Source organism: Durio zibethinus, chromosome 3 (assembly GCF_047325235.1).
Source record: "Durio zibethinus cultivar Kanyao isolate XHJ-2024 chromosome 3, ASM4732523v1, whole genome shotgun sequence".
In the NCBI taxonomy this organism is placed as follows: domain Eukaryota; kingdom Viridiplantae; phylum Streptophyta; class Magnoliopsida; order Malvales; family Malvaceae; genus Durio; species Durio zibethinus.
The window spans coordinates 4113274-4166116 of record NC_143164.1 but is presented as its reverse complement, the minus strand read 5'-3'; the positions used below and the strand labels follow the sequence as shown (position 1 = coordinate 4166116).

General features: G+C 32.7%; 4 protein-coding genes and 3 pseudogenes across 8 annotated transcripts; 4 read left to right on the top strand and 3 right to left on the bottom strand.

Annotated features, from left to right (window-relative positions):
- Window positions 1–1896: 1896 nt before the first annotated feature.
- LOC111316539 (BRI1 kinase inhibitor 1 pseudogene) lies at window positions 1897–3203 on the bottom strand (annotated as a pseudogene).
- Window positions 3204–5345: 2142 nt separating this feature from the next.
- On the bottom strand, window positions 5346–10686 carry LOC111316381 (putative protein phosphatase 2C 12). 4 transcript variants are annotated; one of them, XM_022918374.2, is made up of 10 exons: window positions 10325–10686; window positions 9611–9905; window positions 9136–9307; window positions 8152–8305; window positions 8005–8068; window positions 7441–7548; window positions 6884–7009; window positions 6507–6742; window positions 6120–6322; window positions 5346–6008 (listed from the first exon to the last, which is right to left on the bottom strand). In XM_022918374.2, exons 2-10 carry the CDS (start codon window positions 9806–9808, stop codon window positions 5983–5985), a joined length of 1287 nt encoding a protein of 428 aa, XP_022774109.1. In that variant the 5' UTR covers window positions 9809–9905; window positions 10325–10686; the 3' UTR covers window positions 5346–5982. The 4 variants fall into 4 exon arrangements, with proteins under 4 accessions (XP_022774109.1, XP_089614284.1, XP_089614286.1 ...); XM_089758158.1 differs by having other exon boundaries at window positions 10254–10572; XM_089758160.1 differs by having other exon boundaries at window positions 9136–9335; window positions 10254–10526.
- A 10358-nt stretch (window positions 10687–21044) lies between these two features.
- LOC111316143 (uncharacterized) lies at window positions 21045–25778 on the top strand. Of its 2 annotated transcripts, none has more exons than XM_022918259.2 (7): window positions 21045–21583; window positions 21673–21761; window positions 21880–22018; window positions 24217–24315; window positions 24439–24561; window positions 24766–25031; window positions 25135–25778. In XM_022918259.2, the coding sequence occupies exons 1-7, from the start codon at window positions 21418–21420 to the stop codon at window positions 25243–25245; spliced, it is 993 nt and encodes a 330-aa protein (XP_022773994.2). In that variant the 5' UTR covers window positions 21045–21417; the 3' UTR covers window positions 25246–25778. The 2 variants fall into 2 exon arrangements, with proteins under 2 accessions (XP_022773994.2, XP_022773923.2); XM_022918188.2 differs by having other exon boundaries at window positions 21051–21583; window positions 24763–25031.
- Window positions 25779–27493: 1715 nt separating this feature from the next.
- LOC149519551 (uncharacterized) lies at window positions 27494–28027 on the top strand (annotated as a pseudogene).
- A 579-nt stretch (window positions 28028–28606) lies between these two features.
- Window positions 28607–29042, top strand: LOC149519550 (uncharacterized). The gene has a single exon (XM_089758157.1). It carries the CDS (start codon window positions 28609–28611, stop codon window positions 28891–28893), a length of 285 nt encoding a protein of 94 aa, XP_089614283.1. The 5' UTR covers window positions 28607–28608; the 3' UTR covers window positions 28894–29042.
- Window positions 29043–32919: 3877 nt separating this feature from the next.
- Window positions 32920–34574, top strand: LOC149519549 (uncharacterized; annotated as a pseudogene).
- A 397-nt stretch (window positions 34575–34971) lies between these two features.
- Window positions 34972–37836, bottom strand: LOC111315943 (26S proteasome non-ATPase regulatory subunit 14 homolog). Its single transcript, XM_022917995.2, has 6 exons — window positions 37636–37836; window positions 37181–37358; window positions 36934–37015; window positions 35954–36130; window positions 35698–35865; window positions 34972–35320 (listed from the first exon to the last, which is right to left on the bottom strand). Exons 1-6 carry the CDS (start codon window positions 37775–37777, stop codon window positions 35129–35131), a joined length of 939 nt encoding a protein of 312 aa, XP_022773730.1. The 5' UTR covers window positions 37778–37836; the 3' UTR covers window positions 34972–35128.
- Between the last annotated feature and the right edge of the window lie 15007 nt (window positions 37837–52843).

The following is a 52843-nucleotide window of genomic DNA, read 5'->3' as shown; positions in this document are numbered from 1 at the left end:
TAAAATGACCAAAAATTGTTTCTGATCTTTAGAAAGATTAGGAAGAAAAGAAAGAAGAAAGAATTTGCTGGTCAAATGGAAATCTTCCATGAAATTTTCTCCAACACTTGTTTTTCCAGATTTTTTAAGATATGAAATTTTCCTATTGGTCCAATGAAATAGACACATCATATGATCACAGCAATCTCAATGTCTTTCTCTTCCTTATAATTGATGGGAAAGTGTACCACACACAATCAGATGCTCCTTTGCTTTCATTTATTTCATGTTCATTGAATTTTGTATCTCTGCTACTATTGTCTCGAGTTAAAAGTTTCATGTTCATTGAATAATGTTACAGTAACTTTCTTCTGGAAAATTACAATGAAACAAACAAATCCAGGTAGCATTAGAGACAATCTGATTTTGTTTCCATTTCTGTTTATCTTCTTTTGTTGGCTGCTTCTTTTCCTAACTTTGTGTTCAGGAAATTAAAGAAGCTACATTGCATGGAATAGACATGCATATATAGTATAATTTTATATGCTGGCTGTAGCACATCATGATTGTTTAGAATTCCAATCACATCATGATTGTTTAGAATTCCAATCATGGGTTTTTTTTTCTTTCTTGAGCCCTGCAGCCATCACCTTTTTGTGGGGCCTCTTTTTTTTTTTTTTTTGCTGTTTGAAAAAAGGAATTCCCATGATTTCAGATATAATCATCCTGTATCTAAAATCTCAGCCATAAAGTATAATATTAATTAGTTTAACTAATTTCAGCAATGCATGCAGGTGTGTAAACTCGTGCACACATACTCCAAAAAGAGTATCTTCTCCCGTGGAAGAAGATCTTCAGCCATTCAGCCCCCCTCCTCTCTTTTTTTTTTCCTGCTTCTATAGACTGTGTAACTTTGGCGTGATGATTAACAAGAAGGAAAAGCACTTCCATTACTGTATATAATGAAATATCTATCATAAAAATGGCCCTGGAAAAGAGAAAAAGGAAGAACTCAGTCAATGGCTGCCATCATTACAATATATCATCGTCCTCGTCAATATCATGGGATTTTAATTGTATGCTTGTAGCACTCAAATGAATCATGTTCTTTGATATTAAGCTCCAACATTGCTGATAGCTATATATGCAAACTATTGTACTTGTTGCTTTTGTGTAATTCTGAAGCTGTCAGGTCAGTTGTCCCACAGCTCTTTTGAAACTCCCATTGATACCACTTCTTTTTATGGCACTTACAACCATAAATGGTTTTTGTTCCCTTTTGATTGCCTTTTCTTGTAGGGACTGAAGAAAAAAAAAATCACTGTGCTCTTTTTGGCTTTACTCCCCTCCCCTACTCTCAGCATATACTAACTTTGCCTTTTACCGTGGGCTCTTACAAGCACAGTTTGATTCATGGAAAAATGCTAAAGAAAGAACAATTTCAAGCAAAATGAACAAATGAAATAATGATAGGTTTGGTGATGATGTGTTCATCCCTTCACTCAAAAAATTGTGACCCATGGTCTGTGCTAAGGTTAATCATTGAAAAATATGATTTAGTATAGTTTAGTAGAAACAAACAGAGGTTACCAAAAATCCCATTGTTTTGAATTCATCAAAGGATTATAATATATACTAATTTAAGAAGAAAATTTAAAAAAATAAGTTATACTGTCAGCGGCATTCCATTGACTATATAACTCGGGTAGTTGGATTTTTTTTAAAAAAAATGGAAAAGAAAACTCACTGTGCATTATAAATGCCATCTCATATTTAACATACTGGGAATTGAACAACTTTCTTTATTAATTTAATGCAACTAATGAATCATGTGAATAGATTTTTGAATCCTCATCAAATCTTTGTCATTCAAATTGTTACTTGTCACCCAACTATGGCAGACTCTGCAGTGTAAAGTCTAGAAAAGCACCAGTTTTTAATTTTAAGATGTAGAAATTTATCAAAGCAATCTTAATTTTTTTTTTCAAACTAATTTCTTTCATAATCCTTTATATGTGCGATTTTATACAAAGGAAAATATAACTATGCAGTAAAAAAAAAAAGTAATATAACTAATAGAAGTTGAATAACTATGAAAAATTATCAAAATTAGGCCTAGCATTTGAGTTTGTCTTCCGCTCCAATGGAATTCTTGCAATGGGCAATTGCAGCTTGAATTGCAGCCTGCAACTCTTCCATGGTGCTGTCACTGGTTGAAGAAGGAAAACCTGTGGTTGCAACAAGAAGACCACTATTTGTAGGAGATGTCCTCATTGAAGCAGGAGCTGAATATTCTCCTCTCCTTCCTCTCAACTCTTGTTTTTTGTTTCTCAAACTTAAATTACCTGAAAATGAATAAGCTTGTTGATGGAGTTGGAGATTCTCCCTCCTTCTTCTGAAGAACAATAAAGGACGAACTATCCTCACGTACCTCCTTAACACATGACTCACGTCGAATCTCATCTTTTTCTTGTGCTTCTCTTTTTCTTGTGTTTGTCTAACGTCACGCTCTTTTTGCCATCTTGTTAAACTAAATAAAGAGAAGGACTTGGACTTGTTCCTACCTTTTGCTTCAATGTTGTGGCTTTGATGATGACGGTTGCTAAATCTGTCATGGACATGGTTCTTGTTGCTGCTGCAGGTGCTGCTTCTGATATTGCTGTCGCTTTTGCTACAATTGCTGCTGCTTTTATCAGGTTTTTGGTCATCTAACAACTCTCTTATGGGAAGGGTGAAGCTGTCCAATGAATTTGTAGAGGAACGCGGAGATACTGGGAGGTGTGAAAGAAGGTGAAGAGGAAGCAAGTGGCCATGAAAGAAAATGTCATCTGCTGGAGACAAATCGATTGCAATTGAAGATGGCGTTTTGGTTTTATCAGGGACTGTATTGGAGGAAGAGTGGAGAGAGATTGTAAAGGAAAATTCATGAGATGGAGAGGAAGATGCAGATGCTGAAGGAGGTGAAGCAGGGGATATTGATGACTGCTGCTTATCTGCTGAACCTTCATTTTTGCCTTCTCCATGCTTCCTGTCTACAACTTTCTCCCAGGTCTTTTGCTGCTGATAAGTATCCATGGTTGCAATTTAAGCTACCCCAAAAGACTAATGATTCAGTATCTGAAATAAAATTCTCTTTTTCTTTCTCCCTTTGGGTTAGTTTGTTTATGGATTATTAAAACTTTTGAGATAGAGTTGGGGATAAGGAGATCAGGAGGTGCTGGGAGTAGAGAGAGCTTGTTGTCAAACTGCAGTTGGGCTTAACGTGTCTTTTTTACAAATAAATATTTGGTTACTTTTTTTTGCATTATTCTTCAATAGAGAGAAAGGGTCTGGTGGCCATTGGGGCTCCAAGGAGATGAAACGATACGTTTAGCGGTTTGTTTCAAAAGGGTTGGTGGGTCCTTGTCAAATCCTACAGCTTTTGAACTTCTGATCAAAAGAAATTTAGATCACACAAATCCAAAGTTGCCCACAACAGGCAGATGGAATGGCAAAGCAAAACTTTTATGCTTGGGTTTATGTCTATATATACATGTGTTTGTGTGACTTGTTCTGCCACTGGGAAGGCCGAGGGGCCAAAAAAATAGAAAAGTGAGTCATGTCCAATATACACAGAAAGATGTGCATTCATTTCAAGAGGAATCTTAGAAAGTTGGGATTGGAATATATAACCAAACACTTTTTTCCTTTCATTGTTACCGGGAGTAACCTATCTTCTCCTTTTGCACGCAAGTTAACAATGGGAAAGTTTGTTTTTGAGTTGAGATTTCATTTAGTATGTTGTTTTGGGATAAACGAGGTTGTTTCAAAAAGCTCATCTTGACAAGGAAATGATGTCATTCAAACAACTTTTTGAAGTCTTAAATGTTTAAAGTCCGAGTCTACTTCCATGGTTCAACAAATTTGAAATACACGTTCTTCTTTTCCCTTTCTTAATCATGTTGATTTGCATTTATACAAAATTTTCTTTGAATGGACCCGAGTTGACATACCACATTCATTATTGTAAGCTAATTTTGATCATTACGCGTCATATCCAACATTTTCTGCAGTTAAGAGTTGATTCCTGGTGGAAGATTTATTTAAAGAATTTAGATAAACAGAGAGGTCTGACCTTGCACTGTGTAAAATGCAAATGGTTTCATTGTAGGGGAGGAGAAGACGACCCCACCATTGACGTTTGATCAGGAACTCAACAGGAGTGACAGAGCTTTGGCTTGGTTATGACGGGCAAATTGTAAAAGCAGCGTTGGTGCAATGGTTTTTATTCATCAGTCAATTTAAGAATATAGACTAGGAAGAACAACCACCATGTGCAGATTGGTCAACATTTGATCTTGTGACAAGAAGTTCGAAGCGTCGGATTAAGATCAGAGGGTGTGGGATGTAGTGTAATCAGAAAGATGGATTGGGGAAGGAAAGTAAAGATGGAAGAAAACTTCCACAGTTAGGTGAGATGGTAGACCCACACACACGTGTTGAAAGTGGTCCTTCCATAATAGACTGCCTATGGAGGAATTTTGTTCATTTAGTTAAGGTCAACATCTCAATCATGGAGGCATTATTGTGGTGGACTGACTCATCTTCGCCACTCAAAATCTTATTCTGTTTCTCTAGAGATAAGAAGGGAAGGGGAAGAAGAAAACAGGACATAAAACAAAGATTTCACGTTCAAAACCCATATAAAGATCCTTGGGTGGGGAAGCTCTCCCTTTTTCTGCTTTTGCCGCTAGCCACTCAATATCTCCCCCCAAGACAGAAATAGTCAAATGGGAGAAGAAAAGCCAACAATTCCCCACTCTCCGCTCTCTTTCCTTACGGATTTTCAAAATCTTATTATCATAAAAACATGCAACCAAGAAAGAAACTCATATGATGTGATCCTTTGGATGTTTTCTCTATGCAAAGTTTTTGTTCTGAAAACTCCTATTGTTTTGCATATCTGATATGTGATCTCCCTCTGTTTCCCTCTGTTCTACATATCTAAAGCAAAATGTGAACAATGAGGGAAGAAGTAGGGAACTTGCCTTCTTAAGGAAACTTGAATGCTATAGAGAGGGGGCGTGGAAAGCGAGTTCACATGTATCTTAACTGAGTCAACATCCTCCTGCCAAGAGGTGTCTACTCGTGCCGTCCCCCACAGCAAAGCTGGTCCCAACTGTGACATGTGAACACACACCACCACTCTTGTGCTCAACATATCCATCCTCAGACACGGCAAGATCCAGCTACTAGGTATCATCATAGAACATCAAGACATAATACTCATAAACTAAGCATGTGCATGGCTAATCGCTAAAGATTAACCAACGACAGCTAATTAAAATAAATTGAAAATAGAACCAGAAATTTTTGAGCTAGGCATATATCCCGATGAAGAAGCCTCCAGTTAAGAGGAATGCATTGCTTAAAAAATAATGGGATTGAAACTTTTTCTATTCCAAAGATTACCTTCCCAATTGTAAAAGGAAGGAACAAATATCAATGATACATGAACAAATTTCATTCAGCAAACTACCCACACAAGTTTTTTCCTAACTTCTTTGTATTGAATACTCATCAAACTCCCTATATATTATAACATACACTGAAATCAACAATCATTTAGTGTTAGCTCTATAAATTTGGAGTGACTGGTATACAATAGGATGAACTTTGATGGAAAAAAGAATTACCTCTGAGGCATGCCACTATGCACTGCCGAGTCTATCAAAACCTCCGGCCTATCTTTTCTCATTTTCTTTTTCAATTTTCACTTTAGGTAAACACAAGTCTTCTCACTCCTGAAGCCAGAAAACAGAAATCTAAACACATATTTCAACTCTGCTCTTCTGACTTGGAGTATAGATCCAAATGGATCCTCAGTTGCAGAATACTTGATGCCCCCCAATAAGAAATTGAAGGGAGTTACTATAGTGAGAATGCGTCATCTTTGCCATTTATGACCACCTCCAAAACAAATGTTAGTGAACACAAAACGCAACAGTAGTTGGAGACGTCTAGCTAGTCACTTTCACTACTATGTCTATCTGGAAACAGGAAAAACAGGAGAAACAAGAAAAAAAATTTCAAGGGTCTTTTAGTAACATAAACTTGCAAAGAAGAAAGAGAGAGAGGGAGCGAGGGAGTTCTGTCATTACCTCCTGATCGTCTTTTCCCTTCCATGGCTTCTTTCTTCTCTTGGCAACTAGAGCAAAGGAAAGGACCATCCCACAGACGCAACTTTACTGAATTAGATGAGCCAGCATGAATTGAAGCACCCTCTCCAGGTTTCATCTCTAATTGACAGACTGCACACATGAACAGCTTAAACATGTTGCACAATGGATATTTTGTATCCAACCTGTATCCAGCAGAAGTGTTCCTCGTGAGATAAAACTACAAACAACACCATCTTGTCCTCATTCATAGAAAGCTATGCCCCACAGAACAGATACAAATGAAAGATATATGGTCTGATCCTTGAAATGACAATCAAAGCACAAATTTCATATTTCAACAAATACAGGATTCTCATAAGCACAAACCTTTCTGAAAGCATAGCAGATCCCTCCTCAAATAATTCCTCCACCACATCTGGCTCCATATATTCTTTATCAACATGAGAAGACGATTCAGAAGGCTTCTTGCGAAACATGGCCCTGAACATACCTTTTACGGGCTTCTTTGGTGGTGGCAAAGAAGCAGCTGGCTTCTCTTGTGGTAAGATATCAACAACAATGCAGGTTGTATCATCTCGAAGACCCTTCGCTTGTAAAGCTTCCTATTCATTGGAGACCAAGGAATCAGAAAACATATGAAGAAAGGCAGTTGATACTAAATATTGCAAAGCCAGAAGGGCATAGTGCTCCCAGCAGCAACATTTGAAGAGCATAGTGTGGACAAATATAATTCAGGAACGTACCTTCACAATCTGTGCAGCGGCAGCATCTGGTGGCATTCCGCGACAACAATCAAGAGCTACTTCAGCTGATAAAGCATCCCAAACACCATCACTGGAGATAATCATCCTACCACCAGCCATAGACAACTGCAGAAAATAACTAGTACGTAAAATACACTATTAATAACAATAGAAGTCAAGGAAAAGGTTTTCTAACTTGAGAAAAACACTACCACGGGTAAACAGTTAGCTGACTAGGGTAAAAAAAATATTAAGAGAGAAAAAATCCAAATGCAAAAGCACTTCAATGTGTGAGTATGGGACACAGGAGGATATGAAATTAATAGCTCTACTATGTCCTTCAACTATCATGAATTCAGAAAAGATACTGGTCCCAAGTTCAAGGAAATTCATTAAAGCCAAGTACATATCCAATTTCTTATCAAAGTTGTGTAAGGAAAAAAATATATTCGCAAGGGGCTCTGAAAGGAAATGTACAATAAACAATATTTAAGCTCAAAAGTTATATCAAGAAATAACAGATATCAAATAGAGTGTGCAGGTAGATTAAAACAAACCTTTACTTGCTTTACGTATGGAACAGGAACAATGAACTCCCCAACATCCATATCGCCAATGGATCGTGAAAGGCACAAGCCTCCAGGCCAACATCTCAAAGGACCAATCTACAAAATAACTTTACCATTAGGTCACCAGCTTTGACCCACACAATTAATCAAGCACAGTTTTTTCCTCGACTGCAGATACCGAAATTCTCCTTGGAGAACCTATTTAGCATCTTTTACAAGCATGTCAATATCATGTTTCTTAAATCTACTTCTAAACAAGATAGATACATAAAGAGTTGCTGCTAATTACAATTGTTACAGCTATAATTAGTAAGTTTTACAAAGGACCCCTCTAATTCACATCAATTATCAAGTTTTAATGTCTTTCTGGTATACTTGTCCACAGAGTCCTGTAATGTCTGAAACTAGCTTCTAGATTGTGTTTCCAAGTATTGTGGTTGCACATCCATTCACATAAATATATCTCAAGGGTGTTAAGTTTCACTGCTGGAAAGAAAAGGCTAAGAATCCAGAAAAACAACAAGAAGCACAGTTGTACAAAAGAGGAGATACCTCTGCACCACCACCAGTATTTAAGCGACCAACCTCACCCCCACTTGCAGTGATTCGTTCCCTCCTAATAAGATGAAAACAGGAAGTAGGACCTTAATATTTAGGGGAAACTTTTAAAATCCAGCAAACACTAAGTCAATAACTTACTCCTCTTCGTTACATTCAAGCCTATGATCAGCTGACAAGTAATATATTCCACCTTCAGATGATTCAAATATACAACAGGAATCACCAACCGATGCAACTGTTATAACCCATCCTTCTATTATCACAAAGGTTACAGTTGTTCCCGATGTTTTTGCTGGAAAGAAAACCATAATTATGTACGTGAGCTTTTATGCTCAAGCAAAATCATCATAAATAAGTAGAGAGGGAAAATAATTAATTGATGAAACTGCCTGGTGTGTTTCTGTTTGTATAGGTGGTAAAGTATCAAGCTGTACACTGATTGGTGGTGCCAACTTCACTATATCTAGACCAATTTCAAGTTGACATCTCAAGCACTATCAGTTAACTACAGAAAAAAATAGTCATAAACTAAAGATCTTCTATAATAAGATCATAGGAATATTAGACAAGCTGATCTAGAGATAAACATCTGCTAATCTGCTATCCCCTTTTTGTTGTACAAGAGAATGCACTACATCTCCAAGATAACGTCCATAACCAAATAGCTAACACACTTACCACCAGAGTAACCACACATAATGCAAATCAACTATCACAAAACAATATTGATCAACTTCCAAACTGCAACTCTTCCTACATATAAGCATGTTTCTCCAGGGAGATTCTTAATATAAATCAGTAAAACTCCACATCTTAGATGGACCTCACAGAAAGCAAAAAGCAGCACCAAAAGGAATGATATTGAGAAAATAAAACAGTTAGTTTAGTGAAAAAGGATACAATCTAACTCTTAATGGATATAAGCAAACAAGCCATTATAGAGGAGTGCATGAAAGAGATGCAATTTGCAAATAGTAGCAACCACTCCCAAAGTAACTGTACAATCGTAATAAAATTAAAATTTATATCTAGACAAATAGTCCTTTTTTTCCAAAAGTTATGCCATTAAACATATACTATACTCAGATAGTTTACATAAAAGCAAAACAAAACATCTCATACCTCTCTCTTGAAAATCTTTATCTGTTTTAACAAAGCCTGCAACCAAAGCCCTTGGAAGCGCAGCAACCCATTCATCCCTATTAAGATCTGTCGGAATGGCATTTAGGACATTATTAAGGAGATTCTCCTTAGTGTAAATAGCAGCAGCAGACCCATTGTGTCCATCAAAGAGCTGCAAAAAATGGTTTAGCATGACCAACCTATAAAAGGAGAAAAGTAAAAAACAATAAAGAACATTAAAGAAGCATCACTTTAGAAAATGATCTTTCCAAGAATTTCCAAAAGCAAATAGATGACGACAAGTATATTTGTGCGAAACCAAACAAATTGTACTGATAATTACACCAATATACATAGCAGACAAAAGTTTCTAAACCCTTATATTCCATTGATGCAAATTAAAAGTTTTTATGGTGAAGCAGGCAACTTTGTGCTAAAGCATATAGTATGTGATTAGCATTGATTCACTTCATACCCCGAAAACTGAGAATGTGGTGACACCATCTCCCATTGCTCTTTGGCATTCGGTTTTAAGCAATGTAAAGTCTTCACCTTTCTTGCTCTGGCTCGCTTGTCCGTGTACAATCTCCGGCCTTTCGATCTTTTCGTTTGCTAATTCTCGTTTCAGTAGAACCGACAGCGGCACGGTTTGATGATCGCCTTTCGAGGACATTGTTTCCAGATTTCCAAATCCAAACTCCACACCCGTAGCTAAAACCCCTTCTCTAAAACAATGCCTCTTAACTCTCAAAGAATTGCACTGAAAACTCCTGAAAGATACACATTGCATATTTCAATAATCAAATCTCATCAAATAAAGAATTGAATCGATCAATGATCGTCTGTTTTAAACTATATATTAACAATCAAGTGATTAGACGACAATGAATACAGCAAAAACATCGATATTTTCGAAAAAATAGGAAACCTAATGCATAAAAAATTTAAACGATCAGATTTTACATCAAAACCGAAAAAAAAAAACTAAATTAAAAAAAAATCTGAGTCAATGTAGACAACAACACATTACAAATATTCCTACGAATCTATTAATCATAACAGAAAATAAAATGAATCTCCATGCGGATATCGGAAGGAAAAGAAAAACAGAAAATTACAGAATAAAGAGAAGGGAAGGAGGAGGAGGAAGAGAAACGGCTGATAGCAGCGGAAGAAGGAGATTACGCACGAAGAGAAAAGACGACGACGCGATGAATTGGATTAGTCGCTGCGATCGAGAAAATCGGATCCCGGCGTTCTGAAAAAAATCCTTATTTTGTTGATTTGAAAAGTTTTTTTCTGAAAGAGAGAAAAGAAAAAAGAGATTAAAAAAAAAAAAAAAGAACACTCATATGGAAATGCAGCAGCAGCTTTCTTCTTGGTCTTTTGCCGTTTCCGACGTGGCAAAAACGGCGCGCTTCTAAAAAAAACCCCTTCGTTTTCAAGCCGTTGCATCTAGTTACGCTATGTTGACCGTTGGCCCCCACATTAGCTGGGGCCATTTTGACCGTTGGATTAACGATGATTAAGAATCAAAAGATCATAAGGAAAGTATTTTTGTGGACACTGGCCCACAACGAAATATACTCGTGGGTCACACGTTTACCGGTTTCCAGGGCGCCAGTTAAGCAAAACTACGCGTACGCGCATGATAGCAAAAAACTTATGAGGGGACTAAGTCAATTTGTCAATTTTCCAGCTCCTCACGACACGGGAGAAGCAAGCAGAAAAAAGAATATAATATTTATTTAATTTAAAATGAAACTTTTATTTTTCCGCCGGTTATTGTCACGTTGTTGTGAGATTGGTGGGGACCAGACAGGCTAAACCGATGGGCCCACTTAATTTAGGAACCAACTGTCCACTGTCTTTGCCAACCTAACCCTTCGACGTCCGTCTGGTCGACCGCGAAATTCTCGGCGCCAATTAACAATCTCATTAGCCAAAACAATCCCACTCGCAGGTAACCCCGTGATTATAAAACTTTAATGTCTCTACTCTACCGCGTTGGGGTTTGCGTTTTACAATTGGACTCTTAAAGGCGTGAAAAGATTAAGAGTTGTAATAAATGGCGCGTGAGAAAGAAGTGATGAAGATGTCAATGACAATATTTGTTTTTGGGTGTGTTTTGGATTCATGGAAAGCTGAGTAGTGGTAGCTAAGAGTTCTGTCTATTAGCATTGCAAGCTGGAAAGGCTGGAAAAGAGTGACGTGGGGAATGAGTTTGTATCGGTAAGAAACCTGTCAACATGTATTAGTCAGGGCTGCCTTGTTCTAAGAAAACATCAGAAGAATGATATTAGCTGGTTGCATCAACTATGGAGTGATATATGGAAGAGAAATTATCTGTGTTTGGACTTGGAAGTTGGAATTGACATTAAAAAGTTAAACATGAGGATATTAATCGTAATACGGTAGGTGACACAATGATATAATATGAAAAAATAAAATAAAAATGATATAATTTAAAATCTTAATAAAATTAATATTAAATAAGTTCGATAAAAATTAAATAATGAATTGTATTTAATATGTTAGTATGAATTATAACTTAATAATTTTGTGTTTTACACGTATTAAATATGAAATCGACAATCATATATACTAGAATTATTGTCTTAAAAAACCCACCGCAATAATAACTTGATTAATATATAGTTAATAAAATAGTTTAAAGCTGGAATAGACAAATCTGCGGGTCCTGGGATTAGGTAAATTTATGAACAAGGACAAGTACTTTCTCAACTATATGGTTTGACAAACCTTAAAGGCAAAATAATGGGAATTCCTTTAAACCTGTTTACCTGCAACAGGGAAATTAATAAAAAACAAGTGAATCCAATGTTGATTAGATATAAAGAAATAACAGTGGGGGCATAGGACTGGAAGGCTTCAAAGTAGATGCAAAAAAAAATAGATATAGAATATTGACTGCACTGAATGAGTCTACCCATGTTTAAGTCAGCAAATCCTTGCTACAGCTATCACTACATCAAAATATAGACCACAATCCCAGCCTTTCTTATCCAACCTGTCTTACTTTCCCTTGCTAAAAAAGCTTGTTTGATGTTTGAAATGGAAGTTTCAAGTGAAGTATCCCAGTTTCTGGCCCATGAAAAAGATAACAGTGATAGACTTTTCGGTTTTCTCTTAGATTTATTGATATGCAAATCATGTGCCATACTTGAAATGTCAATAGAGTGAGAGGCAAGGTGAATGTCTCATTCCTAAGAACTTTAGTAGGTCCCAAACCCAGAAGACTAACAAAGTATGCAACAAATTCCACATTTTGCAAGTTACAAGGAAAAAGATGTGGATTTGAGAATCGATGGATGTCTTTATCAAGATTCTATTGCACGTACTCTAATTTGATAACAATTGTTGAAAATTTGATGGTAATCATTACATAACATAGCACTAATAAAGTTCAAGAGATTAAGAAATATTAATGATTATCTAGCTTTAGCAGGTACATATGCATCAAAAATGATTACCCGAACTCTAACTCTGCTGGTATGGCTCCAATATTCCAATTGTTTGAAGCTTATAGTTTGGTACTTTGTTGAACCTTTCACCCTTATGATGTAAACCTCAAAAACCAAAAAGAAAAAGTGAGCATGCCTCCTTGAAAACATCAAAGCATAACAATATACCACAATATATCTCACTGCAATAATTCCCTAGAGAAAGCTCATCCACATAGACAAAGGGTGGTCTTACAAATATAGAACAAAAGAAGATGATTCATTTGATGTTGTTGGAAAGGAAAGATACAACAGCTAATGGTTTATCAAACGCTGTACATCCACACACATTTTATTGCAGATGCCTTGATTTGTCAAAGCAATATGGAAACCAACGGCAACAGAAAGGGGTTGTATACTGCAATCACAAACCATATTTCTAAAAACCAACTGATGAATGTCATATGGAACCTAAATTACAAGGGAAGGTCAAGTGTTGTTCATTCTAATTAAAATTTGAAAACCAACAAGTTTTCTTGTGGTGAAAACATGCAGATATCATCACTATCAGCAGCAATGATCAATCTCAAATCCTCTCACAAACTAAATCAGCTGACAACTAACCTTAAGTAAAGATATAGGAAAAGTTTTCAAAATTCCTAGTTTCCAACTAATACCACATGATTTCTTGGTCTAACAAAGGATTCTTATTACGTTCAAAAGTATAATAGGAGACCGGTTTTTAAACAATGGATCAGCAATGAGATTATTATAGTCTACACTCTATAATTAGGGGTAACTGATATGAGAAGTGAAAAATGATGCACATCTTCTATGATCATGCCTAGCAGGGGAAGTGTTCAAATAACACAAACGAAAGTCATTCATTCTAGTATTGGATGTAGAAGCAGTTCAAAAGAGGAAAAAAAAAAAAAAAAGGTTACCAGCAAACAAATGCAATATACCAAATCTTGATATACGAATAGATTTTCTAAGCTATGTTATCATCTTGTTAATTCCTTCTTTATTTAATTTTGGAATAAAGAATAAGCAAGTTCTACCCTAAACATAATTTTGTTTTCAAAATCCGATTTTGTGGAACAAGAACTAAGAACTTCTCTAATCTCGATTATTGGCATGTAGAGGAAGGCCAAAAGCCCAAACTTTTTTCAAAAACATGTATTAACACACAGAAGTCATTAGCCATAATGAATCTATGATATTGCTATCTAGTTATCATCTATGGAGAGAATAAACAACAACAACAACAAAGAGCAATTAAAACCTCGATTAAATTGATAGACAAACCAGACAAAATCAACCAGTAACATGTGATTGAAGCATTGACTTTATGAAGAAAGGAAAATAGGGCTCTAAACCAGATTCTAAGCTTTCTGCTTTCTCCAAAGCCTCTGCCCTGGCTTCATCCGAAGCATACACACGGTTGGCCAAATCTTAGATATCCTACATTTACCACAAAACATCATTAACAATAGTACTAAGTTTCAATCACCAACTAAAATCAAACATACAAAAAAGTCAAAAACTCCAACCAGCATACCTTCAATGTATCATCACTTTTTTCGACAACAACCTATTAAAAAGAACTAAGTGAAATAAATGCCAAATTTTTTAACTTCAATTAATACCATTAAACAGAATTAACGAAATCAATCACCTCTTTGAAAACAGGGGCGGGTTTGTTAGCTACATGACCCGATCTCCTTACCACAACCAATTGTTTTTCGACTGTCCGACGCTTCACCTGTTATTTCTGCTGGTTGGGGAATAAATAAACTTACCAAAGTAAGCTTATGCTTAGTACGAAGTTAAAAATTGATAAAGAAATTGCAGAGAGAGCAAACCGAAGGGGTTTGAAAGACTGGGTAAGAAGAGCTTGAAAGAGCTGGGAGAGATTAAGAGATTTCATTCTTAAATGAGTCGATCAAATTCAAAATCAAAATTTGAAATGATTTTTTTTTTTACAATTTCATCTCTTTCTTGTCCTTTTTTTTTTCTGATAGATAATTAATTGGTTCATTTGTAGCATAAAAACACGAAAACTCATCATGAAAACTGAAATGATGTTTGATACAAATGAGCTTCAAATGTTTCATTATGATACATTTGATCATTTGGAATTGCAAGGGTAAACATTGTATATCAGTGGTACTTATAGTTGTGAACACAGAGAAATGAACCAGTTCCTCATTGATGCCATCACCAGGTAATGCTGCAAGCAATAGTTGTACACAGCACGAACAGAAACACAATATAGGTTGCTCTCACCATTTTATCCAATACTTTTCACGGCTTAATGAGTCAGATCAAGTTTAGCACGTGTTCTTATCAGTTTCTAGCATTTTATCATGTCGAGAAATGTTAAGGATGTATTAATAGTCGTAAAATATTTAGATTCGGTTTTAATAAAATTTAAATTTAATTGAATTATTATTAAATTAAATTTAAATTTGAATAATTTAATTTATCAATGAAATCGAGTTTAGATATTTTTATATTAAATTCGAGTAATTTCTCACTCTAATCAAAATTTTTTTATTTTAATATATTTTTATTATTTTAATTATTAAAATATTTTTAATTCAAGTTTGAATATAAATAATCAAATATTTTTTAAATATAAAAATTTTAAAAAAATTTTATATTAATCGAGTCTAATCAAACGAATTTAAATAATTTAATTTTTATCTTGAATCGAATTCAAATTAAAAAAATAAAATTCGATCAAACTCAAATTAAATTTCAAACCTCAAATTAAAAATTGAGTTTATAATGCTATATATTAACTTGATCAGTTACACTATTAATCACGTTGTTAGAAAAAATAAATAAATAATATTAAAAAAATTTTGACTTTTGAGATATGATTAATATTTTTTTAAAGGTAATTATGTTTTTAAAATATAATAAAATTTTAAATTTTTCAATCAAAAACAACGAAAATGATTATATTACAAAATTTATTTATAATAAATTAATAAATATAAATTTTTATTTAAATGATTATAATTTTTTATATAATTATGATTTTTATAAATAATAATTTATTTACATTCAAATAAAATAAATATAACTATTTATCATATAATAATTATTTTTATTCAAATATAATTATTTAAAATATAAATAAAATTAATAAAAAACTAATTTTATTTATCAATAATTAAAAATTTTTATCTAACATAAAATGCACCACGTCCTAATCAACAGGTTATTCTAGCCCCTCTTTCAAAGCTTCGAGGTCTGTAATCCAACGCCAATTAGGGCTTGTCGCATGTACGTGACGACTGATCTAAAAACACGCACAGCCTGCATCGCAGTAAAGTCACCGTACATTTTATGTTAGAATAGATTTACTGCGATCGTTTATATCATTCAATTCCTACAACCGCTAGCTTTTCCAAACCGACTTGTCTATATACATTTAAGATAACAGAAATACACCTAGTTTCTGCCGTGTCGGTTGATAATTGGATGAGTACTTTATGTTTGACTTTCAAGTCAAGCTTTGGTCAGTTGAAGCCGACCGTAGGAGAACGCCCTCACTTTTCCTTTTCTTATTGTCTTCAAATTTTCCATTTTTTTATTTTTTAATTAAAATTTTGCGGAACCGATTTAAAAATTTTTTATTGGATAATTATAATATTATAATAAAAAATAATGGGTATGAAAATAAATGTGGCTTTGAAAATTGACGTCACAAAAATAGGATGAGTACTAACTATTGAAATTGATAAACTCGATTGAAATCAATGAGAAGGCATTAATTTAATTTGATTTATTCAGATTAAAAAATCTATTTATTTAATTAATTTAATCAATTATTAATATTCAAAACTAACGATGAAACAAATTGAATATAATTTATATAATATAAAATAAAATAATTTTTATATAATAATATACATAATGTATTTTTTGAATAGTTATAATAAATAGATCTAAGTTAATCTTAATTATTTTAATTAATTACTTTAATTCAATTTGATTCGATTGATTTTCAAAATAAAATCAACTAATACTTTTCTTATATAAAAATATATCTATAACTAAATTTTTGTTCATTTTATATTGTTAATTCATTACATCTATAATTAATAATGATTTTAAGTTATATTATTTGAATTTAAGTTGAGTGTTACTCATTAAATATTAATTTTTCATATTTATATTTATCAAATAATTGAAAAACACAAATGCTTAAAAGGAATGAAAAAGTCAAAATTATTTAAGTTTTAAAATTTTTTATCTGTAAGCAAATTTCACTTTTACTAGAAAATTAACTCACGCTTCACTGAAGAATTAATAAAAAATTTATAATATATATCTATATAATTCAATATTAAAAGTTAATTATCAAATATTAAAAAAATTTACATAATATAATATTAAAATATTACGTATAAAGAGTTTCAAAGTTTAAAGCACAAATAATATATTCAAAGGATAATTTAAGGAAACACTAATAATTTTGATAAGTAACTAAAAACAAAATATATAAGTCTTAATTAAAAATTCGTATAATATCTACATCAATTAAAAAAAATTTTACCCAAAATATGATTTTTATTCGTAAAAGAATCTTTCACTTCAAGCTAAATCAAGACTTATAATATAAGGCTAAAGCTCTAGAAAAACATAATCTATTAAAAACAAATTCAATTAAAAAAATAAAAATAAAAAAATAAAACCTTTCTACATACCTAAATTAGTCAAATAATCTGCTAATGAGTTTATTCTCTTTAATTCAACCTTTCTAATCTCAACGCTAAGTCTAATAATGAAGGTTCTCAAGCAAAGATAATTGAATAAAAAATTCATCTTAGATGAGAGTGTTTTTTTTTTTTTTTGCTTTATTGTTAACAATAACAACTACTTGTAAACATACAAAATATTAAGTAACTATTGCTATTGCGCATTATAATGAAAAAATGATAGAGCAAACAAATCAAACCTTTCATTTTGATACTATATGCAAACTCATTATATATTAATACTATATGCAAACTCATTATAAGTTTTTATATTGCATATAGTTTGTTTATTGTGTATTATAAGTTTTTATATTCCTTCTTATAATTTCACATAAAAAATTCATATAATATCTACACTAAATTGAACAAATTATAAAAAAGCACTCAAATTGAATCCTCCATGATAAGATCTAGAGATGTAATAACAAATTTTTTTACTAAAGACAAGCATGAAACTATAACAAAATTTCTTGGCTCTTAGGAGAAGGCAAGCATGAAACTATTATATAAAAGGTATCTAGGGCACTAACTAAATTGATCAACGTGTTTTTAGAGGAATGCATCTTTCCATAAAGTTCAATTGTAAACTCAACATACTCAATATGCATAAATTTAATAAAGTACAAAAAAAAAGCACTAAACCTACCATAATAAGCAAAAAAAAAAAGAATTAATTTAAACATCTTTTTTTTTTGTTTTTATCAGTTTATGATTATTATTATTATTATTATTATTGCTTTAACACTTCTATTTTTAAGAAAATCAACATGCTTAAAATGCATTTTATTAATGCAATGTGAACAAATTAATATCTGATAGAAATTTGAGTTGCTAGCAATTTTGCTGTATATTTTAAAATAAACCTAAAAATTGAAATGGTCTAAACTAAAGGTTATCACAAAAATGAAAGAAAAAATTATCTATAATGAAGGTTTTCAAGTGAAGATAATTGAAGAAAAAGTTCACCTTAGGTCAGAGTCTGTTTTATTTTTATTTTTATTTTCATTTTTTTTCTTTATTGTTAACAATAACAACTACTTGCAAATGTACAAAACATTAAATAACTATTGCTATTGCATATTATAATGAAAAAATGATGTATCAAACAGAGCAAAGTTTTTATTTTGATACTACACACAAACTCATTATATATTAAAAAGACCATTAACCATCAAATAAACAAAAAGAGGTGTTAGGTATATATCTGAAAATGGGCACAACTTGGTCAATATCTTTAAAAATCATTGTCAAAAAGTATTTTGAAAGGTTTTACTTTTCTAAAAATTGAGTTCAACGTGCAAGGATTGTATTAGCGAAATGAAACAAAAACGAAAGGGTGGTTGTGAATCTTTTGATTTTTCAAGACAATTTAATCATAGTAGATGAAACATTTTTGCTTTGTAAGAAAATTAACGAATCCACATTGATTTTTTGAGTTAATGAAAAAAGTTTCTTCTTGGTGCTCCTATTAAAATACCTCAAACTTAAAATAAAAAAATTCTTACAAACAATAACTCAATAAGGAACGAAAGAGGGAGCTCTAAGGCCATGAATGATTGGTTTACGATTTATAAAAACAAGTGGATGTAATTTCATTTTCATCCTAAAAGGTAGACATGTCTGTCACCATTGATATTTTGATTATATCATTTATTTACGAAAACTTAAAAATATTATTAAAAAATTATTAAATTCTTTTTGTGTCTTAAAATAAATAGTTCACATCGATAAAAATTTAGAGATAAAATTATATAAGTTATAATGTTTTTATTTAAATATAAAATTTGAGAATAAATTTAAAAATCATAATGATTGATAAGATATGTTATCGTCAATATGTGTATATGCTTATTGTTACCTACAAATGCTTTTATTTTATTTCCAATAATTATCTGACAGTTTGAATACTTTTTTTCTCTAATGAACTGATTGTATCTATTCCATTATCTCCCATGATATTTACTTTTGAATGCAAACTTTACTATAATAAAAACAAATGAGATAATTTCGTTTTTATCTTAAAAAGAATAGATTTCTCATAAAAAGTGTTTAAGCTTATCCTTTATATGTGAAAATTCAAAATTATTATTAACAAATCTATAAATTGTTTTGTGTCCTAAAGTGGACATTTGTCGCGTAGATAAGAAATTGTAAACAAAAAAAATTGGAGATAAGATACTTTACACATTAAAAGTAAAAAAATAATTTTCATGAGAAAATAACTAAATAACAATTCTAATTAGGTGGAATTATAAAACATTGATTTTCCTTATTTACTGAACTTTAAATTTTAAACTCAAAATATTTATGTGGTTAATGGGATATGAATTTTTAATATGTCGGATCAAAATACAAAAAGAATATTTGCCTCTTTTATTGACATGATGCTATTTACAATTTTTTTTTAAAAAGAAGATTGCAATCTAAAATAAATAAATTTATATAAATTAATATTTAAATTTTAAACTTACTTAATATCATATTTTAAAAACAATTATTTAAATCAATTGAAATAAAATTTTGATTTGTCCCATTTGATTTTAATATTGATTTCAATACACGTTTTCCTTTCCCTTTTTATATTTAACTTGAAAATTTAAAAATATAAAAAACATAGACTTTGTTGCAAAAGGCCCACCTCACTCATAGCGTAAATGGTTTGAAAAATTGAGAACAAAAAGTGATAAAAACTATATTTTCACAACTTTTTTATAAAGTTGTTTAACTTTTGGTTACCACAGTCATATAATTTTTTGAGTAATGCAACATTAAAATATGTGATTTGAAACAAAAATGATAAAACTTTCTATTATAATTTTTATTGTGTATTATAAGTTTTTATATTCCTTCTTATAATTTCACATAAAAGTAATTACTAATTTTTTAATTTGTTACTACTATTTTTTTATGTATTATTTTATTTTCTTATTTTTATATATTTGTTGTAATGTAATAATTTTTCTAAAATGTTAATACCTTTTCATATGTGTAGTAACTTTTTTTTTTAAATGATTTTTTTACATTTTATGAGATATTACTATTTTTTCTTATGGCTTATAATTTTTATTATTTGTTACTACTTTTTCTTATTTGTTATTATATTTGTTTATATTTTACTATTTTTTGTTATTTGTTACTACTTATTTATTTATTTATTAATACTTTTTTTTCTAATGTATTACTATTTTTTATAGTTTTAAATATTTTATGTGTTATTATTATTGCTTTCTAATGATTTATTATTTTTTATGTGCTAAACTGTTTTTTTATGTTTTAATTTTTTTATATGTTACTTTATATTTTCTTGCGTGTTATTTAATTTTTTTATTTTGAATTACTTATTGATGTTTCTATTTAATCTTATTTATTATTAGTTTTTATTACTTTATAATATTTTTTCTTATTATTTGTTAATATTTTTATTATGATTTGCTACTTATTACAATTATTTTTTTGTTATAATTAAATTATTAAAACAAATTTAATTACATAAACACATTAAATAAAAACATGAGAGGGGGAGGAGTATTTTATATGAAAATCCCATACAGCTTTGAATGAAGATAAGCTAAATTTACAACAGGGTTGCCGACAAAAAGGTTTAAAAAAAAAAAAAATCTTTGAAATAACTTTTAATCAAAGGCTCCCAAAAAAATATAAAACTTTTAAAGTTGTAAATCGCCTTTTTTTTTGGCTTCATAATTAAAACTGTTTAATCACGAAACCAACCAACATATATCTGAAATCGAAAAGCTAAAATCCAATCATTACTTTAATCCCCACTTTACAAATGATTAATCATCCTCTCCCCTAGCTTTGAGAAAACCCATACCCAAAAGAACGGTTCACTGGTAGAGGGTGCTTCCATTTTTGTGTGGCTTGGAAAGTGAAAAGATTAAAGGGAAGAAAGGGAGTTTGGTTGATTGGTTTGATGTGGTAAATCCCATTTGATCGATTTGTTTGGGGAGGGAAAGCAAAAAAAGGAAAGAGAAGGGATATGGTGGGATGAGGGAGTGGAGGAAGGAGGGAAAACGGAGAGGGAGATGGCCAGAGAAGGCAGAGCCAAATGGGGCGGTTTTGGTTCCGGTTTGGGTCAGTGCTCGTATAAAAGAATCACTCTGATTGTTTGCTCTATCAACATTTTTATTGCTCTCTATGTTCTTTGTTCTCTCTATTCTTCTCTCTACATTTATCCCAATAAAGATAATGGTAAGTCACTATCAGCTTTGCCCCTATTTTTGATAAAATCTCTTGATCAGTGTTTTACTTTTCTGGATTTTTTTTTTTTTTTTTTGTAGTTGTAAAGTATACACCAGATCAGATTAGGAAAATGGCAGAATCAATTAAGATTCGAAGAGCAAGTGAACCCATTGAGCTTGTTAAATTGGTTTGCAAATTACCCATATTTTATTTTTATATATATATTTTGGATTCCTCCCATTTTGTTGGTGATAATGTTTTTAATTTATACTGATGCTGTTGAATTTTGATGTCTGTAAATCAAGGTAAAGCGATTAAGGCATGAATTTTGGAGTGAAGAATCAGTGGCTGAACTGCCACAGGCAGTTAAACATAAGATAACTGATGAAATCCTGCAGAGATTGAGAAGTTTGAGACCAAATGCCAACATCAGTGAGCAGCAAGGTTGGTGTCTGCCTTAGTTTCTTTTAGTTTTTAATTTTTTTGTTCGATTATATTACAGTTTAAAGTTAACTTGATGTTTTATTTCTATTTATTCTTATTTAGTAAGTAGTGTTTTATTATAATATAGCTATACAAAGTTTGAGCATTTATGATGTATAGGAATAGGACTGTTAGGTGTAAGTTCAAAGATTACAATCTTTGTATGAGCTGGCAACTACAAATATTACAAGTTAATGAATAATCTGTTATTGAATAAATCAAAGTCTTAAGTCTTAACTGCTTTCTTATTATGGCAACTTGTAGATGTGTGATTAGCTGGTTTAGCATGTAGTAGATATAAGAAATGAAATAATGACATCGCAAATTTTATGCATGCAAAATTAATTCTGTGGATATGCAGGCATGATTATTCTGTTTTCACCCCAAAATAGATTAGTATCTGATAATTATGCACATTTTTGGTAGAAAGATTATGGCTGCTGGAACATGAGCTTCTTAGGGATAATATTCTCAGAAGGCAAATGGAAATCTACATTAATTCTTGAAGAAATCCATTTTGAAAATTTGTTCCTGTCATCTATGATGTGTTTCCCTAAGAAGAATACCTCAAAAAGCTTCATAAAAATAGGGAAGTTCAATTCTTAAGTGCATTAATGCTCTAGCCTCTAGGTTCATATTGCTTAATTTCCGTTAGGTATGACATGTTATGCTTCCACTTTCTTTCTTACATCTTATCAAGGGCCATAATCTTATCGATCTAATGTCATCCAATAGTCCAAGAATGGACCTGCTTTATAAATGATGGATAGATAAATTCTTTAGTACTTCTAAGTTACTCGAATTGAGGGCTAACTCTGAATAATAATTTGCAGAAGATCATGGTTAACTGACTGATTGCATTAAGATGAAATGCAATGTTTGTATTGTGGGGTGCTGGGTTATGATGTGTCAAGATTCTTTTCTTTCTTTTATTTGTTTAATCAATGAAAAAACATATTATGCATCGTGATTCTTTATTGAAGGAGGGTTTTGATTCATAGCAATATATTTCTAACAGTAAAATTAAATAAAAGCAATCAGGTTTTTTATTGGTTTCTGCTCATTAAATTCTCCTTCCAAATTTTGTGTAGTTCTTACAATATTTTAGCGTATAATGGTTATTTTATCACATCATGCTTTTACTCATGTGACTTTTTTTCCTGGTATCATATTCCTTTATGACATAAATTGGAGCTGAGTACTTGATTACATGATGTCTGAGAGTGCTATGCATGTTCCATTCACCTAATTTCCTAGAAGCCAAGTATCCTCTGTTCTCCTTACTTTGAAGACACAACTGCAGTACCTTTTCAACTCTTGCCATGGTAATAAGCCATGCGCCTCTGCTGTTGGTATGACTTTTAGAATGGATAATTCATTACATAGAAGAGTCTTTATATGGTTCTGGTGCTTTTGGAGAGCCATTTATACATATCTTTTTGTTCCCTTTTCTTTTGGTGTAGGAAGGAGTGAGTTTTTTTATGTTCTGATTTGGGTTTTGACTTATACCTCATTACATGGATTCCTGCTGACTTTTTAGGAATATAAGATAGGAAGAAAATAGCTTAACTCTCAAGGAAATAATCTTAAAGAGGCCACAGTACATATTATGTTGGGAATTGTGCATTTCATGGATTTGACATTGCCCAAATTGAATGTGTATGTCGGTTGAAAACTGATAGTTATTGATAATTTTCGGAACTATTATGAGCCAGAACCCTTTTTTAGTTTTTCATTTTCAGCAGGCAATATTAATTTCTGTAAAGGGAATCTGGATTATTTTGTTGCTGCTTGCTGACCGGCTCTAAATCTAGAGACCATACTTTTATAATTTCATAGAAATGGAATCTTGATATGCTCTAAGTAATGCTGCTTCCAAATCAGCAGCAAGCTGTTTTTAACTAACACAGGATTGGATAGACTCTTATAGACTATATGCTTTGAATTCCTCAACAAGACTCCCAATTCTCCAAGTAAACCCATTTTGGCAATTAGGTAAGAGTTATCCTACAAGTATTTGCTGTGTGTCAGAAGAGTTCTTTGAAAGTAGTCATTGTTAATGCAGGTCTCATGTTTAAGGACTTCTAATCAGCTGTGGGTATTTATTTCATTATAATTTACTAGTTTATTTTTTGTTGATATTCTTCTTGGATTAACAGAATTGGTTGAAACTTGGCGCAAGGAGAAAATAAAAGAAGCCAAAAGGTTGGCCCTTGGAGGAGAGGGGTTGAATTCAACTCTTTTGAAAGAGGAAGCAGGTAACTCATAATCTGAAAGGTGGTATATTTTGGTTCTTTAGTTTATCATTGAGATGAAATGCTTAAGCATTTTTTACATGCCACAGAATGTTAAGCTTACCGGTCTGACTTACTATTTTGTAGAGATGTTAGTAAAAGTCTTGGAGTCCAACTGGGCTGTGCTGTCAGGAGACATTGGCCTTTGGATTCCCACCGAAATCAGTAATCAAGAACATGATGATAAGCCGGAAGATGTGGAAGATACAGGTAATTGTTCAATTTCTCCAGTTGATCGAAGCCACCCCCCTCTCTCTCTCTCTCTTATAAAGATAATATAGCAGATTTCAAATGATATTTTTATATAGTTTTGAGAATAAGGATTTGAACTTGGAACCTCTTCTTCAAAGAAGAGGTTTGAAAAATTGTGGTGAGAAATGTCTGTCACTAAGGTGTTATTCTTTTATTCAGAAGATGAAGATCAAATTCTAGCTGGGAGACGTCTTCCACCAGAATGCCATGCTGAACTTCATACAGATTATGGTGGTGCGGCTGTTAGATGGGGTCTTACCCATCACAAAGAAAGTGCAGCTGATTGCTGCCAGGCTTGCTTAGATCACGCAAAAGTTGCAAAGCCAGGTGAAAAGAAATGCAACATATGGGTTTATTGTCCATCTGAGACTGGTTGCTATTCCCCAGATAAATATGAACACAAACACATGGAGTGCTGGCTGAAATCTGTAAGTCTTTTGTATCCATTAAGTTAGCATTTCATTGTACTTTTGCACCTAACCGAAGCTGTTGGCAACTCAAAACTAAAACTTTATTAAAACAAAATTGCAGTCAGAGAAGCCGAGACTGAACTTTAAGGACAGATATTCTGAAGCATATAGAAACAGCCACCCAACTGCGCCTGTTATTGTTCCTTGGGTATCTGGTGTAGTTATTGGATGACCTAATTTTGATCAACAAAGACACGGTGGGCAGTCAATTTGAGATGCAGCTTACTCTAGTTTTATGATGCCCCATTTACAATTACATCTGATCAAGAAAATTAGACCTTTTCTTATTATTATACTTTATATATATATATATATATATATATATTGTCTCCTTGAAACGTAGGGGAAACTGGACTTTTGACAACTAGTAAAATTTTTTCTACCACGAAAGGTGTATTGGCTGGTGTCGGCACTGATGGATTGTAAGATGTGTAAGTCCCCAGTGCTGTGGCTGCTGAGGTGAGGTTTTAGTAATAGACAGGGAAAGCTTTTCGTCTGTGATGAAAAATGGATCTCTTGTTAGGGTAAAGTTGGATTGGTTGATTACCAAAATGATATTTCTGTAGTTAGAATATGGGAACCTTGGCTTGCGATTGCATTAGTTAGTCCCACCATCAAGACCAATACAGACTTGCATTTTCTTCAATTTCCACCTGTTTATAATATCTCAACTTTGAGAGCAGGCCCTTTGATAACCTTTATACATTGGTCCATTTCATCTTTAATTATATCAAGTAGGGATGTCAATGGATATGATATGGGGAGAGTAGAGTATTTTTCATTTCTATCATTATTATGGAATTTTTAAGTTATACTCATTTTTGTATTCATATTCAATAGATATTTTAAATATATTTTTATCTTCACGAGTATTTAATGAGTATGAATAATTTTCGCATTTATAGCTTTTAAAAAAAATAAAACATAAAAAAATATCTTTTTAAACTTTTTAAAGAAATTTTTATCTTACATATTTATGTAATTTTTTATAAATATATTATTATATATTTTAAATAAAAATATATTAATTTTAATTAATATAAAATAATAATTTATATTATTTAATAAAAATTTATTTATTAAATATATATATAGAGTATGTGCACGAGAGCACGGGATGAGTGGGGATGAGTGATATATTATATGTAGCAAAATTTAAGAACATTATCATTTTCACAATATAATATTAATTTTCATTTTCATTTGAGTAAAAATTTAAAATTTTCATTGGATGATGAGTAAAATTAATATCTGTGAAAAAAAAATAAAAGTAATTAAAATATTTTTTTGAATTATTTCATACATAATCAATAAGTATTTTAAAACTTTTTTCCCAACGAGACTAAAACATTGTTTCTTATTTTTTATTATATTAATTTTTAAATTTATTTTAAAAGAATATGCATAAATTTTTTAAAAAATCATAGTGGAAGCGGGGGAAATTTTTGTTTACGGGCCTTTGGGCTTTTAAAATATAAATGGACATGGATATTTCATGAGCCCCCCCAACCAAACCACTAGATGACTCCAAACTCGTGAAAAGCAAAAGCATGAACCTGAAACGACGACGTGCCACAGTTTTCCCTTCTCTGTCTATCTCCTTGTCCTCCGCTCTAGGAGGCGCCGCCATGATAAGCTAAAGAGGAAAGGAAGGGTTCGCTTTAACCGACTCTTTGTATACGCCTAGGGTTTATCAAACCGGACTACACTCCTTAAATTTAACTGATTTTGGTATGAATCTTTTTCTCTTTATTTTATTTATCTTTTTTGGCGGTCAATGTTCTTGCTTTTCGCACTTTTTTGGGCTTTCGAGTGCTATTTTAATTGGTTAATTTATACTGGGCTGAGAATTTCATGTTCTTAGTTACTCGTTATTGTTTAATTTATCTCATTTTGATTTTTAAAATTTGTTGTTTTAATCTCCTAATAACTGGCTGTTGTTTCATCAACATGCTCAAATTTATGGAAAAGTTTCTGCTTTTTTAAGGGTTTTTTTTTCCTTGAAGAGCTTTTTTTGTTGAGGATTACATGTTATGTTCAATATTATTCTTAAAAATCAGACATAAGTTTCAGTTAAAAGAGTTTCGGATAATGGCTTCTAATAATAGGATCTGTCATTTGATTGTGAATGTCTGGATTGGGAAGTCATTGTGAAGTAGTATGAACTAACCATTCATTCTTTCAATTTTGTCCACAATGCCCTGAATAGGGGAGGCGAATGTGGGAGGTTCCATGATGCAAAAAACCCATCCTTTATCAGTGTTTTGTAAATTGAAGAACATCAAGTCCACCTTTTAAACTATTGAGTGATAGTTTTTACTAAGGTTTCTTTTCAGTAAATTTGAAGTGATAACCTTCTGTGAAATCTATTTTTTATGTATTTGCAGTGATATCAGTCTTGTTACCATTGCTTGTGAACCATGATTCTTGAAAGTAACTCCATTCATGAAACCCATTATGGCATTCTGTCTGTGAAGGAAGATGCAAGCTATGAAGAAACTCGTGCAAGTTATTGATCTGCTGTCCTTAATTCTCATCCAGATTAATTACATTCTGCTCATGAATCAGGAGAAAGATTTTTAAGCGTTCATAAGGCTTGGGAAATCCTTGGTGACCCCAAGTCACGTGCAGTTGGTAATAGTGAGCTGTGCAATTCAAGATGGGATATAGTGGCCTCAGAAGGTATCATCAGCTTAGAGGATATGATGATTGAAGATGCTGGAGAAGTTATGGAGCTCTTTTACCCGTGCTGATGTGGGGATCTCTTCTCAGTTGATTCTTTGGAGTTGGGTAAAATGGGATGCACTTTGTTGAGGGATGGGACTGAGATATCTTTAAGGACCCTTGCTGATGCTTTACCAGCATCAGTTGTTCTCCCTTGTGGTTCTTGTTCATTGCTTGTTTATCTGATGATAAATCCAGATATTAAAGTTCCAAGTGAAGCTTATTTGTGATTGGTTTTCCATTTTCACATCTGATTGATGATCAAGTTATTCTTTTAATTGTCATAGGAAAGCTTTAGATATGAAGTGAAGCTGCTGACATCTATGACAACCTCAGGGACAGTTGAAGATATTCTGTATCGTGTAGCATTAGACTGACTGAAAAATCTTGAGGAAAGTTTCCTTGATGATTTTTGAGAATATGTTTATCAGAATATGATTATGTTTGGTGCTGTTCTATGAGTAGCATTGTGAAAACCAGACATGCTTCCTCTGACATAGGAGGATGGAACTTGTAACATTGCATTTGGTCCCAGACTCCCAGTAACAAATGGATATTTTGATTCTTTGGCTTCGAACAGAGCATTTAGCCTTGGCTTTAGTAATTTTCTAAAGCTAGTTCATAGTACCAAAGCCAAGAAGCCAGAAAAAGAGCAGAAGAGGATCAGCCAATCCCAAAGGCAAAAACAATTGGACCGGTAGTTGGGGACAATGTCCTTGGTGGTCTTCAAAATTTTAATTGAATGTTGACTAAGACGAGATCAATGGAAAGTGAAACCCTGGTCATTTGACTAAAAGACTCTTGGAAGAAGATGGGTTCTAGGGAAGCAAATTCTCGTTACAGTGTCTTTGATGGAGTGAAGACTTTTCCAATAACACCTGAGGCTCTCATGGCTGAGATCAACACAGCTATTACTAGTCTTGAATATGCACGTGCTACACCTCTCTTTGACTACCCATCTTCACCTTTGTCGAGAAACAAGGGTCATGATTCGCCTAGGTATGATGCCCGAATGGCTGATGAGGCTTATGATGCGGGATGTAATGCATTGGCTGCTGGAAAGCTTGATGAAGCTTTTCATTCTTTGAATGGTTGAATAAAGGTTGTTGCCTTGTTGGTATTGACAAGGATGAGAACTTTCACCTTAGAAATTTTGAGTTTAATGATTAAACGGTACCTTACAGTAAGTAATCGCTGCTTTATTGTTTTCTGAATTAATTTCAAACCCACACACATTCCCCATGATGATCTCTCCATTAGATATTCTATTAGAAACCCTTTTCTTTTTTAGTAGTATAACCATCAAATCCTTCTTTAAAGATTCTGGATTCCTTTGACCATTTCTCCAGGATCCAACTGCGATCATTGGATGATAAAAGCTTCCTCTACTAGAGGAGCCAACCGGGCAACCCCTCCCCTCCCTTCAATTTCGGGAACTATGGAACACCATTAGTTTCATTTGACTTCAATACCCTTCTCTCCAGGAGTATAATTTTATACAGCAATGGATACATTACGGGTCCTCTTGGATTTCTGTGGGGCTCGAAGGCTTATACGCCTTTCTTTTACTTGTAAAAGCTTTGAAAATGCAGTGCGCACTTGTTCACAATCACTAGCACTTTTAGTAATGCACAACAATTATATTATCTCTATTTTTTGTCAGCAAATCTTCATTTAATAATTTAACCCTGATCTGATCATTGTTAATTAATATTAACAATAATCAGCTTGATGATTACTCTCTTGTCGGGATTTTCAAATTCCCCACTGTCATAGTGGTGCTTAGAATTTTTGTCGGTTCAGATCATCTAGATGAATATCAAAGAACAATTTTCATTTTTACTTGCTGTAAGATATATGCCAGAAAATGGCTCCTTTGAAACTTAGAGATAATACTAACACGTATGGGTATTCTTGTTAATTTGGTTTTTGGTGGCCTTGGCTGCCAGCTTTTGCCTTGTGTTGTCTAGGTACTCTGCTGCTGTCCGCTGCTTCTGTTGATTCTCAATCAGTTGAACTATAAAATCTCACGCGGATGATTGAATTCAAAACCTGTGCACTTGCATATTTTAATTAAGGGAATGATATACTTAAACCACAAACCAAGGCAACTGCTAGAAACCCCTAACCAAAAAGATTCAAGGGAAATGCTAGTGGCAAATGCTAGAAACCACTAACCAAAAGATTAAGGGAAATGCCAGAGGCAAGTGCTAGAAACCACTAACCAATAGATTCGAGGGAAAAGCTAAAGGGAAATGCTAGTGGCAAATGCTAGTAACCACTAACCAAAAGATTCAAGGCAAATGCTTGTGGCAAATGCTAGAAACCACTAACCAAAAGATTCAAGGCAAAAGCTAGAATTTTAGTCCTCTTGACTAGAACTAGTCAGTTGGTCAAGCGTTTTGCCTCCTATGGAAAAGCCCTAAGGGCCAGGCTTCTTAAAGCCCTGGATCTCTCCTTACGATCGTTTCAAGCAAAAGAAAAAAAAAAAAAAAGGTTGTCTTGATCCCGGTCGTCTACAAGCCTAGTTGAAATTTCCCATGCTTTATTTGAGTTTGTGACATGTGAAATGAAAGAAGAGAGCATGAATAAGGTAATTACTTTACTTCATTAGGCCGGTTCTAGCTCAGAGAAACTTGGTTGGCGAGGGTTTTTCCCGGCCAACTTTAGTGCTCCATCGGTCCAGTAAATACTAGCTAGTAGTATTACAATTTGAAGTTTACATAAATAAAGACAATCCAATTCAGAGTTCAACTCAGTTAAAGATTTTCGGGTAGGCAATAAGAACCCCACAAAATCCTGCTTTGATTCTTTTCATAATAGCCGACAGCAAAAATTGCCTGCATTTCCTTGTCACGCAACTTTGGTTAACTTTAAAACATTGACAACTATAACAACAAAAGCAAAAGCAAATTGTGTAGCAGTAGAAAAAAAAAATACATGGTATTTCAACCATAGCAATCCTCGAGTCAAAGAACGCTTGGCTTTTCCACTTTATGTTCTTTGATAACAAAAGGAAAAAAAAAACAGGTTGGTTTCTTCTATGTTTCAGTTATTGCCATTCCTTAGTAATCACTACGAGAAAAAAAAGATATTGGTTTTATACCAGAAAAGCTTCATTCAGGTAGCAAGTGCATGTGACATTTTCCTCCACTCAATTTCGTGACGTCTTCGTCACGGAGACTGATCATTCTATCTACCTCCCTCGAGGTATTTGACGTTGATCGAACGATTTAGGGTTAATTTTGATACCACTTGTTATAGATCGAGATTTAAGCTTCGAATTCGTACGGTTCCAGGATCCGGTTCACAAGATCAAACGGTTTAGGGCTGGTTCTGATACCACTTGTTACAGATCGAAACTTAAGCTCCAAACTCGAGTGACTCTAGGACCTGGACATCCACTCATCCGGTGTCTCAGATTAACTTAACCATTACAGTTCACATCCTTGTGAGATATTATCCGCTCTGATCTCTTGACTTCACGGTTTTATCTTACAAAAAGCGTCTCATAAAACAGAGGGGGTGTAAACTTTTATATATTTCAGTGATCCTCTTATTATGTTCGATATGAGATTCAAAACTCTTACTTAGATCCGTAAAACATGCGGGTTCCTCACGTCTATAAATATTGAGAGGCAAAAGCTTAAGGCCATCTCATTCTCATCGTTATTCATCACTAGTGTAACTTTTTTCTCTAAAATACTACGTTTACATTTCTCTTAGTTTGAGCTTTTCACAATTCATTGTTAATTTTCATTTCTCGCTCGCATGGCAAAAAACAACCTCATTTTAGCTGGTGCCCTTCTCCTTGTGTTATTGTTTGGTTATGGAATCACATTTACTGAGGAAAGGCAGTTTTTCAAAGCAGGCCATAGATTAGATGGGTCCGGAAACCATGCAACAAATGTGATGAGCAGCCGCAAGAGAAACTTGAACCGTGACGTTTTCGCGGATGCATCAGCTGCCCATAGAAATGATGATTTCCGCCCCACAACTCCCGTTCACAGTCCCGGCGCCGGTAACTCTACTGTACCTGCCGGTAATGATAATAACTATCACTAGTTATTAGCACTATGACGCCATTTTAATCAATCTCGTCGGCTATCCTACGATTATATTAGGACTGCTGAAAAAAAAATATAATATAAAGTTTGAAGTTGTACAACTTTTAAGGTTTCATCTTTTTTTTTTTTTTTGGCGCAATTTGGAGATAAGCTATGCTAGTTGCCAACGATGGCAGTTGTTGCTTTTTCCTTATGTAAGCATAGGCATTATGTGCTATAATATAATAAGTTGTTTTATATGATCAGCAATGACCTTGTATCCTTAGTATACTTTATATTCCTTAACACTTAGGGTATGATATCCTTTTGCCTTTTTAAGTTCCAACTCCCTCCAGCACTTTGATTTTTTCAATTCGGAGCCCCTTACCATCACTACTTCCTGTTTTGCATTAATATTTCAGTGTGGTATGTTGGTGAGTCTCGAACTTTTAATTTTGATCAAAATTTAAATTTTCATACTTCAAATATTAAAAAAAAAAACCTATATTCAAGAACTAGCTAGTTAAAAGGGATATTTCGAAAAAAAAAAAAAAGGTCTGAATTTTTTTATAAATGGAATAACAATAGTTGACAAATTAAGTTGAGTTTTTATGATAAAATGTTTCAATTATTAGTCCTTGATTTCTATGAATGATAGCACATTAATTATTAGTTCTTGATTTCTATGAATCATTTGATTTCCGTCATTGCTAAAAGGCTGAATTATTCATTTATTCTTTTATGAAAGCATATATCAAAGTCAAAGGGGAAGGGACATGATGAGGACACTAGAAAAAGGAGAATGATATATCCCCAAAAAAAAAAAAAAGGAAAAAGTAAAAAGATTAATGGGCTTTTTTATCAAGCACTCATCATGTATGTCAAGGAAAGCATACCCACATTTTATTTTTAAAATTTGATCATTGGATCTATATGCCAATGTAGATGGAAAGTGCAATCCATGATCCATTCTATGAAAAATATATGAAATCACTTAACAAATAGATATGATGTTATATATATATATATATTATGTCAATTATTGAATCTTGAATTTTTTTTTTCTGTAATTAAGATCGTCAAGAATTTAAAGATTGAATTATGACTAATTAAGTGTTCGGTATAACACCAAGATATCACACTGTCATAAGTTGATAAATTTTGAAATCTTTGACTTGATGTAATGAGCAACAAAATTAATAAGAAATAAATCAGGCGAAACTTGCAAAGCCAGGTCCCTTTAAGGACAGATATTCTGAAGCATACAGAAATAGCCACCCAACAGCTCCTGTTATTGTTCCTTGGGTATCTGGTGTTGTTAGTGTATGACCTAATTTTGATCAACAAAGACATGGTGGACAGTCAATTTGAGATGCAGCTGACTCTAGTTCTACTGAAATCTTTATGATGCCCCATTTACAATGGCATCTGATAAAAAAAATTAGACCCTTTCTTATTATAATATTATATTTTCCCTCTTCGAACATGATTAGATTCCAGTATCAGATTCCGGAACAGACTTGTCTCCTTTTTTGCTAAAAATAAACGTTAAAGATTTTTAATTCTGCAATTTGGAGTTGATGAATTCATTGAATGTTGACCAAGAGCAGATCAAAATGGAAAGCAAAACCCAAGTCATTGGACTAAAAGACTCTTGGAAGAAGATGGGTTCTTGGGAAGGAAATTCTCATTACAGTGTCTTTGATGGAGTGGAGACTTTTCCATTAACACCTGAGGCTCTCATGGCTGAGATCAACAAAGCTATAATTAATCTTGAATATGCACGTGCTACACCTCTCTTTGACTACCCGTTTTCATCTTTGTCGAGAAACAAGGGTCATGATCGCCAATGTATGATGCCCGAATGGCTGATGAGGATTATAAAGCTGGATGTTCTGCATTGGCTGCTGGAAAACTTGATGAAGCTTTTCATTCTTTGAATGTTTTTCTCTCCAAATGCCCACCTGAGAAAACCCCTGCTGTTGCCAAGCTTCAGTCTCTTATATCTCTCACTTCTCAGCAACTCCACAAATCTCCTGTTTCAAACTAAACCATATTGCTATGGTATTCTTTTTAACTTAATTTTCATTGTTTCACCCGAATTTCAGTTAAAAGATTGCTTTAGTACTAACTTATTAAATTGCTGCTTTGTAGATGCTTTTGCATTTCTGTAATCAAGTATAAGATTCTTTCTCCTTATCTAAAACCAATTTGAATGTCTATAGTTGAATTTGGATCAATCAATTCATCTAAATAACAATAGTTCAGCTTATATGCAAAAGGATTTGAAGGTCATTTTCATAGTTCTTTTTGTGTTATTGCCTCACTCCTTGGGTATTCGGAAGCATCGAGACTATTGTGCCATATTAAGAGCTTTTCTGGGGCTATAGGAGCGCAAGGTTTCATGGTAATTTACCACTTGGATTTAGATTTGACTATTTAAACTATCTTCTGATCAGTAGACAGGAAAAAAAGAAAGCTGGATCACAATAGAGATGCTATAGCTAAACAGGTGAAACTCAACTTTCATATCCATTCAAATTTGGATTGCTGATGATTCTGGCCAAGTTTCTTCTAGCTGTGCTTGTGCACCTGTTTTCCTCATGACTTGGTTACTTTTGCAATATTGCACGGTAAAGTTAGATGTCATCAAGTGATGCTGAGCCAAAGAATTGTTAATTATTATTGTGCCAAGACGATTTCGAAAGAATGTTACGATGTTTGTACGGGGTTGCAGATTTGCAGTTGAGTTAAATTTTTGTTGATACAAGTGTTTCCTATTTGAGGCAAATATCGTACTTGCTGTTCTCCATGGCAATACATAAATCATAATCAATTACTGTAACTTTGTGTGAAAACTATCAAAAAGCTTCATACGCACACAATTCAAACACTCAACTTAATTTTAGTACATAATTTCAGGTGAATTATTTTTGGAAAGATGCAACAAACAATGAACATTGAGTTCCAACATTCAGAATTGTGGAAATGATTTCTCTTGTAAGCCAGTTTAATGGGTAAGCTAAACTGCAAATGAAAAATCACAAAAAACTTCCAAAAACCAAGTTAAACAACAATTTTCTTACCCTCCCACTTATAGAGAGAGAGAGAGAAGCAGGCATCACAAATTTAATGAGGAAACTCGATAGTCACTTTGGATTTTCAGAAAATAACATAAACAGAGAGCTTTGACCAACAATCGATTATATCAATGTAGATGCAATTCCTGAACTTGGAAAGAGTATACAGATGCTAAGAGTCGAGAACAAGGTTAACAAGGTTATTCTAGAACACAACTGTATCGAGCATAGTTCCCAAAGTCTGAACTATGTTTGAGGACATCAAGTTTGAGACATGTTCCTCTAAGTGCTTCTTGGCATCTTGTCGCCCAACATTTGCAATTGCCAGCTTCTCAGGAGGTAATTCATCTTCCTCCTGCACTGCTTTATTGTATTTTATAGCTAAATTGAGCATTTCCTGCACAGATCAATATAAACCAACATCATGACTTTGCCTTATAGAAGACAATCTTCAATTCTTCATTATAACAGGAAATTAATTTATTTGGGATTCACATTAGAACTCTTTGAGCAACATTCTAAATGCAACTTCATATACCGTTGAGAACCACAGCCCACATTTCTATAAACCTTTCCTGATGAGCATTCCTAAAGTGACTCATTGCAAGGCAAGTTAACACTTATTAATGTTTTTCTTCTCCTTCAATCCAAGGGCCTTCAAGCACCTCACATTAGTGAGGGACAACATAAAGTCATATATATCTTACCAATACACAATCAACAGTCCAACAACATACAATAAGATGATAAAGTCTGCAGAAAGCCTTCACGCACCTGAACAGTCTGTTCATTGGTTTTGGAATGGGTATCAAAACGCCTAAGTGTCAATCCATCTGTCCACTTCTTCTTATGAAGATTCAACAGCATTTTTTCCTCAAGTTCATTCTTTCTGTAATTAATGGCTATAGAGTAATAATGTCTATTTAGCCCATGGATCAATGCCTGGCAATGCAAAAATAATGACATGAGATCATTCCCCACATAAAAGAAGCTAAAGAAAACACTCAGACAGTATTATTTTGGCACTCACTTGGATAGATGGCTTATTAAGATGCCCAAGATTAGATGTCGTCTGACGTGGCTCTTGGCCAAGCATCATGGTTTGCGGGTTGATCAAACGGAATGCATCAATCACCACCTTCCCTTTAACACTCTGAATTGGGTCCACCACCACTGCTACAGCCCTTTGATTTAAAGCTTCAAAACTCTAAAAGCAATGACAGATGTTAGCAACAGATATACCAGCTTTCATTAACCAGAATAATTAAAGAGAAACAAATCCATATAAACCATTGAACCGATCTTCAATTATAAAGTTTGAAATGGAAAATTTTAACTAATTGACACATTATGGATGAAAAGAGCAAGTATCAAAGCTTTTTGGGCCATGTATATGTACCCAATATTTAATAAACTACATTGATATTTCCAGGCTCCAGACATATCGTACAAGGCATCATTTTTGTTAGCCACAATGTATGAGCCAAACCTGCGGTCTGATAAGCATCAACAATAATGGCAGATCCATTTTTTTCTGGAAAGGTGGAAGATTTTTTTTTTTTTTTTTTGGGGGGGGGGGGGGGGGGGGTGTTTAAAAACCATGTATCACTATTGATACAAGTTAGTGCAGTGTCCAAAATGATCCCTATCCCCTCCTATTCCTTACATGACTGGAACCATTTTATTAATTAGGGAAAGAGTTGTCTAGCAATCCTCATACCTTTGAACCACCCACACCCTCCCAACCAAAGAAAAAGAAAGGACTCAAAAGCACAGGAACAAGAATCCTACAAACCAATTAATAACAGGAAAGTAAATAAAGAGCTAGATAAGTAGAAAATGTTTTCATTTCTTTGTAAGAAAAGAATGGTGTGACTAATTACTTGTATGGTAACACCAACCAAAGACAGTAAAGCTCATGACTAACAAGAAAATCTTCTAAACAACAATAACATAATAAGTTGACTAGCATGTTATGATGCAGCACCATGCAAAAATGTTAAACACAACCTGCTGTGTGTTTATGTCCACACCAGAAAGCCAACAACCAAATCCAGGATGCGAATGGTACCAGCCGACCACCATCTCTGGTCTGCAACACCAAGCAAAGAGATCAGCATGCAATCTAGAGAAATAGGTCATCAATGATTACAAAATCATCTAATTTTGTCATACAAAGTATCATCTCTTCAAATTTTGAGTCCCTTCCAACAACAATCACAAATTGATATGAATGAAACTAGAGTGTTGATAATACCTTCCTGTTTGTTTGAGCATATCAAGCATATTTGTTTGAAAAACATGATCCACAGCTTCGACACTAACACCAGTACCGCTCTGTGGCATTGCAAAGACATCCACGACACGCACAGTGTACTCATCAACGAACTCTCCCAACATCAAACCCATAACTTCCATGGGAACTCCAGCTCTTCCTATAAAATATTCACATCAATCAAACACAGAATCAAAATTAAAACAACCACCCTTGGTTAAGTTTAAACTCTTTCACCCTAAAAATGAAATCGAAACAGCTGATGTTTCCCATAGAAAAATACATGTAAAGCATATCAAAAAATTAAAATTTTTATTTAATGAAAAACACCCAAATTGCAAAAGCAAAGTAGTATAAGCCCATCGACCATTTCTATTATTCTCTAAACAAAACTATAAAGCAGATACTGAGAAGAAGGGAGAGAGATAGAAAAGTACCGTGCTTGAGCATTTTGAGGAGGGCAAGAGAGGAGATGTAGACCTGCTCCGACGAATCGAGCGTAGGGGAATCCGGCGGCGGGTGACCCAACGCGCCTCCTGCACCTGCGAACATCCTCTGCAATCTCTCCATGCCTGACATTGTTGATCGGCGTTTTGGGAACTTTACTTCGGCTGCAAGACAAACGCTTTGCTCTCTTCAGTACTTTTGGGCTGCAAAGGCATATATATAGAGAAGCTCATCATTCGGTTCGGGTCCAATTTTAAGAAACGGACTCAAGTGGTCCAAAATAAAATATATGGGCTTCTTTGAAAAAATTTATGACCCAGTCAGCCTGGTTATAATAATTCTCAATTTGGGCTTGATGGGCTTGGTTAAAATAATTTTCACACATAGCTGGTCGTCAAGTGATAGCAAGCCAGGTATGCGTGAATGGCCATTGCTCATGCTTCAACAAGGTCATGCTGTGTAGTAGTAGTATTGTCCTACTTTCACTGCTTGAAGTGGTAACACTGAAAGTATTTCTAAATTTGAACCTGTAAAGTTTTATAACGTTATTATTTTGGTATTTGGGAATTAGAAGAATTCTTGTGTGTGATTTATGTTGTGTCCTTCAAGAAACGCTAATCTGGGAGAATTGTGCTCACTAACAGCCTCTCTTTACAAAGTGAAGGCAAAAGAATTTTCATTTACTAAAATGAGATTAATGCAAGAGCCTAAAACCATTTTTTTTTTTGCCAATATAGATTTCGTCAGACCAAACCTATCCTCTTTTTCTACTGTTTCATTGTCCTTAGGTTTCTGAACAGTTCCTTGGAGAAAGGGAACTGGAGATCTATAAATGGGAGGGTTATGTACAAGAATCATTGAAACGTTTACATGAGAAGTTCAACATGCTTGGAGAGGTTGATGATTGATATTGCTATGATTGAGGAAGCAGCAAAGTCATTCAAGTTTTTGGGGCAGATAGTTCGCTTGATCATCTTACAAACCAGATTGGTTTGCATCACCGCTCTGTATATTTGTAAGCCCATAACCTATTCCACCTTATTTTTTCTCCCCTACCGCCTCCCTGGCACTGCTGCCCTTGATATTGGAAGATGATATCAAATATGTTGATATACCCTGGAAACAAAGAAACATTAATTCCTCTTGCTCAAACTTTAGCCTGGCTTTCCAAAGCTCTTTATTTCAGCTAATATGAATAAGGTGTGTTTTCTTGCTGTTCACCAGGGGTAACACATTCACCTAGTTGTCGGGACAGCTAGCAAATGGAGTGACAGTACCTCTGTCATGTCTTCAGGAACATTAATGTCCTCTAGTGGTGACATTTTTACATTGGACACTCAGCAAAGGAAGCAGCGTTTGTTTTTATGCCAGGTATATGGTGGTCACTTGTGTCTCCACTGACTGGTGATGTGTAAAAATAAACAGCAAGTTGGATAGTGGTGATGCTTCTTGTTCTTGGGGGTTTGGTTTTCATGCAACATGCAATCAATTATAACAATGCGTATTAATTTTGGAGCCATCACATGTCTTTCAACCATGGTTGAATGCCAAATTTGATAGTATGTGGATCCGTAAGACCGCACGAGAAGCCCCAATTTTAGGCCCGTTACTCAATAGTCATTATCTACTATTTGATCCAAAAATCATGAACCGACCTTTCCCATTTAGCCCATATCAAGCCGGCCTTTCTCATTGTACTGTAAAGGCCTGCAATATTCAAACTGAAGCTCGTTAGCTTTGGCCCAATAAAGTAGGCCCTTCGGCTCATATGCTGAAAGTCTGAAACAATGGACCATCTTCTGTTTAGCTTGTGCTTCTTACCAACTTATCGTTCATTTTTCAAGGTTGAATGAAGGTTGTTGCTTTGTTGGCATTGACAAGGATGAGAATTTTCACCTGATAGAAATTTTGAGTTTAATGATTAAACCGTGGTTTACAGTAAGTAATCACTGCTTTACTGTTTTGTAAATTAATTTCACACCCACATACATTCCCCATGATGATCTCTCCACTAGATATTCTATTACAAACCCATATTTTTAAGTAATATAACCATCAAATCCTACTGCAAAGATTCTAGATTCCTTTGACTTATACACCTTTCTCTTTCAAGCCCAAAGTCCCAGACTTCTCCTAGTTCTAGACTTCTTTCTGAAAGCTCAATTCCCCACCGCATGTTCTTTGTAATGATCACCATTTGCGACTAATGGAGCCCATTACTCCAGGATCCAACTGTGTTCATTGGATGATAAGAGCTTCCTCAACTCGAGGAGCCAACCAGGCAACCCATCCCCTCCCTTCAATTTTGAAGACTGAAATAATGGAAGCTAGGCTTTGGGAACTATACAACACCATTAGCTTCATTTGACTTCAATATCCTTCTCTCCAGGAGTTTTAATTTCTTACAGCAATGGATGTTGATTTGTGTGGGGCTCGAAGGCTTATACGCCATTCTTTTACTGGTAAATGCTTTGAAAATGCAGTGCGCACTTGGTCACGATCACTAGCACTTTTAGTAATGCACAACAATTATATCATCTCTATTTATTGTCAGCAAATCTTCATTTAATATTTTAACCCTGATTTGATCAGTTTTAATTAATTATAACAATAATCAGCATGACGATTACCCTCTTGTTGGGATTTTCAAATTCCCCACTGTCATAGTGGTTTTGTCGGTTCAGATCATCTAGATGAATATCAAAGAACAATTTTCATTTTTACTTGCTGTAAGATATATGCTAGAAAATGGCTCCTTCGAATCTTAGAGATAAGACTAACACGTATGTGTATTCTGGTTAATTAATTTGGTTCTCGGTGGCCTTGGCTGCCAGCTTTTGCCTTCTGTTGTTTCAAGTTATGTTGTGTACTCTGCTTCTGTTGATTTTCAATCAATTGAACTGTAAAATCTCACGCGGATGATTGAATTCAAAACCTGCGCACTTACATATTTTAATTACGGGAATGATACATACTTAAACCACTAACCAAAAGATTCAAATTCATGCATGATGATCAGCTAGAATATGGGTCGTCTTGACTAGAACTAGTCAGTTAGTCAAGTGTTTCACCTCCTATGGAATAGCCATAAGGGCCAGCCTTCATAAAGCCCTGTATCTCTCCTCACGATCGTTTCAAGCAAAAGAAAAAAAAAAGGTTGCCTTGATCTCACTCGCTTACAAGCCGATTTGAAATTTACCCTACTTTATTTGAGTTTGTGACACGTGAAAATGAAAGAAGAGAGCATAAATAAGGTAATAACTTAACTTCATTAGGGCAGTTCTAGCTCAGAGAAACCTGGTTGGCGAAGGTTTTTCCTGGTCAACTTTAGTATTCGAACGGTCCAGTACATACTAGATAGTAGTATTTCAATTGAAATTTATATAAATAAATTCGAATCTAAAATTTAAATAGTTCATGTAATTACTTTTAAGAAGTAAGATCAATAAGTTTGAAGTTCAAAGCATGTTTAAATCTTGCAATCTTTTAGTGAAGATTTTCAGGTCGGCAGTAGGAGCCCCACCAAATCCTGCTTTGATTCTTATCATGATAAACGACACATTGCACAAAAATTGCCTGCACTAGCTTGTCACGTAACTATGGTTAACTTGTATAGCAGTAGAAAAAAAAATACATGGTATTTCAACCATCTAATGTTGAGATAGCAATCCTCAAGTCAAAGAAGGTATGCAGGGGTTCTTTGAAATTTTAAGAATGGCGGAGAATTCATCACAAGCTTGAAAGTTTGAGGGGCACAAGGAAATTTGGAAGACACTTGGATTTTCCACTTTATGTGCTTTGATAACAAAAAGGGGGAAAAAAACAAGTTGGAATCAATTTTGATACTTCTTTTTATATGTTAGTCTGTTATATGTTTCTGTTGTGGCCATTCCTTACTCACTACAGAGAAAATTGAACTTGGAAATTAGCTGGCGAATCTTTTGATGAAGGGCCAACTTTATCTTCGCTTTCTCTTATATTTGATCAGTTACTAATGAATTTTTGATAAAGAAATGCATGTTTTAGTACTTAAATTCTTAATCAAAATGAAAAAGGAGGCTTGGCTAGTTGGCTGTAGCAGTAGCAATTTGATAAGGATTTTTCCAGGAACTTTTGAAGGCAAGATTAAAGGAGCAAACTAAAGCAAAGTCTAGATATTGGTTTTATTTCAGAGATGTCTCATTCAGGTAGCGAATGCGTGCAAGTTTCCTCCACCATCATACATGTAATTTTTCAGCTCTCTAGCAAGTCAAATATATAGAAAGAACGGGGAACAAATGTTGCATGGACATGCAGAAAACAACAGTACTACAGCTCACTAGATATCAACAGATATGGGAATATACTGAACCTGTCCTTTCAAAGGAATTCAAGGGGACATCGATCATAATAATCCATAAGACTCGATTGCAACAATTGTAACCGTTAATTTAACTTCGAATATTTGGTAACCAGCACGGGCATGCATGCGGGTTCCTAAAGTCTATAAATAACCAGAAAGGCAAAAGCTTAAGGCCATCTCATCCTTATCAATCATCACTAGTATAACTTTTTTCTCTCAAGTACTACATTTACATGGCAAAAAACAACCTCATTTTCGCTGGTGCTTTTCTCCTAGTGTTATTGTTTGGTTACGGAATCACATTTACTGAGGAAAGGCAGCTTCTGAAGGCAGGTCATAAATTAGATGAGTCCGGAAACCATGCAACAAATGTTATGAGCCGCAGCAAGACAAACTTGAACCGTGACGCTTTAGAAGATGCATCAGCTGCCTATGGTACTGATGGTTTCCACTCCACAACTCCCGGTCACAGTCCCGGCGCTGGTCACTCTACTGAACCCGCCAGTGATGATAATAACTAGATTTATCACACATATGTAATAATATTAGTTATTACCACGGTGTGAAATAATGTCTTATGTCATGTGTCGCCTTTTTAATCAATCTCGTAGGCTATCCTATGATTATATTAGCACTGCCGAAAAAAAATATAATATAAAGTTTGGAGTCGTCTTTTTTAATTGTGTCCCTCGTACAACCATTAAGGTTTTCTTTCCCTTTTTTTTTTTTGTTTTTTGCAATTTGGAGATAAGCTATGTAGTTGCCAACGATGGCAATTGTTGCTTTTTCCTTATTTTAGCATAGGCATTATGTGCTATGATCTAATAAGGTGTTTTATATGATCAGCAATGACCTTGTATACTTAATAGACTTTATATTCCTTACAAGGGTATGATATCCTTTTTGCCTTTTTGGGTTCCAACTCCCACCAGCACTTTGATTTTTCAAATTCGCAACCCCTTACCGATCACTACTTATTGTCTTGCATTAATATTTGGGTTATTCATTATATATATATATATATATATATATATGTCTATGGCCTCCAAAAATTATATATATATAGTGTTTTTTTAGCTACTAAAAGAAGTATATCAATAGCGAGTTGGTGAGTGTCAAATTTTTAATTTTGATCGGAATTTAAATTTTGATGATTCAAATATAAAAAAAAATGCAACCTATAGTAAGAACTAGCTAGTTAAAAGAGATACTTAAAAAAAAAATTAGGTCTTAATTTTTTTTTTATAAATGGAATAACAATAGTTGGACAAATTAAGTAGAGTTTTTATGATAAAATGTTTTAATTGTTAGTCCTTGATTTCTATGAATAATTTCCCCTTTCCTTCAATATTGCTAAAAGGCTGAATTATTCATTTATTCTATATGAAAGCATATGTCAAATTCAAACGGGAAGGGACTTGAGTACACTAGAAAAAAGAAAAAGATTAATGGGCTTTTTTTTGTCAAGCACGCATCATCTATGTTCAAGGAAAGCATACCCATTTTTTATTTTTAAAAGTTTAGTATTGGATATATATATATACACACACACATCCATGCAGATGAAAGTGCAAATCCATCCATTCTATGAAATAGAATTTATATATGAAATCAATTAACAAATAGCTCTGATGTGTTAATTATATATATCAATTATTGAATCTTAATTTTTTTAATTAAGATTGTTAAAATTTTAGGGATTAAATTTTGATTATTAAAATTAAGCATTCAATATTTTATCATCATATTACATCATCATACATAGATAAATTTTGAAATCTTTGACTTCATATAATGAGTAACAAAATTAGTAAGGTATGATCTTAATCATTGTATAAAATATCTAAGAAAGAAAAGAAAAGACAAAACAAGAATAATGGGAACTCCTATAAATCAAACTATATATATATATATATATATGTATTTCAATTCAATTGATGGTCAAGCATTAAAAGAATATAACTCTAAAATAGCAACAATATTGTTGATGCAAGTGAAAAACGGAAGCATTTTTCGTACTTTTAGAAGCTCTATGGCCTTCAATTAGAGATGCAATGGTGAAGACAACTCCCAACTTCAAACTTTATTGGCAATAACGCTAAATTATTGTTATTTACATATGATCGGAAACATTACACACTATTAAGGTGAAATTTCTTACTCACACAAGAAACCCTATACTTATATTTACATCAAATCCATTGGATGGAAAGTAATCAACTTTCTGGGAGCATCATATATATGAGAGAGAGATTAACAAGAGCAAAATATATAAATATACATACTCATTATGAGAGAAATCTATACTTGCAGTTCGCAGTAGATAGCATACGAGTGATCTAAGATTCGAGCTAGTGATGATGGTCATTAATTTTTGCCAGGTGGAGTAGAGTGACCGACGCCGGGGCTGTGGCCGCCGGGGCTTGTGGGGTGAACATCGTCGGCATCGTATTCGAATGCAGTTAAGTTGTCAGGGGCAGCGAGAGCATCGTGGTCTTCTCCATAATTGCCATGGCTGACGTTGATCTCATTATGGCTGCTCATCCTCATCATGGTGTTTGTTGCATGGTTTCCCGAATGGTACTCGTCTTTCTCAATCTTGAAAAGCCTAGCTTCCTCAGTGAACCTGATTCCATGACAAAACAATAACAAAGCAAAGAGAAAGGTACGAGCGAAAATGATCTTAGCCATAAGAAACCAGATATGGAATTAATTAAGCTCAAAAGGAATATCTAAGAGAAGAGAACAGACAGAAAGTTGAAGACTTGAAGAGGAAATGGCGACTAATGATGAGATGCCCATTTGCCTTTGCCCATAGCTGGGTATTTATAGACTTCAGACTCTGGTATATGACCTTAATTTGAAGGCACAAATCATTAACCGTATTATTTTCTTTTTGTTGCACCAAAAAAATGGTCGATGTTTCATATCCTTTAATTTCTTACTATTACTAGTAGCCTATCGATTTTTTAACTTTTAGGTTCATTAATAATATCATTTTAATGATTTTTATTTTTAATGTTGTTTAATTTCATCCCTAGTGCTATTGGGCCAAATTGTTTTTACAATTTGGGCCGAATTGTTTGGTCTTTAACTTTAAGTTATTGGGCCGTCAGCCTTTGTGCTGTTTGATCCATGTCCCAAAACAAAACATGGTCTAAATTCTAAATAGCTAAAATATTAAAAAGTATTGAAACACTTATTTTTTAAAATAAATTTTATTTTTAATTTATGAAAAATTATTTGACACATTGTCACCGGAGTTTTTTAATCTTATATGTAGGATTAACATGTTGATACATGTTCTACTTATTTTTTAATTAGTTTTTTTAAGGAACATGTGTCACCCTATTAGTTATCACTTATTGAGTTAAAAAATATACTATAGTATATTTAATAATTTCTCTTAATTTATATTTATATAATTTTTTATTTCAAATGAAAGATTGATTTTTCTTAAGAATTTATTTAGATACTAATTAAAGGTTAAAAGTTTATTTTGGTACAAATTAAAAGTTAAGATGTTATTTGGTTACAATAAAAATATAAAAATTTATCTAAATAAAGTGGTAAAGTTAAATTTTTTTTTTGTTATTTTAACCTTTCTAAATAACATGTCAAGCTTTTAAAAAAATCAAGTTGAATATTATTTTTTTATATATATTTAAGGTGAATAAATAACATTCCATATTCAGTTGAAAAAGTAATACATTTACATAAATGTAAATTGATATATCCAATAATTGTTTCAAGCTAATCCATTATACTATATGTAAAATTGTTATTATTTTTTAAGGCACTATTAGTTAATCCAATTTAATAAATAGACATTATTAGTTGAAATAAATGGGATTTTTTTTTTTTACTAATGGAAAACCTTTTATTCATTTGTTTATAAAAAAAATTGTAATTTAAGAATAAAAAAAGTTGTAAATATTAAAATTTAAATTTATATCAAATCTTTAAAATGATTATATAAATTAATTGAATTAAGTTTAAAATTTTATTTTTTTTATTGATTATCACCTAACAAAACATAATTCACTCTACCTCCAATAAAACAAAAAAAAATATTATTCTCTCATTTATATTCTCTTTAAGATTAAACGTTTGTAACTAATAATATAGAACAATTAATATATATATATATGCTAAGAATGACTACTAATTAATACAATTACTAAAGGTTATTATATGTATTTATTTTTTTTATTTGTACTCACAATTATATTAACAAGATATTATTATATACACACAATCAAAATTACTTCATAAAAAAGATTAATCATAGCATCATTCATTTACTATAACATACATCATGATTATCAAATTAATATAACATAAATTTTTTTTTTGGGGAAAAACCACAAATTCACATTTAAACATTAAAACCAAACTAAAAATAGCATTCCGAGTCTCCAAGCTCCAAGGAATCTTATATATTCTTACCCTTATTGACATAAACAGAAAAGGGAGATAAATGATAAAAAAATTTTGGTAATTAAAAATGTTAAGATTTAATTATGGTTATTAAAATTAAAAATGTTTTATTAATTTTTTTTTTGTTTTCAAATTATATTATTGAGTGATTACAGTTACATTGTCATTTTCGTGGTTTTCTGCAGTTTTGACACTGTCTGTTATTGATATAGTTAGTATTAATTATGGATTAATGTGTATATATCTTCTTTAATCTACTCATATACATGTAAGTAGGGGTGTAATTAATCGAATTCGAGTTGATATAATATTAAACTCTATTTCGAGCTTGATTCAAAATTTAATACTCAAAATTTGACTAGAACTCAATCGAGTTTTATTTTTTTAGTTTAAGCTCAAGCTCGACTTTAGATAAAAATCGAATTATTCGAGTTCACTCGATTAGACTCGATTAATATATAAAAATAAGTTCGATTTTTATTTTCGATAGAAACTTGATTATTTATACTTGAACTCGAATTCAAGTTTGAGATATTTTATTAATTAAAATAATTAAAATATAAAAATTTAATTAAGCTTGTTAACTACTCAAATCAAGTATAAGATTATTCGAATTTTATTTGATCGATAATTAAATTATTTGAGCTCAAGCTTGACTCAATAACAATTGAGTGAAATTCAAATTTTATTCGAGTCGACTCTAAATATTTTACTAGTATTAATATATTGTTTATATCCCTATATGTAGGGATGCTATAAGAGCACTTGTTTAGTACAATTTATGGAAATATTTTCAAATTAAAGCATCCCCATTGACAGTCAAGACGATTATCACGGCGTATTTGATGAAAATATTTCTTTAAATATTAACCTTAACGGGTATTCTTAACATACTGGGTAGCAAAAATATGTTTCTGTATATCTATGTTGGTATTATTAGTCTATCAAAAGATAGGATCTGTACAATGATTAATGCATACGTACGTAGTACCCAGTGGGGGGCAAAATTAAGCTTTTCCTAATGAGATGGACTATAAATATCCAGGGAGGCAACAGCTTAAGACCATCTCATTCTCATCAATCATCACTAGTCTCAAGTACTACATTTACATTTCTCTTAATTTAAGCTTTTCCCAATTCATTCTTAGTTTGCCTTTCTCGCCCAAATGGCAAAAAACAACCTCATTTTAGCTGGTGCCTTGCTCCTTGCGTTATTGTTTGGTTATGGAATCACATTTACTGAGGAAAGGCAGCTTTTGAAAGCAGGTCATAAATTAGATGAGTCCGGAAACCATGCAACAAATGTGATGAGCAGCCGCAAGAAAAACTTGAACCGTGACGTTTTAGCAGATGCATCAGCTGCCTATAGAAATGACCCTGATTTCCGCCCCACAACTCCCAGCCACAGTCCTGGCACTGATCACTCTACTGGACCTGCCAGTAAAGATAATAATTAGATCTATCACACTTATATAGTATTATTAGTTATTACCATTGTAGTCCATCCTATGATTATATTAGCACTGCTGAAAAAAATATAAAGTAAGGAGTTTTCTTGTTTTTTAAATGAAGTCACTATTTTCATTAATTTGAATCAAATTTCTCTTGTATTACAATGTCACTGATTTCATTTGGATATCCAGCTAACCAAGAAAAGGAATCCATGCATTCAACAGCAAGCCTTGCTAATCTGTGTGCTGCACCGTTGGCTTCACGATGAACATGAGAAACCTTCCATTCTGCAGCCTGCGTTAAATCCTCTCATGTGTCCTCCACCAGGTTTCCTATAACAGACAAATTTCTTGCAGTATACTTGGTGATTTGAGTAAACGACCCTGAGTGCATCCCCTTCCAGTGTGATCCTCTGAAAACCCATCATCCTTGCGTAATCCACTACTCCTGCCGCAGCCGTTCCCTCCATAATTTCTGGATCTTGTAATCCCTTTATAATCTGGCACCTTGATCCCAGAACCTATCCCTCTGCTGTCTCTGGCAATGATACCTATTCCAGCTACTTTCTTCTCCTTGTCCACAGCCCCATCAAAATTAATCTTCACCACTTCTCCCTCAGGTGGCTGCCATTTCCACGTTCTCCTTGTTCTGTCCACTGGTTGTCGATCCTGTGCTCGATTATACTCTCCCACGTACTGGTCTACAATCTCCATAGTGCGTTGGCCTGACCTTATCACATTGTTCTTCACTGCTTCGTTCCCGTTTTCCCAGATTGCCCAGCAAATAAAAAACCATTTCATGTTTGGTGCCTGCAGATTTCGCCAGTCTCTTGATAGCTGTGCATATTCCATACTTCGTTAGCATATGAGCAGTCCTTTATTGCATGCATGACTGCTTCATTTTGCATGTTACATCTTGGACACGTTGCCTGGTCCCTGATCCTTCTTCCTCTCAGTATGGCATACACTGCTCATATGTTTGTGTAGACACTTGGAGTCTCCTTTTTTAATTGTACATTTGTGTAGACATTTAATTTTATTTGGCTTAATTGAAAAGGATTTCGAATTACAGTCGCAATTTCATTCCGATATTTATATTTTGATCATATTTAATGATTCAATTATTATACATATATGTTATTATTTTTTTAATTAATAAAAGGAAAAAGAAAAAGAAACCAAAAATGTTATAGCGAGGATTTTCTCTCTCCTCCTATTTAAGGTGTTCTCGTGGATTTCGGATCTGATTTTAGGACAGTAGGAAGGCCATGGAGAGAGGACCAACATGCTAAAATTTCAGGCCCATCGATGGCGGCAAGGTGATTTTCCGGTGGCCTAAAGTTTCGAATCAAAATTTAGATCTAGGATTCTAGAGAGGGTTTTCAGGAAATCCCAACGGTGAAACTTATAAAAGGGTGAGACGAAGATTCACTAAATATTTGGTGGTCATCGGGGGTGACGGCGGCGGCAGATCCGAGTTTTTGGCTTTCGTCTTTTTTCAATTTTTGTGGAAAAACAAGAAATTTTTTGGAAAATCTAAACGTTACATTGAAAGAGGAGGTGGAGAGGAGCATTCTGGTAGTTAGCAAGAATTTTCTCGCACCAGTGATCGGCGACTGGAGCAGTCGGCGACGGCGGCAATTACTCTGGCGGCCGGTTATTGTCTAGAGAGAGAGAAGGAGAGAGAAAGAAGAGAAAAGAAGGAGCAGAAAGGTGTTTTAGGGATATTAATTACATGGTCAAAACGACGCCGTTTTGATTAAACAACCAAGCCAAGCCTGAAACGTGCCGAGCTGTTTGAATTGGTTGACTGTAGACGTAAGCCGGTTGACTGAGCCGTTACATAATGTTGATCAGGGTCATTATCGGTATTTCATTTATTTTTTAAAACTTTTTTTTAGTGAACTTTGATATAGAAAATAAAAATAAATTGAAAATTATTTAGAAAAAATTTGTGTGAAGAAATAAAATATTTGAAATTTGAAATTTATTTGAAATAATTGTAAAAAATAAGTTTAGAAAAAAGTTGAAATATAATTTTTTTAATACTTTTAAAATAAAATAATAAACTATATAAATAAAAATGTTTATTTTAATAAATATTTTGAGTGAAAATTTTTTTAAAAAATTAGAATAGTTTTATTTTGTTTAATTATTTGAAAAAATAAATTTTTTGAATTTCACCAAAAAATTAAGATAATTCTAATCTCGATTTTATAAATGAAAATCTTATTTGGATAATTATGAAATAATAAATAATTATAATAATTTATCAAAAATATATTTACAATTAGCTTAGAGTTGTGTAAATTATACATATAATTTGTGAATAAAAAAGATCTCATAGTTCCTTTTTTTTTTTTTTTCTTTTTTGCAAGTTGGAGATAAGCTATGATAGTTGTGCAACAATGGTTGGTGAGTGTGGAACTTTTAATTTTGATCAAAATTTAAAATTTGATATTTCAAATATTAAAAAAAAATTAACCTATATTCAAGAACAAGTAGTTAAAAGGAATATTTCAAAAAAAAAATTGTCTGAATTTTTTTATAAATGGAATAACAATAGTTAGACAAATTAAGTTTGAGTTTTTATGATAAAATGTTTTAATTATTAGTCCTTGATTTCTATGAATAATAGCACATTATTAGTCATTGACTTCTATGAATAATTTCCCATTTCCTTCATTGCTAAAGGGTTGAATTATTCATTTATTCTTTTATGAAAGCATATATCAAAGTGAAAGGGGAATTGAGCACACTAGAAAAAGGAAACAGATTAGTGGGCTTTTTTATCAAGCATGCATCATGTATGTTCAAGGAAAGCATACCCATTTTTTATTTTTAAAATTTGAGCATTGGATATATGTGCCAATGTTAATGAAGGTGCAAATCCATCCATTCTATGAAAAAGGAATTTATATATGAAATCAATTAACAAATAGCTATGATATGATATATATATATATATGTCAATTATTGAATTTATTTTGTAATTAAGATTTTTAAAAATTTAGAGATTGAATTTTGATTATTAAAATTAAATATTTAGTATTTTATTCACATATAAGACAATCATTTATTGATAAATTTTAAAATCTTTGACTTCATGTAATGAGTAACAAAATTAATAAGAAATATATATACTTCTCAAAATATGATATTAATCATTGTATAAAATATTTTTAAAAAAAAGACAAAACATGATTAATTTTTTGATATATTTATATAGTTTTTAATATTATAAAAGATTCACACGTAAATATTTCTTTTACAATTAATGAGGTCTAAAACAAAAAAAAAAAGGATTTATTTCTAATAATTTTACTTTCTTTTTTAATATTATAAAAAAATAAAATACAAAAAATCATTAAAATTTTGAATATCTTATTAATAATTAAAATTAATTTTCAAGATTTCAAGCCATCAATCTAACAGAAAATAACAGTACAGCACACTAGATTTCAACAAACATGGGAATCAGTGATAAATATTGACACTTAATTTTAAGAGATTAATTAATATTTTATTTTTTTATAAAACTTATCATAATATATATATATATATTTACATGCAAATTGTATATTAATATACACAAACAAGTTTAGTTTTGAAGAGACTAATTTAAGTTTATTTAATATATATATATATATATATATATATTAAAAGTAGCTAAAAGTTTGGGAAAAGGCCTTAAAAGGTGTAAAAATTTGAGTTTTATCAATAAATGGTTGGTTCAATCGATTAAATTTATTTTTTTCGATAAAAAAGTCTTAGATTTGAGTTTTGTCGGTTGTTATTTGTTGGGATCATCTCGAATGTATGATCTGCAGCCATCTGTCTTAGACAATCAAATATGATACATCTTGCATTGACTTTGAGGACTGAGTAACTTATTTATTTTCGAATTTTATATTGACCAAAAAAAAACTTGAGCTTTTCCGAATTCATTCCTAGTTTTTTTTTCTCGCCCAAATGGCAAAAAACAACCTCATTTTAGCTGGTGCCCTTCTCCTTGTATTATTGTTTGGTTATGGAATCACATTTGCTGAGGAAAGGCAGCTTTTGAAAGCAAGTCATAAATTCGATGAGTCCGGAAACCATGCAGCAAATGTGATGAGCAGCTGCAACAAAAACTTGAACCGTGACGTTTTAGCAGATGCATCAGCTGCCTATAGAAATGACCATGATTTCCTCCCCACAACTCCCGGCCACAGTCCCGGCGCTGATCACTCTACTGGACCTGCCAGCAATTATAATAATTAGATTTATCACAGATATGGTATTATTAGTTATTACCATTGTGTGAAATAATGTCATATGTCATGCGTAGCCATTTTAATCATTCTCCTAGTCTATCCTATGATTTTATTAGCACTGCTGAAAAAAATATAATATAAAGTTTGGAGTCGTCTTTTTTAATTGTATCCTCTGTATTTATGGTTTTTTTTTTTTTTCAATTTGGAGATAAACAATTATAGTTGCACAACAAAATTGGCAGTCATTGCTTTTTCCTGATTTTAGCGTAGTATGATTATATTTGATACATAAAATGATAATTTAGATAAAGTAATAATCATTTAATATTATGTTTAGTTTGTATTTTAAAAAATGGATAAAATTATAAGAATAATTAATTATCTTCTTAGTATAAAATAATTTAATTCTTTTAAAATGAAAATGATTATTTTTAATTTATAGAACTGAATTTATATGTTTTATTAAATTAATAATTTAAATTATATAAACTTTGAGAAAGTATAAATTTAACTAATAAATAAATTATTCTATTATAATCTTTGCATACATAAAATACAAGATAAGATGACATTATTTAATTTAATTATATTTCTAATATCATCTTATCTTATCTTATCATAATCTAATATACTAAATGCATCCTACGTGCTATAATATAATAAGGTGTTTTGTATGATCAACAATGACCTTGAATCCTTAATAGACTTT

Excerpts from the sequence above, each read along its gene's own strand:
- LOC111315943 (XM_022917995.2), bottom strand. The coding sequence starts at position 37,777 with ATGTCAGGCATGGAGAGATTGCAGAGGATGTTCGCAGGTGCAGGAGGC. Across the intron at positions 37,359-37,635 it reads CCTCAAAATGCTCAAGCACG|GAAGAGCTGGAGTTCCCATG; the intron begins GTACTTTTCTAT and ends AATATTTTATAG. Across the intron at positions 37,016-37,180 it reads ATGCTCAAACAAACAGGAAG|ACCAGAGATGGTGGTCGGCT; the intron begins GTATTATCAACA and ends TTGGTGTTGCAG.
- LOC111316143 (XM_022918188.2), top strand. The coding sequence starts at position 21,418 with ATGGCCAGAGAAGGCAGAGCCAAATGGGGCGGTTTTGGTTCCGGTTTG. Across the intron at positions 24,316-24,438 it reads TCTTTTGAAAGAGGAAGCAG|AGATGTTAGTAAAAGTCTTG; the intron begins GTAACTCATAAT and ends ACTATTTTGTAG. Across the intron at positions 24,562-24,762 it reads GGAAGATGTGGAAGATACAG|AAGATGAAGATCAAATTCTA; the intron begins GTAATTGTTCAA and ends TCTTTTATTCAG.
- LOC149519550 (XM_089758157.1), top strand. The coding sequence starts at position 28,609 with ATGGGTTCTAGGGAAGCAAATTCTCGTTACAGTGTCTTTGATGGAGTG.
- LOC111316381 (XM_022918374.2), bottom strand. The coding sequence starts at position 9,808 with ATGTCCTCGAAAGGCGATCATCAAACCGTGCCGCTGTCGGTTCTACTG. Across the intron at positions 8,069-8,151 it reads CTTGAATGTAACGAAGAGGA|GAGGGAACGAATCACTGCAA; the intron begins GTAAGTTATTGA and ends TCATCTTATTAG. Across the intron at positions 7,549-8,004 it reads ATACTGGTGGTGGTGCAGAG|ATTGGTCCTTTGAGATGTTG; the intron begins GTATCTCCTCTT and ends GTTATTTTGTAG.